At 43.7% G+C, this 68,333-nt stretch overlaps 1 protein-coding gene across 1 annotated transcript; it reads left to right on the top strand.

Moving 5' to 3' along the window:
• The first annotated feature begins 34,961 nt into the window (after positions 1 to 34,961).
• On the top strand, positions 34,962 to 63,111 carry LOC141147932 (serine protease 33-like). The gene is made up of 6 exons (XM_073635091.1): positions 34,962 to 34,992; positions 35,047 to 35,317; positions 40,652 to 40,923; positions 51,958 to 52,112; positions 54,991 to 55,227; positions 62,499 to 63,111. Exons 1-6 carry the CDS (start codon positions 34,962 to 34,964, stop codon positions 62,562 to 62,564), a joined length of 1,032 nt encoding a protein of 343 aa, XP_073491192.1. The 3' UTR covers positions 62,565 to 63,111.
• Positions 63,112 to 68,333: the final 5,222 nt, after the last annotated feature.

Below are 68,333 nucleotides of genomic sequence, written 5' to 3'. Positions count from 1 at the left end.
ACCTGTGTTCCTGTATACTTGTTTGTATCTTGACTAAAACCTAATAAATATATTAAAAAAAAAAAAAAAATTCCTTTACTTCTTCCCCTATAGACTCAATGGAAATGAGAGGAAATCTCTCCAAAGTGATAGAAATCCCATCTTAGAAAGTTGTTGTTGGCACAGGTTTCCCCATTGGGAGATGTCCCCGCTATTTTTGTCCCGGTAACGGCAAAAAAAAATGGTATTTTTCCATACTGTACCAGTATCAACTAGGACAAATAGAGAGAGGGACTATTCCCCTCAGCTGGGAGACAACAATAAAAAAGATTTTCAATATTAATATTAATATTATATAATTTCCATATAAAGTGAATCTGTGCCATATATGACGTCACAGCACTCACGCAAGTCCCGGAGTGACGGGCTGCAATCGAGAGCCAGCCGGCTCGGAGTTTACTGCATTATTTTGTTCATCTAAGTGCAATACTTTTTAGCTATTAAAACTGCCAAAATATTTTATACTATGGAAGCTTTTATTTTCTTATGGGGACCATCTGGCAATATGCACCTTTTGAATCCCATGATTAAGTCCTTGTGACGAAACATGTCAGGGCGTGGCTGTATGGCAATCATCTATGCGTGACGTGGTACGCTGTGACATGACACGCTGCACCAGGAAGTGGGGGATCGGCTCCGAGGAGCGGGTGAGGCTGTTCTTGCTGTGGAATTTTCTCTGCTTGATGTGATTTTATATTATGTGAGTGCAATGGTGGAAGAGTTTTTTACATTTAATTAAATTTATAGTACGTTATCACACTATTGGAGCACTTCTTTATTTACATGTGGAGAGTATTTATATATATGTGGAAACCCTGGATGCTGACGGTGTGAGTCCGGAGGCAAAGATAACTGGTGAGTGTGTTTCTTAAAGGGGAGTGGAATCACGGACACGGAGGTGTGGTGGAAGATTCATTAAGCAGAACTTCTTTTATTATATCAAGTCACGGACTATTGTACACATTTTTTTGGAGATTTACTATGGACTTTTTTCATTGATCTATACTTTGTGGTTGTTCACTTTAAATGAATTTAATTATTTCTTTTGGATCACTTGTCATAACAATTCATTTTGAACACTATTTCACTGTTTTTATACCCATCAGGTTATTCACCATCATTAGTTTATTTCATATTAGGTGCTATTTACTTTGATATCACTACATTTGTTGCACTTTGTTTTGTTTTCTTGCTCTATGTTTAGGAGTTTTTAACTTTCAGCGCCACTACTTTTTTCGCTGTTTTGGGGGGTTGTCGTTTTAACAGAGAATTAAATTCTGTCCACAAATATGCACCTTTGAATGATAACATCTGGGAAGATGCTGAGACCATTACTTCATACCTTAACCGCTTCAGCCCCGGAAGATTTTACCCCCTTCCTTACCAGAGTACTTTTTGCGATTCGGCACTGCGTCGCTTTAACTGACAATTGCGTGGTCATGCGATGTTGCACCCAAACAAAATTGACGTCTTTTTTTTCCCACAAATAGAGGTTTCTTTTGGTGGTACATGTATTTGATCATCTCTGCGGTTTTTTATTTTTTGCGCTATAAACAAAAAAGAGGGACAATTTTGAAAAAAAACACATTATTTTTTTACTTTTTGTTATAATAAATATCCCCCAAAAATATATAAAAAACATTTTTTTCCCTCATTTTAGGCCGATATGTATTCTTCTATGTATTTTTGGTGAAAAGAATCACAATAAGTGCATATAGATTGGTTTGCACAAAAGTTATAGTGTCTACAAAATAGGGGATAGATTTATAGCATTTTTATTATATATTTTTTTTACTAGTTGTGACTGCGACATTATGGCCGACACATCGGACAATTTTGACACATTTTTGGGACCATTGGCAATAATACAGCGATCAAAGCTAAAAAAATGCATTGATTACTGTAAAAATGTCACTAGCAGTGAAGGGGTTAACACTAGGGAGCGATCAAGGGGTTAATTGTGTTCCCTAATGTGTGTTCTAACTGAAGGGGGGAGGAGACTAACTAGGGTAGATGACAGATCGCTGTTCATACTTTGTATGAACAGACGATTTGTCACTTCTCCCCACAGAGAACCGAGATCTCTGTGTTTACACACAGAGATCCCAGTTCACGCCGTGTTCCGAGCAGTCGCAGGAGCCCGGCAGTCATCGAGACTGCCGGGCACTCGCATCGGCTCCGGGTGGCGAGCTGCGCGCGCCCCTAGTGGCCACCAGAGGGAGCGACGTTACATAACGGCGATTCGCGCAGCCGAGCCATGATGCCTCAGTACAATTGCGGCGGCTGGTCACCAAGCGGTTAAAGGCCCAGGCTGGGTATTAAGCCAAAAGTGTCTGTGATCTCCCATAATAGGAAATCAACAGGAGTCGGTAAGTGGCAGTGTGTGTAGAGGTGGAGGTTGCATCTTTTCTCACCACAATTTTTACACAGAGATCCCAGTTCACGCCATGTTACGAGCGATCGCGGGAGCCCGACGGTCATCGAGACTTCCGGGCACTCGCATCGGCTCCGAAGGGCGAGCTGCGCGCGCCCCTAGTGGCCACCAGAGGGAGCGACGTTATATAACGGCGATTCGCGCAGACGTGCAATGATGCCTCAGTACAATTGCGGCGGCTGGTCACCAAGCGGTTAAAGGCCCAGGCTGGGTATTAAGCCAAAAGTGTCTGTGATCTCCCATAATAGGAAATCAACAGGAGTCGGTAAGCGGCAGTGTGTGTGAGGTGGAGGTTGCATCTTTTCTCACCACAATTCCTGGGTGTATTGTGTGTCAGTTTCACATTGAAGGTCTATCATTTGAATGGACTATTTATAGCGTGCTAGTAGATCAATTTTATATTTATGATATTCACTTTATAAGAGTTTAGCACTATCAATGTATATCACACAGATTCACTTTATATGGAAATTATAGAGCAACTTATTATTGAAATTTGTTAATTAAGTGTGTATCTCACAGGAAGTTGCAGCTTGTTTTTCCATATTTATTTCAATCATATTTCAGCTATTTCACTGTTTTTTTAACTTGATTTCTCATGACAGCACAGTAATTTAAAAAAAATGTAAACAATAAAGAAGAGCGTCTCATCCTTCTAAACTTATTGAAAACTAGAAAAAAAGAACATGTTTACCTTAAGACCACAAGCCTTGGCTGAAGTTTTGTATCCTTAGATTTATTCTGTCATTTAATTGGCTGGCTGATGAATTGATTAATTAATGATTATTTGGTTCTGCATTAATAGATATTGGACAGGTTAGGGATTTTCAAGGTGTTAAATCAAATATCCAGAGATAACAGTTAAAATTAATAGCGTTTATTACAAATTCATGTTAAAATCCATGATAAATTACAGACACAAATATATGTATTACATCATCCTCTTGTTAATTGTGTTTTTCATGGTCCTTTATGCATGTTCTTCTACTTGTTTTGCCATTTAGCTTCATCAGGATGTGTGTATATAGGACATGGGTCTCAAACTGGCGTCCCTCCAGCTGTTGCAGTACTACAATTCCCATGAGGCTTGGCAAGGCTGAAAGTTACAAGCATAGGCTGAGGCATTATGGGACTTGTAGTTCCACAACAGCTGGAGGGCCGCCAGTTTGAGACCCCTGATATAGGATGCCACATATGGACCATCCACCTCAACACCAAAATTGCACCAAAAATAGTGCCGCTGAAATGGATAAGCTTCACCATAGGCCGGATGGGAGTATAAAACAAGCCTATGGGCCACGACAGAAGAGAAACAGGAGCCAGAGAAAAATCAAAAAAGCCTAAGTTTGAGCCGGCCAATAGAGGGAGCCGGAATCAGACACAGAGATATTCGATATTGGAGGAAAAACTCTGTGTGTCTAGCAATGGTTCCTTGGACTATGTGATTGTCCTGCTCAAACTGAACCTAATGCCGCGTACACACGACTGGTTTTTCCGTCAGAATAAACTCTGATGGTCTTTCTTTTTTTTTTTATCCAGAAAAATATTTTATTGAGAAAAACATGTAAAAACATACACATACTGACTTCACAATTGCATTAAAAAATACATACTTCCACTAGGCATATCACATTTGTATGCCCTACGGGCTGCATTATTTAACCAACATGTCTTATGTCACCAACCTAACCAAACATTATCAGCTTGTTTATTTCACAGTCAAATTATAAACCATTTGAGGACTCCAACCGTGGCATAAGCAGAGGGAATAATTAAACCACATAATGACTCATACCGAGCAGGGGAGGCTCAAACCATCTGACATTTAGGGCCTCATGTCCCCAAACCCAGCAGTCTGCCCACGACCAAATCCACCGGGGCGAGCCCTGGAACATTCAGCCATGGTCCCCAGAGTTTCTCAAACTTCTGCGGGCAGCCTCTATGTTGGTAAATTACTTTATCTTTTCTTAACATTTCCCCTACAGCATTAATCCATTCTTTAAGAGCAGGAGGCTCTTCTGAAATCCAGTGTTTCATGATTAGTTTACGTGCCAAGAATATAGCTTTGGTAACTGCCACTTTAGTATATTCCTCCCACCCCGGCTCATCTAACACATTGAGCAGACAGTGCTTGGGATCTGTAGGTAACTTGACCTGAAATACCTCCTTGACAGTGTCCACCACCCCTTTCCAGTAGGGGTGAAGCTTTGGGCACCTCCATAGCAGGTGGATCAGGTATCCATGTTCCCTTTTGCATCTGGTACAAAGTGGAGTGGGTCGAGGACCCATAGCATATAATCTGTGAGGGGTATAATAAACTCGTAATATGATATACAGTTGTGTCAATCTTTGTGTAACATTTAGGGAACATGTGGGCACAGCCTGCAACACCTCTTCCCACTGATCCCCATCCATCGTGCCAACATCTCTCTCCCACTTGGCTATCATTCCCAGAGGATGTTTATTTAGAAAATTTTGTAGTAACATACTGTAACACTGTGAAATAAACCCTTTAGTATTGTTGGCTCCTGCAATCACATTAAACACGGGTGTAGGTGAACTGATGGTCTTTCTGACAGAGTTCCGACAGAGTTTCGCTGAAACGGACTTGCCTACACATGATCACACAAAAGTCCATTCGTTTAGAACGCGGTGACGTACAACCAGGGGCGGATCCAGGGGGGGCAACAGGGCAATTGCCCCCTCCGAGATTGTGGGTGAGTGGCAGGGCAGACATCGCTGTGGGTGAGAGAGCCGGCGGGCGGCTCCACAGCTGAGAGCACGGGTGGCTCTGTTACGTGAACAGCTGTGTGCGACTCAGTGACAGTTTGTGAGCGGCTGCAGTGCTGGCCAATCAGGGAGCCGGCGGGCGGCTCCACAGCTGAGAGCACGGGCGGCTCCGTTACGTGAACAGCTGTGTGTGGCTCAGTGACAGTTTGTGAGCGGCTGCTGGCCAATTAGGGAGCCGGCGGGCGGGGGAGCAGAGAGATAACATCATCTCTCACCGCCCAGCGCCGCCCTGCATCCCTGCAGTTCCGCCCACACTGTTGAATATACAGGCAGCCGCGGCAGCAGAAAGACATCATCTCTCTGCTGCCCCCCCTGGGGCGGGATGCAGCGCTGACACATCCGCTCAGGATGAGCCATGTGTTCGCTCTACTCCCATCGCTCTCCCAGTGGCAGCAGCCAGCCCATTCCTCCCTGCCCAGCACTGATGACAGGGGATCACCATTTAAATAAGCCTGACTCTGACTGGGACACAGCAGACAATTATAGCAGGCAAGTGACAATCCGCAACCTGTGGCATGGGACGTGGCAAGTGACAATCCGCAACGTGTGGCATGGGACATGGCAAGTGACAATCCGCAACGTGTGGCATGGGACGTGGCAAGTGACAATCTGCAATGTGTGGCATGGGATGTGGCAATTGACAATCTGCAACGTGTGGCATGGGACGTGGTGATTGACAATCCGCAACATGTGGCATGGGACGTGGCAAGTGACAATCCGCAACGTGTGGCATGGGACGTGGCATGTGACAATCTGCAACGTGTGGCATGGGACGTGGCAAGTGACAATCCGCAATGTGTGGTATGGGACGTGGCATGTGACAATCTGCAACGTGTGGCATGGGACGTGGCAAGTGACAATCCGCAACATGTGGCATGGGACGTGGCAAGTGACAATCCGCAACATGTGGCATGGGACGTGGCAAGTGACAATCCGCAATGTGTGGCATGGGACGTGGCAAGTGACAATCCACATCTAGTGACAGGTGACGTGGCAAGTGACAATCCCCAACGTGTGGCAGATAACAGTGGCAAGTGACGCGCTCGGGGCTCCCACTGATTCTATGGTGAGTTGAACCATTTCATTTTTTATAACCATGTAATAATAGTAATAATGCGCTTCAATCATCCTGACACCATAACAACCATGGTGCCGTGATGATTGAAGCGCTAACACCAGCCATTTCCCCGTTAAATTTACCCCCAAAAAAACGTATTTTCTGGCAGTGCCCCTCCCGAGACTAGGCTCTGGATCCGCCCCTGTGTACAACACGTACAACGAGACTAGAAAAAGGAAGTCCAATAACCAGTAGCCAATAGCTGCCCTTGCGTCGTTTTTGATCTGTCAGAATAGCATACAGACCAACGGTTTTCCCGATAGGAACTGATTCTGTCGGAAAGATTTGAAACATGTTCTTTTTCTAGGTCCATCAGAATTTTCGAAAGGAAAAGTCAGATGAAGCCCACACATGATCGGAATGTCCGCTGGAATGATTCCGTCTGACCTTTTCTGCCGGAAAGTCCGGTCGCATGTACGCGGCATAAGGCACTTTGGCTCGTCACTAACGTTGAGTTCTGCTAATAAGAAGGAGGTACAGTAACTATATATAGAATTTCAGACTGACTTTTCAGGAAAAACCTCAGCAGAGGATTAACTATAAGTTGAAAAATAGGTTAAAGAAAGTGTCAGGTATGCAAACAACATTTCTGTGCTTTTATAAGCATTGACAGGTAAGAACAATGCAGCTTATTACTCATTCTTCCAAAAAAGTTAAACAAATACACCGGTCCGGCACCATAAAAAAAGCTGTTTAGTAACAATAGAAAAATAAATACAATTAAAAAAAAAATGTACATAATAAAAATCGTTTGTAAACACAAAAAAAAAATCTCTAATGTAATGTAAACGTTGCTCAAACTTGTAAATTCATAATCCATAATCAATAACCCAGCCAACATCAATCAGACCTTTTACAGTTCCCTCATTAAATATCAGATCCTGGTAGTAGGCTTGGGATCCTTAATCATGCCATGAAAATATTTGATCAATGTAGTTTTCTGGGATCCCTGGCTGCATTTCATCTGCCAGGGATTTGAACCTTTTCAAAATATTCTCTGACAACCACTAAGAAACGTAGAAAAGTGATGACAGAAAGAAGACCAAGTGGCCTATTGAATCTGCCTGTTTTTTTTGTTTTTTTTAATTTGTATGTGTTTTCATTTTTTTTTGTCTGACTATAGATCTATGTTTGTTCCAAGCATGTTTGAAGACATTTACTGTTGACTGGCTCACTACCTCTGCTGAAAGTCTGCTCCAAGCATCAACTACCCTTTCAGTAAAATAATACTTTCTTAGATTCGTTTTGAACTTTCCTCCTGTTCAGTGGTGGCCAGTGCTTAATATTTTGGGGGATGGCAAACTAATGGAAGGTGGCGATTCCCTCCCATGCAGGAGACGGACGGGAAGGTGGCGATCCCCCCGTGCACGGGAGATGAACGGGAATGCAGTGATCCACCCCCCCCCCCAGCGTGGGAGATGGACAGGAAGGCGGAAGGCGGCAATCTGAGGCCTTATATTAGGAGGCAGAGACAAGGAAGACCCGGGGCCGTTGCTTCTCCTCCTAGCTGACCAAGAAGTGTGTCCTGAGACCCAATTGGCCAGGGAGTCCTAGTACTCCCTGGGCAACCGGGTCTCAGGACCTGCTTCCTGATTGGCCAGGAGGAGAATCAGGAAGACAATAGCGAACATTAATTTGGTATTGTCACACAACTGGGTGGGCTCAGGGCGCAGCGCTCTGCGTCCCGAGCCCACCCTTTTTTGAAGCCAATTAGAGCCTCAGACTCTATTCATGTGCTTAAAAAAAAAAAAACCCTGTTCAAATCCATGCGTCCGATGCCCTGCATGTAGATTAAGGGCCAGGTGCAAGAGGGGGGTGCAAGGAAAGTGGCACCCCTGCGCCCCTTTTGGACAGACAGCCACTGCTCCTGTTAGGTTGAGATTATGTCCCCATGTTCTTGATCTTGGCTTCATATTAAAAATATTGCCCTCGTATTGCCCCCATATTTTCCATCATAGATTCCACACATTTGGCACCCACATTCAAGAGAAGCGTTTAGACAAGCAGATTAAAATCATCAAAGCGATCGCTCAATAGAGGATTTAATTCCAACAGGTCAGAATATTATCCACCAGAAGCGTCCCTTCCCGTGTTTTTCTCTTTCAAATACCTTTCATATTGGTTGAATTGGATGAAACCCTGACCCGTCTATAGCCAGTCTTAAGCCACCTTTCATTGTACTGCGCTAAAAAAGAATTCATCTTCTGACACCAAATAAGCTTCCCTCCCCCTCACCTCCCTCAAAGCAGTGTGTTAGGATCTGAGCACTTTATCAGCCAATCCAGTAATATAGGTGGTGGAATGCCAGACCAAGACAGGACTGACCGGAAAGACAACAAGATCTCTTTTCTATCCAACCTACATTGTTATGAAGAGCGAGGAAGCTGAAAAGGTTCAAATTCATGAAAATAATGTCCTGAACAGATCAGTGAGAGAGATCTGCTGAAAATCGTCCAGGATGGGAATGCTCACTATACTCGTTCTAATAACCACAGGTAAGTGTGCTGACCCAAGGTCTCTTTGGGGCTACCAAACAAAAAATTTGAACAACAAGCTGCCCTTATCATATCTGGCAACTTTCTCTGTAAACATTCTTTGTTGGCTTGAGAACTCCTGAGATCGTGATAACTAGGAAGGAGTGGAGTGAATTCAGATCAAATTATCATACTGCTAAATGACTGATTCCGGTCTTGGGGAAATTTTGGCCAAGTGGGAAATTCCCCTATTAAGCTGCTTAGTAAACAATTGCTGGAAAATCAGACAATCTACTCTTTTCTTTCTATTTATTTCGAAACTTTGGAGATTCCTTGTCATTTTGTGGTATGAATGGAGTGATTTTAGCTAAATAGATTTACTGCAGAATTATCAATTTTGTTGAGTTGAGTTGAGAGGTATCTTGATATAGCGCGGTCTTACCCCGAAGGGTCCCGATGCACTTGGCAGAGTCCCTGGAGATGTTTTTCCAGTGTGGGAACTGTCAATTTCCCCTACTGAGGTGGTTAAGCGAAGCTTCCTAGAAAATAACACAATCTCTGCCCTTTGCTTTTAATTATTTAGAACATGCTTTTGTTCTTACAAAGGAAACAAGTTATATTGATTTTTTTTTTGGGGATGGGAGTGTTTTTTAACCACTTCTGTCGCTGAAGATTTACCCCCCCCCCTTCATGACCAGGACATTTCTTGTGATACGGCACTGCTTTACTTGAACTGAAAATTGCACGGCCGTGCGATGCTGTGTACAAATAAAATGTATACAATTTATCCCCACAAATAGAGCTTTCTTTTGGTGGTATTTAATCACCTCTGCGTTTTTTTTATTTTTATATATATATATATATATATATATATATATATATATATATATATATAAACAAAAAAAGAGCGGCAATGTAAAAAAAATATATATATATTTTAATATATTATATTTTATACATAATTTACGTTCTGCTATAAAATATATGCAATAAAAAAAATGTAAAAAAATCTGATTTATTCATCAGTTTAGGCCAATATGTATTCTGCTACATATTTTTGGTAAAAAAAAATCCCAATAAGTGTATATTGATTGGTTTGCGCAAAAGTTATAGCGTCTACAAATTAGGGGATATTTTTATGGAATTATAAATGTATTTATTTATTTTACTGGTAATGGCGGCGATCAGTGATTTTGAGCACGACTGCGACATTGCCGCGGACAAATCGGTCACGTAACTGACACTTTTGACACTTTGTGGGGATCAGTGACACTAATACAGTGATTAGTGCTAAATAATATGCACTGTCACTGTACTAATGACGCTGGCTGGGAAGGGGTTAACATCAGGGGCGATCAAAGGGTTAAAGGATATGTACATGTTTGTTGAAAAAAACAAAAACAAAAATTGACACAGACAGCAGGACTCGGCCCCGCCCCCGTTTCCCGTGTCATTGGATTTGATTGACAGCAGTGGGAGCCAATGGCTCCTGCTGCTATCATTCTATCCAATCAGGGCCCGAGACACCAGCTGGAGCTGGTGTGCTTGTACCTGTCGCTGGAAAGACCGGGTTCAGGTAAGTATAAGGGGGGCTGAGGGGGGTAGCTGCATCACAGGAGGTTTTTCACCTTAGAATGCATTAAGGTGAAAAACCTTGAGGGTTTACAGCCCACCGAAGTGTGCTCCTAAGGAGTGCTTTCGAACGGGCGTCGCGCGCACCTCAGACCCTGTGTACGAAATCATCTACCTGTATGTGATTTTTGTGCAGGAGGGCCGCCCTGCTGCAGTATATCTGCATGGGGCGGTCCTTAAGCAGTTGAAGTAGTTTATTTAATTGGAATTTGTTTTTTGTGAACTTCATTGCTATTTGTATATTGTCCCTCCATTTTTTTTTTCCTTGCGCAAGCGCAGGCGCAGGATAGTTTAAACTAATTTTTTTAGTAATATTCTGTCTTGAGGATTTGTTCCTACAAAGGAAATACGGTATATTCTATTGCATTGAAACAGTGGTTGTTTTAGCTTAGTGATACAGATTATTAATATACTGTATCATATGGAAAGCGTGTATTATACAATTCATACAATGAGTGAGAAACTTCTCCTTTCTTATTGACTTCATTGTGTTTTGCAAGAATGGAAATTCCAGGTAAACAAATCGGTTTCTCTCACCCCTAATGTAACACCTTCTAGGGTTGCATGGGGAGATGTTAACATACAATATAAGGAAAGCTTTATAGTTGTAACTTTGCATAAGAGTTTTATTTTTTTATTTTTTTTTTTTTTACTTTTTCTGAGAAGAGATTACACATTTGCATCCTGTCCCAGAATATGGGGTAACATTTTTGGCACCATATCAGACATCCCAACCTGCAGAAACTCATTTTAGGGAGGTGGCAAACTTATTTCAGGGAGGTGGCGCTTCGCGCTGGCAAACGCCCCCCCCCCCCCCCACAAGCAAAATATTATTTAACCACTTCAATACCAGGCACTTAGACACCTTCCCGCCCAGGCCAATTTTCAGCTTTCAGCGCTGTCGCAATTTGAATGACAATTGCGCGGTCATGCTACACTGTACCCAAACTAATTTTTTATCATTTTGTTCCCACAAATAGAGCTTTCTTTTGGTGGTATTTGATCACCTCTGCGGTTTTTATTTTTTGCGCAACAAGTAAAAAAAGACCGAAAATTTTGAAAAAAAACTAGTTTTTCTTTGTTTCTGTTAAAATTTTTTGTAAATAAGTATGTTTTCTTCTTCAATGACGGGCACTGATATGGCTGCACTGACGGGCACTGATATGGCGGCACTGATGGGCACTGATGAGGTGGCACCAATGAGGTGGCACTGATGAGGTGGCACTGAAGGGCACTGATGATGGGCACTGATAGGCGGCACTGATGGGCACTGATAGGTGGCACTGATGGGCACTGATAGGTGGCACTGGTATGCAGCACTGATGGGCACTCATAGGTGGCATGGATGGGCACTCATAGGCGGCACTGATGGGCACACGTAGGTGGCATTGATGGATACCTATGGGTGGCACAGATGGGTACTTATGGGTGGCACTGATAGGTGGCACAGATGGGCACTGATAGTTGGGCACTGATGGGCACGGATGGGCACTGACAGGTGGCACCGATGAACACTGATGGGTGGGACTGATGACACTGATTGGTGGCACTGATGCCCCTAAGGGTGGCATTGCTGGGCATCACTGCAATATAATGGGGCCAATCACTGCCCATTTGTGGGCACTGATTGGCACAGATTGGGCTCTGACTGGGCGCATTGGGCACATGTGGATGGCCATGGGGTACATACCTGGCCATCCACATGTTTCCCCCTTCCCTGGTGGTCCTAGTGGCGATCCCTGGTGGTCCAGTGTGGTCATCTGAGGGGGGGCTGCGCTGATAAACAATCAGCGCAGACACCCCTGCCAGGAGAGCCGCCAATCGGCTCTCCTCTACTCGCGTCTGTCAGAGTGAGGAAAAGCCGATCAATGGCTCTTCCTATTGAAATCGTGATCAGCCGTGATAGGACGCGGCTAATCATGTGGTAAAGAGCCTCCGCCAGAGGCTCTTTACCAAGATCGGTGGAGCGGTGTGTCATGCGCGCGGCGGCATGTTATCCTGCTGGATGTCATATGACGCCCAGTCAGGATAACGGAACCACCGCCCGGCCGTCATTCTGCTATAGGCCGGGCAGGAAGTGGTTAAATCACTTTTTTAATATTTTTTCGCAGTGCTCTTGGGGAAGGGGTGGGGGTGATTGGTATGTGGACGGTGTCAGTAGTTTTTTTCTATTTTTAATAATTGATTTTTTTTTACAATTTAATTTGTTTTTAATTTTTTTTTTTGCTGTCCTCAGAGAGCTGGCTCTGTACACAGAAATAGAAGGGGAGAACAAAGGAAGCACCACCTAACTGCAGTATTAGAAGCTGATTTTTAATGGCAAGGTATACATAAACACTCACAAGAAGTAAGGAAAGTACAGGCTCATCTGCATAGGTAGTCCAGAGGGCTCCTCGAGTCCGAAAAGGGTTCCTGGTGCGTGGTGTGGTGACCACCACGCACCACGCGTGGTGCATTACAAACTTCTTTAGAAATGCATGCAAAGGTACACTACTTTGTACTGGGGCACTCTGATGGGGACAATTTATGTACGGGGCACTCTGATGGGACAATTCATGTACGGGGCACTCTGATGGGGACAATTTATGTACGGAGCACTCTGATGAGGACAATTCATGTACTGGGGCACTTTGATGGGACAATTCATGTATGGGGCACTCTGATGGGGACAATTCATGCACTGGGCACTCTGATAGGACAGTTCTTGTATGGGGCACTCTGATGGGGACAATTCATGTACTGGGGCACTCTGATAGGGGCAATTAATGTACTGGGGTACTCTGATGGGGACAATTCATGTACTGGGGCACTCTGATGGGACAATTCATGTATGGGGCACTCTGATGGGGACAATTAATGTACGGGGGCACTCTGATGAGACAATTCATGTACTGGGGCACTCTGATGGGACAATTCATGTACTGGGGCACTCTGATGGGGACAATTAATGTACGGGGGCACTCTGATGAGACAATTCATGTATGGGGCACTCTGATGGGGACAATTCATGTATGGGGCACTCTGATGGGGACAATTAATGTACGGGGGCACTCTGATGAGACAATTCATGTACTGGGGCACTCTGATGGGAACAATTCATGTACGGGGCACTCTGATGGGACAATTCATGTTCGGGGCACTCTGATGGGGACAATTCATGTACGGGGCACTCTGATGGGGACAATTCACGTACTGGGGCACTCTGATGGGACAATTCATGTATGGGGCACTCTGATGGGGACAATTATTGTACAGGGGCACTCTGATGAGACAATTCATGTACTGGGGCACTCTGATGGGACAATTCATGTACTGGGACACTCTGATGGGACAATTCATGTACGGGGCACTCTGATGGGACAATTCATGTATGGGGCACTCTGATAGGGACAATTCATGTACTGGGGCACTCTGATGGGGACAATTCATGTACTGGGGCACTCTGATGGGACAATTCATGTATGGGGCACTCTGATGGGGACAATTAATGTACGGGGGCACTCTGATGAGACAATTCACGTACGGGGCACTCTGATGGGGACAATTCATGTACGGGGCACTCTGATGGGACAATTCATGTACGGGGCACTCTGATGGGGACAATTCATGTACGGGCACTCTGATGGGGACAATTCATGTACTGGGGCACTCTGATGGGACAATTCATGTATGGGGCACTCTGATGGGGACAATTCATGTATGGGGCACTCTGATGGGACAATTCATGTACGGGGCACTCTGATGGGGACAAATTATGTACGGGGCACTCTGATGGGACAATTCATGTACGGGGCACTCTGATGGGACAATTCATGTACTGGGGCACTCTGATGGGACAATTCATGTACGGGGCACTCTGATGGGGACAATTCATGTATAGGGCACTCTGATGGGGACAATTCATGTACTGGGGCACTCTTATGGGACAATTCATGTACTGGGGCACTCTGATGGGCACAGTTCATGTACGGGGCACTCTGATGGGGACAATTCATGTACCGGGGCACTCTGATGGGACAATTCATGTACTGGGGCACTCTGATGGGACAATTCATGTACTGGGGCACTCTGATGGGGATAACTCTTGTACTGGGGCATTCTGATGGGACAGTTCATGTACTGGGGCACTGTGATGGGACAATTCATGTACCGGGGCACTCTGATGGGACAATTCATGTACTGGGGCACTCTGATGGGCACAGTTCATGTACGGGGCACTCTGATGGGGACAATTCATGTACAGGGGCACTCTGATGGGGACAATTCATGTACGGGGCACTCTGATGGGGACAATTCATGTACTGGGGCACTCTGATGAGACACATCATGTATGGGGCACTCTGATGGGGACAATTAATGTACGGGGGCACTCTGATGAGACAATTCATGTACTGGGGCACTCTGATGGGACAATTCATGTACTGAGGCACTCTGATGGGACAATTCATGTACGGGGGACTCTGATGGGACAATTCATGTACGGGGCACTCTGATGGGGACAATTCATGTATGGGGCACTCTGATGGGGGCAATTCATGTACGGGGCACGTTGATGGGACAATTCATGTACTGGGGCACTCTGATGGGGACAATTCATGTACTGGGGCACTCTTATGGGACAATTCATGTACTGGGGCACTCTGATGGGCACAGCTCATGTACGGGGCACTCTGATGGGGACAATTCATGTACCGGGGCACTCTGATGGGACAATTCATGTACTGGGGCACTCTGATGGGACAATTCATGTACTGGGGCACTCTGATGGGGACAACTCTTGTACTGGGGCACTCTGATGGGACAATTCATGTACTGGGGCACTGTGATGGGACAATTCATGTACTGGGGCACTCTGATGGGACAATTCATGTACTGGGGCACTCTGATGGGCAAAGTTCATGTACGGGGCACTCTGATGGGGACAATTCATGTACAGGGGCACTCTGATGGGGACAACTCATGTACTGGGGCACTCTCATGGGACAATTCATGTACTGGGGCACTCTGATGGGGACAATTCATGTACTGGGTCACTCTGATGGGACAATTCATGTACTGGGTCACTCTGATGGGGACAATTCATGTACAGGGGCACTCTGATGGGGACAACTCATGTACTGGGGCACTCTCATGGGACAATTCATGTACTGGGGCACTCTGATGGGGACAATTCATGTACTGGGTCACTCTGATGGGCACAGTTCATGTACGGGGCACTCTGATGGGGACAATTCATGTACCGGGGCACTCTGATGGGACAATTCATGTACTGGGGCACTCTGATGGGACAATTCATGTACTGGGGCACTCTGATGGGGATAACTCTTGTACTGGGGCATTCTGATGGGACAGTTCATGTACTGGGGCACTGTGATGGGACAATTCATGTACCGGGGCACTCTGATGGGACAATTCATGTACTGGGGCACTCTGATGGGCACAGTTCATGTACGGGGCACTCTGATGGGGACAATTCATGTACAGGGGCACTCTGATGGGGACAATTCATGTACGGGGCACTCTGATGGGGACAATTCATGTACTGGGGCACTCTGATGGGACACATCATGTATGGGGCACTCTGATGGGGACAATTAATGTACGGGGCACTCTGATGAGACAATTCATGTACTGGGGCACTCTGATGGGACAATTCATGTACTGGGGCACTCTGATGGGACAATTCATGTACGGGGGACTCTGATGGGACAATTCATGTACGGGGCACTCTGATGGGGACAATTCATGTATGGGGCACTCTGATGGGGGCAATTCATGTACGGGGCACGTTGATGGGACAATTCATGTACTGGGGCACTCTGATGGGGACAATTCATGTACTGGGGCACTCTTATGGGACAATTCATGTACTGGGGCACTCTGATGGGCACAGCTCATGTACGGGGCACTCTGATGGGGACAATTCATGTACCGGGGCACTCTGATGGGACAATTCATGTACTGGGGCACTCTGATGGGACAATTCATGTACTGGGGCACTCTGATGGGGACAACTCTTGTACTGGGGCACTCTGATTGGACAATTCATGTACTGGGGCACTGTGATGGGACAATTCATGTACTGGGGCACTCTGATGGGACAATTCATGTACTGGGGCACTCTGATGGGCAAAGTTCATGTACGGGGCACTCTGATGGGGACAATTCATGTACAGGGGCACTCTGATGGGGACAACTCATGTACTGGGGCACTCTCATGGGACAATTCATGTACTGGGGCACTCTGATGGGGACAATTCATGTACTGGGTCACTCTGATGGGACAATTCATGTACGGGGCACTCTGATAGGGACAATTCATGTACGGGGGCACTCTGATGGGGACAATTCATGTACTGGGGCACTCTGATGGGGACAATTCATGTACTGGGGCACTCTGATGGGACAATTCAAGTACGGGGCACTCTGATAGGAACAATTCATGTACTGGGGCACTCTGATGGGGACAATTCATGTACTGGGGCACTCTCATGGGACAATTCATGTACTGGGGCACTCTGATGGGGACAATTCATGTACTGGGGCACTCTGATGGGACAATTCATGTACGGGGCACTCTGATAGGGACAATTCATGTACGGGGGCACTCTGATGGGGACAATTCATGTACTGGGACACTCTGATGAGGAAATTTCATGTAAGGGTTCCAACGCACTATTCCCATTGCACATGCTCCTTTAAAAATGGCTGTGTATGTAAGTGGTTGTTGAAGTGACCACTTGCTGGAACTGTGAATAGTCAGAGAGAGAGATGTCACCAGCACACCAAGATCTCCAAAATGACCCCAAAAGCTTTATTTGGTGATCACATCATTGCAGCAAATCGCAACGTTTTGGAGCCACACAGGACCCCTTCATCAGGCATGTAATAATGTGATCACTGAATAAAGCTTTGGACCTATTTTGGAGATCTTGATGTGCTGGTGACATCTCTCTCTGCCAACTTATGTAAGGGGGCACTCTGATGGGGACACATAATGTAAGGGGGTACTCTTATGGGGACGCGATGTAAGGGGGTACTCTGATGGGGACACATGATGTAAGGGGGCACTCAGATGGGGATAAATGATGTAAGGGGGCACTCGGATGGGGACAATTCATGTAAGGGGGCACTGTGATGGGGACAGGTGATGTAAGAGGACACCCTGATGGAGACCTTGATGTAAGAGGGCACTCTAATGAGGACTTCTGATATAAGGAGGGCTCGGATAGGGACACTTGATATAAGGGGATACAGGTTTTGTGTAATATTCCTAATGACAGCCTGATACATACAGTACTTGTGTTGCCCAGGCTGTGATTTGTGATACAAAAGCGTGCCAAGTGAACAGGGAATACTGGTTCCCTGCCTCTCGGTCATACTGTGTGACAGATTGTCAGTGACGTAAATACAGTGTTGAAATTTTGCCCCCCTGACTTTTTTTTTTTTTTTACTGCACCCTCAAGGCTAAATCCGGCCCCGATGAGCTGCATACAAGAATGCAAAACCTTTGATAATCACATGTCATTCAGCACCATGTTGTAATACAGGTAATGCTTTAAAAGTAAAGCATCATCTTACAATATTGCCGCAGGTACATTCATTTTACAATAACAACAATAGCAATAGAATAATTGAGCAAAGACATTTTAACCTCGTCAGAATAAATGGTTGTTAAGCATTCTACAATATAATACAGTCTATGAAATCCATGCAGGAATTAGATATATAGTGTGTACATACAGTGGGTATAGAAAATAATCACATGTTGTTGCTTTGCAGCCTGAAATGAAGACAGACACAGTTTTTGTTTTATCCAGCTGTATTTATTAGTGCAACTTATAACATCCAAGTGAAAGATATAACACCAACATGTCAGAAAAAAAAAATTCAGAAGTAGAATCACCAGAGTTGGAAAAAGGATCACCCCCTTGTGTCAGTATTTTGTTGGACCACCTTTTGCTGTAATTCCAGCCTTTAGTCTGTTGGGATTTGTCTCCACTAACTTTGCACATCTAGACCTTGCAATATCTGCACTCTTCTTTGCAGAACTGCTCAAGTTTAGTTAAATTTGATGGTGAATGATTGTGAACTGCAGTCTTCAAGTCATTCTACATATTTTTAATGGGATTTAAGTCTGGGTTCGGACCAGGCCATGCAAGGACATTCACCTTTTTCTCCTTCAACCACTGTGTGGTCATCATTGCTGTGTGCTTTGGGTCATTGTGATGATGGAAGGTAAACCTTCTTCCCATTGACAACTTTCTGGCAGAGGGCAGCAGATTTTCCTCAAGAATTTGAGGATATTTTGCCCCATCCATTTTCCTTCTATCCTGACAGGTGCTCCAGTCCCTGCTGCAGAGAAACATCCCCATAACAGGATATTACCACCCCCCATTACAGGAAATTACCACCCCCCCATAAGAGGATAGTACCACCTCCCATGAGAGGATAGTACCACCTCCATGCTTTACTGTAGGAATTATGTTATTTGGATGTAATCTGTATTGGATTTCCGCCAGACATATTTTTGGTGTTGAGGCCAAACAATTCATCTGTAGTCTCATTTCACCAGAACACCTTTTTCCATGTGGCCTCAGAATCTTCAAGGTGTGCTTAAGGTGGTCAGATGAGAATAAAGTTGAATTATTTGGCCTGCATAATCATATATCTTGTATGCTTTAAAGGCAAGTATCATTTACAATATTCCTGCAGTTACATTCAATAACCCTTTGCCTACTAGGATGCTTTTTTTAACAATTTTCACATACATGGTAAAATTTGCTAACCCCTGGACATTGTATATTTTCTGAAAGCAGAGGCCCTGGAGAATAAAATGGTAGCTGTTGCAATTTGTATGTCACAAGCCATTTATAAAACACAAATTATCAGGGAAAAATACACTTAAAGTGATACTAAAGTCTCATTTTTATTATTTAAAAAGAACAAACATGTTGAACTTACCTGTTCTGTGCAGTGGTTCTACACAGAGCAGCCTGTATCCTCCTCTTCTTGGGTCCCCCGCTGGTGCTCCTGGCCCCTCCCTCCTGATGAGTGTCCCCAGAGCAAGCAGCTTGCTATGGGGGGCACCCGAGTTGTGCCGCTACTTGGTGTGTCCATTCCGACACAGAGCCGCAGTTCGACCCTACCCCCTCTCTCTTCTCATTGGCTCATTGACTTTGATTTCCAGCAGCGGGAGCCAATGGCGCCCCCTTGCTGTCTCAGCCAATGAGGATGGGGAGTCTTGGCCAGCTGAAACTCTCATGCAACATCGCTGGATAGAGATGGGGCTCAGGTAAGCATTAGGGGGGCTTCTGCACACAGAAGGTTTTTTATCTTAATGCATAGAATGCATTAAGATAAAAAACCTTCTGACTTTAAAATCACTTAAAATTAATTTGAGTGCACATAAAAACAATATAATATCACAAGTTGTGTTGGCAGCTCTGTCTTTTTATATGTTTTAGTTTTTAGATAGAGGCAGGAATGTTATAGCAGCGCAGGGATTTTTCTTTTCACTTTTTTATCATAAATAACATGGATAGAGAACATTTTTGGTAGCTTAAATAGTCACCATATTAAATAGTCACCTATTCAACATACTTAGATTTGGTGATTTCTAAGATTGGTCTTTAAGATTGTAAGATTTTGGTAACAAACCAGGAGAGATGTGTAGTAGGAATAACCAGAGTCATTTCAGGAGAACGGATTTAGCTGTTGGCAAAATTATTATTTTTTGTCAATAACATTTTTATTGAAGGGATTATAACAAACAAAGTACAAACAGTACATCAGATAGAAAATGTAAGATTCAGCCAGCAGCGTAGTTGTGACGATAACATCGTACAATAGTACATTACACAACAACAGGTAAGCATTCCCGCATTGTGATCTATGAATAAAAAGCAAGACATTGCAAGTTTTAGGCTAGGTTCACACTGCTGCGAATTCTATTGCGAATTTGAGCCGCTGCGATCGCTCAAATTCGCAAGTCATTTAAATTATATAGATTATCATTAGTGCCGTTCACATCAATGCGTTGCGAATATAACCTGCGGGAAAAAAAGGTCCTGTGCGAGTTTGATCCGTGTGTGATGCGAATTCAGCTCCATAGACTGCAAAATTTGCAGTAGAACCGCAAGAACACATATAGAATTCGCAATGCAAATTCGCAACGCAATCGGAACAAAATCGCACTAAATTCGCACTGCAGCAGTGTGAACCTAGCCTAAAGGTTGCACCAATTAACCCATGGTTACCATGATTTCTCGAAGGTGGCTTAAGAGTCAATACTTGTCTAAACTAATTAACAGCTTTTGTTTAAAAAGAAAAACACAATAACAGAGCTTTCCATTAAACATTTTTTTTTTTATTGAAAAAAAAAAAACAACTGTACACGTGCACCTGCAGAGTATTGCAGAGTATGGGCAGAGTATTGCAGAGTATGGGCAGAGTATTGCAGAGTACTGCTGAGTATAGGCAGAGTATTGCAGAGTACTGCTGAGTATTGCAGAGTATGGGCAGAGTACTGCAGAGTATTGCAGAGTACTGCAGAGTATTGCAGAGTACTGCAGAGTATTGCACAGTATTGCAGAGTACTGCAGAGTATTGCAGAGTATTGCAGAGTACTGCAGAGTATTGCAGAGTATGGGCAGAGTACTGCAGAGTATGGGCAGAGTACTGCAGAGTATTGCAGAGTATGGGCAGAGTATTGCAGAGTATGGGCAGAGTACTGCAGAGTATGGGCAGAGTACTGCAGAGTATTGCAGAGTATGTGCAGAGTATGGGCAGAGTATTGCAGAGTATGGGCAGAGTACTGCAGAGTATTGCAGAGTATGGGCAGAGTACTGCAGAGTATGGGCAGAGTACTGCAGAGTATTGCAGAGTATGGGCAGAGTACTGCAGAGTATTGCAGAGTATGGGCAGAGTACTGCAGAGTATTGCAGAGTATGGGCAGAGTACTGCAGAGTATTGCAGAGTATGGGCAGAGTACTGCAGAGTATTGCAGAGTATGGGCAGAGTACTGCAGAGTATTGCAGAGTATGGGCAGAGTACTGCAGAGTATGGACATTTCACAAAAAAGGTACATAATAAACAGAGAATTGTAGAAGAGCAACTCACGATTTTGTCCAATGTCCTGTGAAACCACTGACACCGCTCTGCCGGGTCCACTGTAGATACAAAGGGCTGGAATGAAAAAAAAAAATGTGGCATTGTTGTCTATAGGCCAGGACACAGGTTCAAAGTACTGCAGAGTATTGCAGAGTACTGCAGAGTATTGGCAGAGTATTGCAGAGTATGGGCAGAGTACTGCAGAGTATGGGCAGAGTATTGCAGAGTATGGGCAGAGTATTGCAGAGTATGGGCAGAGTATGGGCAGAGTATTGCAGAGTATGGGCAGAGTACTGCAGAGTATGGGCAGAGTATTGCAGAGTATGGGCAGAGTATGGGCAGAGTATGGGCAGAGTATGGGCAGAGTATTGGCAGAGTATGGGCAGAGTATTGCAGAGTATGTGCAGAGTATGGGCAGAGTATTGCAGAGTATGGGCAGAGTACTGCAGAGTATTGCAGAGTATGGGCAGAGTATTGCAGAGTATGGGCAGAGTATTGCAGAGTATTGCAGAGTATGGGCAGAGTACTGCAGAGTATTGCAGAGTATGGGCAGAGTATTGCAGAGTATGGGCAGAGTATTGCAGAGTATTGCAGAGTATGGGCAGAGTACTGCAGAGTATTGCAGAGTATGGGCAGAGTATTGCAGAGTATTGCAGAGTATTGCAGAGTATGGGCAGAGTACTGCAGAGTATTGCAGAGTATGGGCAGAGTATTGCAGAGTATGGGCAGAGTATTGCAGAGTATGGGTACTGAGCAGTGCTGTGGGCTGGATCTGTAGTGCCCACATCACTGCTCAGTAACCATACTCTGCAAACAATCTCTCCCCCTCCCCCTCTCCCCTCACACTGTAGGGCGCGCGGGAGCAAGGTTCTGGGAGGACGTCCATGGACGCCCTCCCAGAATAAGCCGACCGCGCTGTAGCCGTCTTTCAGCTATGGCGGGTCGGCAAGTGGATAATAACTCACATTTTACTCCTTGAAATCTGGGCTGCAGTGTGGGGTCAGTTCCCGGGCGCTCCGGTGTGTCCGATGAAGGGATTTCCAACAGGTGCTTCGGCAGGGAACGTCAGATAAAGAGACGTCAGAGAACAAGAGATCGGGGGCGTGGCTTCAGCGCTCTCGTGTGGAACGTGCGTCATGCCCACTCGGACACATCTCCGCTATCCCCAGAGAACTATGGGAGATGTAGTTCGCGGGTGCGGTGTAGACGATTTGTCAGTGTAATTTCTCAATTGTCACGGTGTGCCCACAGAGACGGCTCGACGTGCCGGCAGCGGCACGCGTGCCACGTGTTCGCCATCACTGCTCTATATAGTTGGCCTTAAGAAGGGATACAGCTTAGGTGCCAGCCACATTTCCCCTAAGCCTAGCTGCAATCAAAATATGAGCAACTACAGTATAGTGTGAAAACTGGTTGGAAAAGTGCCAACACCTAAGTTAAGAATGACTAGAGTAAGGTCAGGTGTTGTTTTTTTTTTTTTTATTTCCTTTATTTATTTATTCATTCATGGCAAAGTACCTTGAAATTGAACAAGTCATGTCATTTTCTTATACATATATACATTTAGTCTACATATTCCGTGAGACAAAAGACATAACCAGACTTACAAAGATCATTATTGACAGTTTAAGCCCTCATGCACATGGACGTTTTTACAGCTGCTTTTTTGAGCTTTTTTTGCAGCTTAAAAAAGGCCTGTCTATGTTAGTCTATGGCTTCATGCCCACCTAGGCGTTTTTGAGCTGCAAGTGGCATAGGCGTTTTTAAGCTGTAAAAAAAACCCAGGACCAGTGGGTTCTGAAAGACGTTTTTCAGCTGTAAAAACGCTCTAACGCTGAAAAACGCTCAAAAACGCTCAAAAACGTCATTCACCAACGTTTTTTAGCGTTTTTGATCCATTGAAAAAAAAAAAAAAAAAAAAAAAAATTTGAAAAAAAAAAAAACGCTCAAAAACGCTAACGCGGAAAAACGCTCAAAAACGCTCAAAAACGCTATTGCAAAAACGCTGAAAAAAGCTGAAAAAAGTCAAAAAAAGTCACTGCAAAGATACTGGCGTTTTCATAACGTTTTTTTAACAGCCTGTGTGCATGAGGGCTAAAAATTACTTTGCCAATACGGTAGTATTTATAAACATGGGAATCAAGAGGCCTCAGGTGCCTCTGAGGACATTTACCAGATTAACTAGAGCGTAGAGGGTTAAATCGTTTAATGAGTGGATCAAATATAATCATCTTACTAACAGAAACTGCTTAATCTTTATGTTGCTTATGATCCCTACGATTTTATTTCAGCCGTAGCGACGGCTAAGGTGCTGGGACAGCTAAGGTGCTGGGAGTTTAGAAAGAAGAAAGAGAAATAAAAGAAGCAAGCAGAAGAGTAGAAGGCATGGGGGGACGGAAAAAAAAAATCAGGAAGTGGTAGTCTTTTACTCCCATACAATTTACAAATAAACCGGCGTCACAATATGGTGTTCAGAGGATTCATAGGTTATCTCTCTTGAATTGTAGTGTGAGCTACCTCCTTCAAGTATGCATTTGTGCCCGTAAATTATCTCCAGGGCCTCCACTTATCTCAGAATTGTTCCTCCATATTATGTAGAGTGGCAGTTAATTCCTCCATGCGGAGGATACAGTTAACTTTAGAATACCACAGGACCCTGGTTGGTGCTTGAGGTTGTCTCCACAACGCGGGGATACACGCTCTCGCCGCATTGAAGAGTTGCACTGTCAAGGTTTATCTATTCATCTTATGGAGTATATAGAGGATTCTGTACCAACGGGATACAATTTTGTATCCGGTTTCCTGATATTGGTTCACGATGGAGGACTTATGTGCCAAAATGAGGATTTTCTCTGTTTGTTGTGGTGAAAACTGAATCCCCAAGTCCTTTCCCCACTGGTGGACAAATGTCAGGGTCGGTTCCTCATTCAGGGTTGTCAGAAAACTATATAATAGGGAAAGGGTGTGTCGAGAAGGTTCCCCAATACTGCATAATGATTCAAAGGGGGTGAGATCCCGTGGAGTATACGATGTCTTCTGCAAACCCTGCAGGAAATGTCTGAGTTGATAGGGGCTTAGGTTATCTAATGGTGGGTCTGTGAGTCTAGAAATGACTGACAACTAGGGGAGCTCTCCCGGTGGCCAAACATCTCCCAGACGGTGTTTCCCCGATAGGGTCAATTGTCTCATCCTTCTGCTGGTGAGACCAGGAGTGAAATCAGGGTTCTCTATTATGGGTGTCATGGGGAGGGCAACGGTGAGATACCGGTATTACAAAAGATCGTCCTCGCTACTGTGAGGGTAGCTCCAATCAGGGGGTGATCCCTCAGGTCTTTTGGAGTAGGAGCGGTGAGCCACGGAGAAGTTAAAAGAGGGATGGAAGCATCCTCAAACTCCATCCCAACCCACTGTTTGTAGTCCTTATTACAATGACAGTCTACAATCCTCGTAAGGTGCATGGCCCTGTAGTACTTGAGGAAATCTGGGAGGCCAATGCCTTCCCGCTCCTTTGGTCTAGATAATATTTGCATTTTTGTCCTAGGTGACCTATTTGCCCATATGAAGTCCCTAATGATCAACCATAGCTGTGTAAAGAATGTCAAAGGAACCCGAATCGGCAAGGCTTGGAATATGTACAAAACCCTCAGTAGGGCTGTCATCTTCAAAGCGTTGCATCGTCCAAACCACGTCAATGTTAGGGAGTGCCAATTGTTTTTAATCTATGTAGCAGGGGTATGTAATTATAGAGATACAGGTGCGCCAAATCCGGGGTGATATCAATGCTCAAATATCGAATTGATTTGTCTGCCCACTGAAACGCAAAAGACGTGCGCATACTGTGGACTTCTGAGTTTGGGACTGTTATATTTAGCACTGCGGACTTGGCACAATTGACCTTAAAGTTTGACAATTCTCCATGTACCCGTAGGGCCGCAAGTATGTTCGGAAATGAAATACGCAGATTGGATACAAAGAAGATCAGGTCATCGGCATGCGCCATGATTTTATGGTGTCCTGAGGGCTTCTGTACACCCGTAATATTTGGATCTTCTCTTATATGGCACAGCAATGGCTCAAGGGCCAGAATGAAAATAAAGGGAGACAGGGGACACCCCTGTCTCATCCCGTTCGCTATTGTGAAAAACTCGAAGCGCATACATTTACTCGCACAGCTGCCGACGGTGTGGATTAGAGAGATAAAATCCATCCTAGCATATTAGGGCCTAGACCAATATGGTCCAGGTTGGCCCGCATATTTTCTGCATCTGTTGAAAGCAAGAGAAAGGGCCTTCCAGTAGGACCAACCGTGTATATAAGATTGAGGACCCTAACGGTGTTGTCCCTTGTCTCTCTCGTCGGCACGAAACCCACCTGGTCTAGATGTATTAATTGTGGGATATGCGGCAGAAGTCGGTTTGACAGTATTTTTGAAAGAAGTTTCAGAACTATATTAAGAAGTGCAATTGGGCGATAGTTTCCACACTGGGACAGGTCCTTCCCCTCCTTGGGTATCAGGGATATATATGCCCTTAGTGAGTCTACTGGCATGGGACTGTCCCCTTTCAGAGTGTTATAGGCTTTCAAGAAATGTGTTGTCAAAGAGGTCACAACGGTATTATAATAAGTCAGAGTGAAGCCATCGGGTCCCAGCGCCTTCCGTGGTTTTGTTTGGGCTAAAGCTGCCTGAAATTCTTCGGCAGTAATCTCAGACTCTAACGAGTCCCGGACTTCATCCAATAATGCTGGCATGCCGGAGGCTCTGATGTATTCACCTGCTGACTCTGTCTTGGCTGCTAAGGTCTCAGTAGATTCCTCTGGGTGCAGGTTGTACAGTTTCTGATAGTAGTCGCAGAATTCCCCTGCTATATAATTGGAGGTATGTACTTTAGACCCCTGTCTAGTTGTGATAAAAGGGATAAAGGTGTGCTTCCTCGGGCCATGTAGGGCTCTAGCAAGCATCGAGCCCGGTTTATTTGAGAATTCAAATAGAGAGTGTCCTGCCCATGCTAAACTTTGGGCTGTGTTTTGATAAAGCAAGTCTTTCAGCTCTCCTCCGGCCTTCAGTAGGGCCTTAAGATGAGCTTCGGCCAGTGAACGTTTATGTAGCAGCTCGAGAGAGCGCACCTGGGATACCAGCAAATTTATCTGCCTGGATCTTTCCCGTTTTTTTAAGGCAGGTCAGGTGTTGTTAATGTAGCACCCTCCTAGATGGGTGCTATGTTAGGTAAATTTAGTTACTGGCTCAATGTAATCAGTTGTGATTATTTTGGCCTGTTCTGCGTTTCACTGGCTGCAGGGTTGCTTCCCCCTGTCTGTCTGGAAAGATTGTGGAAGATAGTCAGATCAGTAGCCGAATACTTATGCAACTCTGGCTAATCCCTGGGGAGAGGTGCCCAGATGGTGGCTGGGAAGGAGCATTAATACTCTGAGACCTGGAGCAAAGGGGTTCTTTTCCCAAAGGAGGAGATCCCAGCCTGGAGGGCAGCTTCCCTCCCAGACAGGCTTGCCATATGTCTGCTGTTCATTAGGATTCCATCTAAACTAAATGTAGGACTTATTCTACTGAAAAATTCCAGTGCTGACTGAGAGACTTTGTCTGGGAACCTGGTCTGGTATCACTGGCAAAGGTGTCTGTATAGGTATTGTAAGGAGGTGTACAACTATCCAAAGATATTGGTGTGTACAGACTGAAGAGAGAGATCCCTGAACTATATGCTGCTGTCGGCGGAAAAAGTGCGATCAGATTGTGTTGTCGGAAATTCCGATCGTGTGTGGGCTCCATCGGACTTTTTCCATCTGAATTTCCGACACACAAAGTTTGAGTGCAGGATATAAAATTTTCCGACAACAAAATCTGATCGTTTAAATTCCGATCGTGTGTACACAAATCCGATGCACAAAGTGCCATGCATGCTCAGAATAAATTAAGAGACGAAAGCTATTGGCTACTGCCCCGTTTATAGTCCAGACATATGTGTTTTACGTTACCGCGTTCAGAACGATCTGATTTTCTGACAACTTTGTGCGAACGTGTGTATGCAAGACAAGTTTGGCCCAAAATCCCTCAGGAAAAAATCAGACGGATTTTGTCGTCGGAATGTCCGATCGTGTGTACAGGACATAACACTACTCCTATCCAAGTTTAAGTTCTGCAATAAAGCATCAGATAAGCATAATTATAGGTTGTTCATTGAGCCAAAGGATTGACTTTAACTGTGTGCCTGGCTGTGGGTGCAACTATGGGAAAAAACTCTTGAGACCTTAAACTGCAGGCTCCTGTGGTAGTGAGAATTACATTAGGATCCCAGTAACCTCAGCAATAAGCTGGAAAATCCTCTGCCAAAAGCTAGTTAGATTCTTGCATGACCATAGAATAGATGTTCTAGATGTCCACATCCCTTCCAGCAGGAGGAGAGTCAATAGAGGAAAACATAGTCATTCTGGTAGGGGTGTAGTACCAACATGACAAGATTTTGAATGTTAGTTCTCGGTAATCTGCACAGCATGATGCTTGATATATGGAGTTGAAGACTTTGAGCCTCAGGGGGGTTTGGAACATATGAAGTGAATCAGCTTCTCACTGCAATATGTAGGTCATCTTAGTAAATTACATTTTGTTCTGAAGAATGTTGTAGACTAGGGAGGTGACTTTCCTGGTTGGGGAAGGTATCGTAAAGAACTGCCACGTTCTAGGACATGTGGTAGGTGGGACTAGATGGTGGGAAGAGAGCAAGTGAAATATACGATTAATTGTGAAATATTCATAATTTGTAAGCTTGAATTCCTCCACCAACATCCTCATGCTTTTGAGTTTACAATCAATTAGTAAATCACTTACAGAAGTCATGCCAGCTAGATCCAGGTGCCTGACAGATAAGTGAGGCATAAGAGATTAAAATATTTTTATAGGTATCTTAATATTCTTGTTGGGTTGGTTGAATGTGGAGCAATTATGGAGAGCTGTCCAGGCTAGGAGAGAAACTTGAGTTAGTAGTGCTAAGGTCTTCAGCTCATGTGGGAGCCACAGGTCTGCTAAGAGCAATGTGAGAAGATCTGGAGCAGGCACCAGGGTCGATTCAGCATCTAGCCAAGGGATATCATTTATGGGGTGAAACCAATAAGTTAACCGGTCCAATGAACTGCTGTATTATAGTCTATAATGTCCACCAGGTCAACACTGTCAACTTTTCTGTGCTTTACTAGATAAGCAGAGCAGGCAGGCAGCACATCTAGGCTTTTTATTTTTCTACAGGAAATTTTTGAGGTAATTTTAATTTTTGAGCCAAGGATTGTACTGTAAGTAGGAAGATTTGAATGGAATGGGCAAAGTGCAGAACAAGTATAGAATTGGATGAAGTATTAGCATTTTAAAGAAGGAAGCCAGTCTTCCTGACCATGAGAGTTCAAATTATGAGAGACGTTTATGCTCATTGCCCAAATTACCAATGAGGGGTTTGTAGTTGACAATTGCGTGGTCATGCAACACTGTACCAAGATGGAATTGTTATAATTTTTCCCCACAAATAGAGCTTTCTTTTGGTGGTATTTGATCACCTCTGTGGTTTTTTGTTTTTTGTGCTATAAACAAAAGAAGAGTGACAAGTTTGAAAAAACGCAATATTTTTTACTTTTTGCTATAATAAATATCCATTTTTTTTTTTAAACAAATTTTTTCCTCAGTTTAGGCCGATATGTATTCTTCTACATATTTTTGATAAAAAAACCCCGCAATAAGCATATATTGATTGGTTTGCACCAAAGTTATAGCGGCTACAAAATAGAGGATAGATTTATAGCATTTTTACTATTATTTTTTTTTTTTACTAGTAATGGCGGCAATCTCCGATTTTTATCATGACTGCGATATTGCAGAGGACATATCGGACTGTTTTGACACATTTTTGGGACCATTCATATTTATACAGTGCTATAAAAATGCATTGATTACTGTATAAATGGGACTGGCAGGGAAGGGGTTAACACTAGGAGGTGATCGAGGGCTTAATTATGTTCCTAGGGAGTGATTCTAACTGTAAGGGTAGGGGATTCACAAGGGGAGGAGACCGATCGGTGTTCCTCTGTACTGGGAACACACCATTGGTGTCCTCTCACCTGACAGGACCGTGGATCTGTGTGTTTACACACACAGATCCACGGTCCTGCTGTGTTACCGGGTAATCACGGGTGCCCGGCGGACATCGCGGCTGCCGGGCATGCGCATCGAGTCCCCAGTGACACGGTGGTCAGAGCGTCAGAGGGGGCAGGTGGCCCCACCCCCCTTTGACTACGGGGAAGCCATAGGGATGTCCCTGTGCGTCTCCGTGTGGCCCGCCCTCAGTTATAAAAGAGCTGTCAAAGCGAAGACGCGTCATACGGCAGGTGCCTCCCACGGAGACGGGTCAGTCGCATTTTTTTTAATTTTTCGGTCCATTGGCGGAGCAAGAGAAGAAGAAGACTTTGTGGGACAGTTTTATTTTTTATAAAGGACTTGTCCCCAAGTCGTGTCATGCAATTTTTAGCTTTTTTACACTTTTTTTGTGAAATGGTAGGGGTACATTTGTACCCATTACCATTTCACACAGTGGGAAGGCCGGAATCTGGGGGTCCCCTTCTTGAAGGGGGCTTCCAGATTCCAATAAGCACCCGCCCGCAGACCCCCACAACCATTGGGCAAGGGTTGTGGGGATGAGGCCCTTGTCCCCATCAACATGGGGACAAGGTGCTTTGGGGGCTACCCCAAAGCACCCTCCCCAGGTTGAGGGCATGTGGCCTCGTACGGTTCAGAAGTGGGGGCTCTCTCATCACCCCTCTTTTCCTGTAGCCTGCCAGGTTGCCTGCTCGGATATGGGTCTGGTAAATTTTTTTTAAATTTTGTCACGGGGTTCCCCTTAAAATGCATACCTGAAGGGTTTGGTATGGATTTTGAGGGGGACCCCCACGCCATTTTTTAAAAAAATTTTGGTTCGGGGTTCCCCTTAATATTCATACCAGACCCAAAGGGTCTGGTAATGGACTGTGGGGGAATCCCATGCCATTTTTTTCAATGACTTTTATGTGTATTGCCGGGACCGACAATTCATTATAGCCGCGAGTAGTTTTAAATGACTTTTTTTCCTTTAGAAATGTCATTTTGCTCTCAGACTGTTCTAAACACGGGAAACATGTGCCTCTTTACAGGCATACTATAGACACCCCCAGGTACGAAATTTAAAGGAATATTTCACTTTTAATGTTTCACTTTAGGCATTATTAAAATCACTGCTCCCGAAAAAATGGCAGTTTTTAAAACTTTTTTTTTGCATTGATACATGTCCCCTGGGGCAGGACCCAGGCCCCCAAACACTTTTTATGACAATAACTTGCATATAAGCCTTTAAAATTAGCACTTTTGATTTTCATGTTCGTGTCCCATAGACTTTACCGGTGTTCGCGTGTTCGAACAAATTTTTTGCCTGTTCGCATGTTCTGCTGCAAACAGAACAGGGGGGCGTTCAGCCCATCCCTAGTTAGGATGATACCTAAATAGGGAATGCAATTGTCACTGCATGAATATTGGATTGAGGTCTGGGCTTTGACTAGGCCATTCCAACACATTTACATGTTTCCCCTTAAACCACTCAAGTGTTGCTTTAGTAGTGTGTTTGGGGTCATTGTCCTGCTGGAAGGTGAATCTCTGTCCTAGCCTCAAATCACCCACAGAGTGGTACAGGTTTTGCTCAAGAATATCCCTGTATTTAGCACCATCCATCTTTCCCTCAACTCTGACCAGTTTCTCAGTCCCGACTGCTAAAAAACATCCCCACAACATGATGCTGCCACCACCATGATTCGCTGTGGGGATGGTGTTCTTTGGGTGATGTGATGTGTTGGGTTTGCGCCAGACATAGCGTTTTCTTTGATGGCCAAAAAGTTCAATTTTAGTCTCATCAGACCAGAGCACCTTCCTCCATACATTTTGGGAGTGTCCCATTTGCCATTTTGTTTTTTGCTGAAAGTAAAGGCTTTCTTCTGGCCACTCTGCCATAAAGCCCAACTCTATGGAGCATATGGTTTATTGTCTTCCTATGTACAGGTACTTCAGTCTCTGCTGTGGAACTCTGCAGCTCCTCCAGGGTTACCTTAGGTCTCTGTGCTGACTCTCTGATTAATGCCCTCTTTGCCAGGTCCGTGAGTTTTGTGTGCGGCCGTCTCTTGGCAGGTTTGCTGTTGTGCCATGTTCTTTCCATTTGGTTATGATAGATTTAATGGTGCTTCTAAGGATCCTCAAAGATTTGGATATTTTTTTATAACCTAACCCTGACTTGTACTTCTCAACAACATTGTCCCTTACTTGTTTGGAGAGTTCCTTGGTCTTCATGGCAGTGTTTGGTTAGTGGTGCCTCTTGCTTAGGTGTTGCAGCCTCTGGGGCCTTTCAAAAAGGTGTGTATATGTAATCACAGATCATGTGACACATAGATTACACACAGGTGGACATCATTTCATTAATTATGTGACTTCTGAAGGTAATTGGTTGCACCAGAGCTTTTTATGGGCTTTATAACAAAGGGGGTGAATACATACACACATGCCAATTATCATTTTTTTTTTCTGAAAAATAGTTTTATGTATATATTTTTCTAATTTTACTTCACCAACTTAGACTATTGTGTTCTGATCCATCACATATTATTCAGATTAAAAAAACATTCAACTAAAGGCTGTAATGTAACAAAATAGGTAAAAAGCCAAGGGGGGTGAATACTTTTACAAGGGCACTGTATCTGTTATCCCCAGTGCAGCTGAGCAATGACCATAACTGGAGAATATGGATAGCAACACAACAAAAACAAACAATGTCAGCGCTCAGTGGGTAACATTAGGTGACCATAACACTGGCAGAATGCATGAATGGCCCAATAAATTTTCCTGCAAAGAATAAATTGTTGAAGATATTTTATTCAGATGGTGTTGATAAACCAAGGCAAATTTAGTTAATATCTGTCATAAAATGAAAACTAAGGATCCACAGACATTTAATGTATAAAATACTAAATAAAAAGGGTTAAATAAGCTTACGGTGTCACTGGAGGTTCCCGAAGCAATAAGGAGCTAACGATATCCAACGGTGGAAAATTGCAGCTTGTGGGGCGCCAATAAACCCTCTGCACAATGGAATCCAGACCCGAATGGTAGACCCACTCACCGGCGTGTCTACCCGCTCATAGGCCTGCCGTGGGACCATGGCTCTCCTCTCCACATCCATCCGCAGGCCAGCGTGCTTAGCGAGCTGCTTTGTGGAGAGTGGCTCGGCTCCCTGAACGCTGCCGCTGCCACGGCTTTCTTCCATCAGCACGCCAGCCTTTCCAGACTATGCCGGTCAGAGGGTCTAGTATTCAGGTCAGGATTCCATTGTGCAGAGGGATTATTGTTGCCCCTCAAGCTGCACTTTTGCACCGTTGGATACCGTTAGCTCCTTATTGCTCTGGGAACCTCCAGTGACACCGTAGGCTTATTTAACCCTTTTTAGTTAGTATTTTATACATTATATGTACGTGAATTCTTGGTTTTAATTTTATGACAGATATTAATTAAATTTGCCTTGGTTTACCAACACTATCTGAATAGAATACCTTCATCAATTTATTCTTTGCGGGAAAATTTCTTGAGCCATTCATGCCTTCTGCCAGTGTTATGATCACCTAATGTTACCCATTGAGCGCTGACATTGTTTTGTTTTTGTTGTACATCTCATGTCATGTTATCTCCATCATCTCAAAATGGAAAGAGTATGGCACAACTGCAAACATTCTAAGACATGGCCGTCCACCTAAACTGACATCCCAGGCAAGGAGAGCATTAATCACAGAAGCAACCAAAAGGTCCATAGTAACTCTGGAGGAGCTGAGAAGATCCACAGCTCAGCTGGGAGAATCTGTCCACAGGACAACTATTAGTCCTGCTCTCCACAAATCTGGCCTTCATGGAAGAGTGGCAAGAAGAAAGCCATGTTGAAAGAAAGCCATAAGAAGCCCTGTTTGCAGTTTCTGAGAAGTCATGTGGGGAACACAGCAAACATGTGGAAGAAGGTGCTCTGGTCAGATGAGACCAAAATGGAACTTTCTGGAATAAAAGCAAAATGCTATGTGTGGCGGAAAACTAACACTGCACATCACCCTGAACACACCATCCAGACCCACGTGCACACGCAGACCTTTGTTTGATGGGCTGTGAACATACAAATTAAACAAATGGTCCCTGAACCTTAATACAAAAAGAATCTTATTAGAATTGTTACACTACGCTCACTAGAAATAAATACAAATGGATCTAAATTAATTTGGATCATTTGTTATGTCGTTACGTTATTTCGGATGCTTCAAACATTAACAGGACCAAACTATAGCATCATGTCATCCAAAGGAAATGCATGAATACAAATGAGTTTGTTATTTTTATTAAAATGTATTTCTGATTCATTGAAATTTGTTACGATTGTGATTCAGAGATACATCCGAATCACTAAATCACACAAATTTTGTACGTTTCAATTCTTTTTTTTGTGTTTAAATTCTTTTTATTCAATTAAAAAAAGACATACAAACGATACAACACAATCAAAAACCCAGGTAATATTTATAGAATAAGCAAAGGAAAAAAACTGTAAGAAACAACATGGGTTTCATAGACCCTAAAATATATATAAAATTAAAAACATATAATATAAGGTGTATCCCCTAGAAGCGTATTCTTAAAACCATATATATAACATTTCTCCACCAATAAAGGAGGCAAGAGACAAGTGAGAAGTGGCGGAAACCCTCTTCTAAGTTCAAATACCCTTTTCCGATCTTCCTACTGTCTAGGCAGGGGTCTCCAGTTGTTCAGGAACTACAATTCCCATCATGCCTAGTCATGTCTGTGAATTTCAGAGTTTTACAATGCCTCATGGGACGTGTAGTTCTGCAACAGTTCGAGGTCCGTAGTTTGGAGATCCCTGGTCTAAGGGCTACCTGGCTTCTCCACCTAGTCCCCACTTCCCGCACCCCTAATCCCCCCACCCACCTCTTTCTGTGTTAGTGGGAAAAAAAAGGTAACCCCCACAGACGCCCCAAAAAAATAAAAAATAAGCAAAACAAAAGCCAAACTAGAAAAATAGGCAAACTATTTATAGTTTTTAAATTCTTAATGAAAGGAATCGCACTTGTCTACTTCCTGCATTTTACATTGTAAATGAAGGGTGTTGTGATGACATGCTTCATTCACAAGATCGTCTTCCAGATAGAATAACCCAGGCAACATAAACAAAGTATACATTGGTTGGGTTGGATGTTGAAGATACAGTATATGTCTGAAATTTGTGTCATCAAAATCTCTTGCACCAGAATGAGCCCTGAAGATTTTTATCCCCTGAAAGGTAACATACCAAATTAATTTAGTTTAATTGATTGTGTGTATTATTTATGTATAGATTATATTGTACAAACTAAACAAATTCAAACTCAAATTTTAAGTTTTTTTTTTTTGCTTGTGTCAGCTGGCAATGCATTTAGTGCTGCAGATTATTCAGTATGCGGTTCCCCGTTGGTGTCCAGTCGGATAGTTGGTGGTACAGATTCATTGGATGGGAAGTGGCCCTGGCAGGTCGCTGTTATAGATAAAGAATCAAGTGGAACATATTTATGTGGAGGCTCCCTGATCTCACCGGAGTGGGTTATGACGGCAGCACATTGCATCCACAAGTGAGTATAACATGTTACCTTTATAAACCAATTCTTCCATCAGGCACCAATCATTCTGCTTTTAGAAAATGTTTCTATAGCAATTTGTCATGTCCATATTTATTGATACAGTGTTAATATTTTATACAGTTTATAGAATACTTATACAGTGTTCACTTTAAAACTGTCAAGTGTGCACTGTGCATCATTGGTTATCATTGATTGGTTTATGTCACCAAGGAGCCACTGTATGAGTGCTAATATTGGGCCCCTTATTCAGCTATTGAGTTCATACTGAATGAGATATAGAGATATAGAGAGATAGATATATATATATAGAGAGAGAGAGAGAGAGAGAGAGAGAGAGAGAGAGAGAGAGAGAGAGAGAGAGAGAGAGAGAGAGAGAGAGCACTGGACCACTGTTACATCATTTCCGGATTTGAAGTATCTGAGATGCTGAACCTTCAGCTTGAGTCTTGGGCTCATTTATCACAGTGTGGCTCTGCAAAGAATTTGGGGGGAGATTTACTAAAACTGGTGCACAGAGAATCTGGTGCAGCTCTGCATAGTAAACAATCAGCTTCCAGGTTTAAGGCTGGGTTCACACTGGTGCGACACGACAGCTGTCCTACTTTGGATCCGACTTTGCCCTGCGACACGAAGCCGGCATGTGTCCGACTTTCAATGAACGGGGATCCGACTTGGATCCCCGCCAATGCCCGGCACTGTGTTTGGTATGAATCTTTAGGAGGAACTCTGCGCCAAATTTTAAATAAAAAACGGCATGGGTTCCCCCTCCAAGAGCATACCAGGCCCTTGGGTCTGGTATGGACCTTAAGGGGAACCCCCTACGCCGAAAAAACGGCGTGGGGGTCCCCCCCAATCCATACCAGACCCTTATCCGAGCACGCAGCCCGGCCGGACAGGAATGGGGGTGGGGACGAGCGAGCGCCCCCCCTCCTGAACCGTACCAGGCCGCATGCCCTCAACATGGGGGGGTTGGTGCCTTGGGGGAGAGGGGGGCGCGCTGCGGGCCCCCCCACGTCAAAGCACCTTGTCCCCATGTTGATGAGGACAAGGGCCTCTTCCTGACAACCCTGGCCGTTGGTTGTCGGGGTCTGCGGGCGGAGGGCTTATCAGAATCCGGGGGCCCCCTTTAATAAGGGGGCCCCCGATCCCGGCCCCCCACCCTATGTGAATGAGTATGGGGTACATGGTACCCCTACCCATTCACCTAGGGAAAAGTGTCAATAAAAAAAAAACACAGTACACAGGTTTCAAGATTAATTTATTAGGCAGCTCCGGAATCTTTTTCCGACTTGGGGGGGCGTCTTCTTCCGACTTCTCCCGGTGTTCCGCCTCTTCTCCCGGGCCCCGCCGCTATCTTCTTTCAGCTCTTTTGCCAGCAGGGGGCCCCCGGTCTGCTGCCGCTGTCTTGTCGCTGCTGTCTCGCCGCTTCTTCTCTTCATCTCTTCTTCCGATGTTGACATGACGCTCTCTCCAGCTGGAATGCTCTCTGTGCACTCTGCTATGGCTTATATAGGCGGTGACCCCGCCCCCTTATGCCGCCACAGTCCCTGGGCATGCTGGGACTGTGACGGCATAAGGGGGCGTGGTCATCGGGTGATGACCACGCCCCCTAAAACGTCACAGTCCCAGCATGCCCAGGGACTGTAACGGCATAAGGGGGCGGGGTCACTGCCTATATAAGTCAGAGCGGAGCGCCCAGAGTGCATTCCAGCCCGAGAAAGCATTGTGTCAACATCAGGAGAAGAGGGCAGAAGGCAGAAGATTGAAGACCGGGCTCCTTCGCTATAGCCCGCAGCGTGCCCCCCTCTCCCCCAAGGCACCAACCCCCCCATGTTGAGAGCATGCGGCCTGGTACGGTTCAGGAGGGGGGGCGCTCGCTCGTCCCCACCCCTATTCCTGTCCAGCCGGGCTGCATGCTCGGATAAGGGTCTGGTATGGATTGGGGGGGACCCCCACGCCGTTTTTTTGGCATAGGGGGTTCCCCTCAAGGTCCATACCAGACCTAGGGGCCTGGTATGCTCTTGGGGGGGGACCCATGCCGTTTTTTTATTTAAAATTTGGCGCGGAGTTCCCCCTCAAGATCATCTCAGCACAAGTCGCGTGCCGAAGTCGGATCATGCGAGACGGCGATCCGACTTTGATCCGACTTCAATGATAGTCAATAGGCTGAAGTAGGATCAAAGTCGGACCAAAGTAGTAGAGGGAGCATTTGTAAAGTCGGAACGACTTGTGTTGGATCAGTTAGGACGGCTCCCATAGGGAAACATTGAATTTCACACATCATGCGACATGAGCTCCCAATGTCGGAGCGTTTGTCGGACCAGTGTGAATCCAGCCTTATTGTCAAAGCTTAATTGAACAAGCTGACAATAGAAGCTGGTTGGCTACCATGCACAGCTGCACCTGATTGGTTGGTTCCCTGTGATGCTAATCCCTTCCATAGTCTGAGCTCCGCTGTACAGGGACTGTAAGACCCCTTTCACACTGAGGCATTTTTCAGGCACTTTTGGGCTAAAAATAGCGCATGTAAAGCGCCCAAAAAACGGCTTCCCTGCAGTCTCAGTGTGAAAGCCCTCAGGCTTTCATACTGAGGCGATGCGCTGGCAGGACGTTAAAAAAACTCCTACAAGCAGCATCTTTGGAGCGGTGAAGGAGCGGTGTATACACCGCTCCTGCCTCATAAAATGAATGGGCAGCGCCACCGAACCGCCGGCAAAGCACTGCTACATCGGCATTTTGCGGGTTGTTTTAACCCTTTTTCGGCCGCTAGCGGCCGAAAACCTCTGCAATAACGACGGTAAAGCACCGCTAAAAATAGCAACGCTTTACCGCTGACGCCCCAGTGTGAAAGCAGCCTAAGAGGCTGGTACCAAGTCAGATTCAGGTGCTTACACATGTAATGATGTATTAGTCAATACAGAGCTGCATTATTTTATATATTACTGTATATCCTTCATATTTTTTAAATTTTTGATATTGTCTTTTTTTCTTGTTCAATATATGTGTTTAGTTTTAAGCATATTACAATGCTTGAGATAAAAACACAGTGGTCAAAAGTTTGGGTAGTAATACATACAACAAATAATGCAGCTGAGCATAGTAAAATTAACAATCAAAGGCTAAAAGAAAAGTAAAATATAGCCGCTGGCTCAAGTCTCAAAACAAACAAAGCTGGGGCAATAGGAAACCCATTGCAATCAAGGTCTTCATAAAAAAACTGAAAAAACGTTCGCTTAAATACCAACATTAATAATAAATGGCAAGGGTCCGGGTTGCCTAAGAGAGAACAAGAAGAAGGGGAAACTGTAGAGAAGAAAGAAGGGAAGAAAAGGAGGGGGGGTGAGGTAGGAAGGGAAAGCTGGGGAGGGGAGATAATATCCCAGAGGTCTATATGACGTGCAGTGGCGGCTGGTGCTCCATTTTTTTTTGAGGGGGGGGTGACAAACAAACCACCTGGTCGGTCAATCGATCAACCCCCACCATCGCTTGGTCGATCGGCGAACAAACCCCCCCGTCGTTTGCCCGTCGACCCACCAGCCACACACTTACCCCATCCAGGTCACTGGTCACTGGTAGCTTCGGCGACTTCCCCCTGCATCTCCTCCTCGGCGGCTTCCCCCCCTGCTTCTGCTCCCAGCAAATAAGGTCGCCTCTCCTCTCTGCCAATAGGGTCTTAAGACCCACTTCCTGATTGGCCGGGAGGAGAATCAGGAAGACAATAGCGAATTTTAATTCGCCATTGTCACACAACTGGGTGGGCTCGTGGTGCCGTGCTCTGCACCCTGAGCCCACCATTTTCAAAGTCAATTAGAGCCTCAGGTGCTTCAAAGAAAAAAGAAAACCCTATTGAAATCTATGAGTCCTGTGCCCTGCATGTAGATTAGAGGCTGGCTCATGGATTAGGGGGGCAGCGTCCCTAATGGAGCGGCCGCCACTAATGACGTGGACATGTAGTAGGTGGCTCTGTATTATTAGAGATGTTGAGCTGTCAGCATTAAAACAAAAGCACAGGATCAAAGTGTGTGTTTGTAGGGGGGTGGGTTGGGGGGTAATGATCCACCCAAGGCTGCCAGATTTTGGTATAGCGTGCGATTGTATTACACAGGACCGCCACAACTTTAAGCATGAACCATAGCCTGCGGTACTCTATTTTTAACTTCAACCAGGCTCAGTGAGGGGGGTCTCCAGGAATGAGCTATGGTTTGTTTAGCAGATATTATCTTTTTTTAACCTTCTGGCTATGTTCACATCTAGGCGTAGCGAATCGCAGACGGGATCACCGCGATTTTGCCCGCGATCCCGAATTACCGCAAAACGCGTATCGTGGGCGGAATCACCATGATTCTGCCCGCGATCCCAAATCGTGGGACGCGCTTGCAATCCCTGTCACTTCCAATGGCACCCCAATCTCAGCACAATTTTGCCACGATTGTCGCCCAACGAACCGTGGTAAAACCATGCAAACAGAATCGCAAGACGCCTGTTGCTCAGAAGTAGTTCCGGATCTTCCTTTGGACGACAGGCATCCCACGTTTCTGTTTTTACCGCAAATCGTCGGGCGACACTAGAGGCAAAGTCATGCCACGATTGGGATGCCATTGGAAGTGACGGGATCGCAAGGTCGTCCCACGATTTGGGATTGCGAGCAGAATCATGGGGATTCCAACCACGATCCAGGGCACCTAGGTGTGAACGAAGCCTTTAGGTCCCACTTGATTACATACAATTGCATTCTATTTCTAAACTGTCAATAGAGATTACTGCGATTAAACAACCACCCTGCCTACGTTTATACCATTGGACTTGTGTACATATAGGCCATTCATAGAAGAAGAAAAACAGCAAAAGGCGCCTCTTAGTAAGATTGTATTAGTTAATGACAGAATTCCATTAAAAGCACTCACATGTAGCGACTTGTTAGTCCGGCACGGGGAATTACAGTAGAAGCCATATGTGATCTCTGCAGGTTTCTGGTGGAAGGGAGTCTTGTTCCTCTGCGCTGTCGGCTTGTGTGTTCAGCGCAGACTTCCGGGATACGATCGTGATCCAAAACAAGGCTTGCACCTCAGTCAGGCAGTCGAGTGGGGGGCTGGAATGCAGAGTCAATGGTATGGGCTGTACTGCCATTAAGAAATGCATTTCAGAGCATGCGCTGTGGGGCGCGCTCCTTTCTCAAGCTAAGCGCATTCATAGAGAACACATTATGAACAAATTGTATTTTTATTCATTAGATTCTAAAGTTCATTGATAGTAATGATATTGTACTGCCTTCTGCAGCAGATGGGTCCTCATTTATACATATTATGTTCTGTTTTCTTTCTGCAGACCTATCCAGGTATCAAATTATAAAGTATATTTGGGCATGTACCAGCTGAATGTGATCAGCCCTCATACAGTCGTTGCCAATGTAAGGAAAATCATCGTCAATGGTAATTATATTATTGAAGGAGGCCCTGGAGACATCACCCTGTTGCAGCTGGCCACACCTATCACCTATACTCAGTACATCATGCCAATCTGTCTGCCATCTAACATCACCACCTTCCCCTGTGGTACGGAGTGCTGGGTGACCGGCTGGGGTACAAGATCTTATGGAGGTGAGTCCATAAAATGATAAGGAAAAGTGATTTTACTCATTTACCATACTAAGAAACCAGACCTGTCACTTACACCCAATACATCCTGTTAATTAAGGATGGGAGGGGGCAATTCTTGATACTAAATTTTGGCCATATTTAAGGCTAATATGCAAGCTAGTGTCAAAAAATGGACACAGAGAGCTGGACACTGCCATGGGGGACATTTAACAAAGCAAAAAGAAAGTTTTTGAATAGAACACAACAGAGAAAGAGTCCTTTTAATGTGGCCTGTGACTTTTAGAGTGATATGAAAAAAATGGAAAGTTACAAGCTTAAGGCTCCATGTACACTCGCGGCTCCTAAACTTGAGTTTAGGACCCTTTGGCATTCTCTTGCCAAAGCTCCTAAACTCAACTTCGTAAAAGTCTATGTGTCCATTTACACATAGGCATTTAGAATCGTTTAGGAGCTGCTGCTGTTAGAGGAGGTTCATCCTCTCCTAACCTCCCTCTCCTGAACACGGAAGAATGGCATTCAGGATGGGAACATCTTGACTGCAGGCCACAAAACTCACAAATTCACGGTCGGCGGTCAAAGTAGTTCAAGTGTACATGAAGCCTTAAGGCTCGTAAACGTGATCGGACTTTCCCACGGGAAATGTGTAATGACAGGCTGTTGTCAGTAAATCTGACCGTGTGTATGCTCCATCGGACAATTGTTGTCGGATTTTCCACGGACAAATGTTGGCTAGAAGGTTTTCAAATTTTCCGCAGACAAGTGTGTTGTTGGATTTTCCGAGCCTGTGTACAGAAGTCTGTCGTCCAAAGTACAAACACGCATGCTCGGAAGCGGCCGGTCTTGTAAACTAGCGTTCGTAATGGAGAATTAACATTCGTAACGTGGCAAATTATGAAATCTCCAAATGCAGAGCACAATTCTCTTCTTCTTTAACCACTTGAGCCCCGGACCATTATGCTGCCTAAGGACCAGAGGTCTTTTTCCAATTTGGCACTGCGTCGCTTTAACTTTTAATTGCGCGGTCATGCAATGCCGTACCCAAACGAAATTTGCGTCCTTTTCTTCCCACAAATAGAGCTTTCTTTTGATGGTATTTGATCACCTCTGCAGTTTTTATTTTTTGCGCTATAAATGGAAAAAGACCGAAAATTTTGAAAAAAAATGATATTTTCTACTTTTTGTTATAAAAAAAATCCAATAAACTCAATTTTAGTCTTACATTTAGGCCAAAATGTATTCGGCCACATGTCTTTGGTAAAAAAAATGTCAATAAGCATATATTTATTGGTTTGCGCAAAAGTTATAGCGTCTACAAACTAGGGTACATTTTCTGGAATTTACACAGCTTTTAGTTTATGACTGCCTATGTCATTTCTTGAGGTGCTAAAATGGCAGGGCAGTACAAACCCCCCCCAAATGACCCCATTTTGGAAAGTAGACACCCCAAGGAAATTGCTAAGAGGCATGTTGAACCCATTGAATATTTATTTTTTTTGTCCCAAGTGATTGAATAATGACAAAAAAAAAATATTTACAAAAAGTTGTCACTAAATGATATATTGCTCACACAGGCCATGGGCCTATGTGGAATTGCACCCCAAAATACATTTAGCTGCTTCTCCTGAGTATGGGGATACCACATGTGTGGGACTTTTTGGGAGCCTAGCCGCGTACGGGGCCCCGAAATCCAATCACCGCCTTTAGCGTTTTTAAGGGCGTGAATTTTTGATTTTACTCTTCACTGCCTATCACCGTTTCGGAGGCCATGGAATGCCCAGGTGGCACAAAACCCCCCCAAATGACCCCATTTTGGAAAGTAGACACCCCAAGCTATTTGCTGAGAGGCATGGTGAGTATTTTGCAGCTCTCATTTGTTTTTGAAAATGAAGAAAGACAAGAAAAAACATTTTTTTTTTTTCTTTTTTCAAATTTCAAAACTTTGTGACAAAAAGTGAGGTCTGCAATATACTCACTATACCTCTCAGCAAATAGCTTGGGGTGTCTACTTTCCAAAATGGGGTCATTTGGGGGGGTTTTGTGCCACCTGGGCATTCCATGGCCTCCGAAACTGTGATAGGCAGTGAAGAGTGAAATCAAAAGTTCACGCCCTTAGAAAGCCTGAAGGCGGTGCTTGGTTTTCGGGGTCCCGTACGCGGCTAGGCTCCCAAAAAGTCTCACACATGTGGTATCTCCATACTCAGGAGAAGCAGCAGAATGTATTTTGGGGTGTAATTTCACATATTCCCATGGCATGTTTGAGAAATATATCATTTAGTGACAACTTTGTGCAAAAAAAAAAAAAAAAATTTGTCTCTTTCCCGCAACTTGTGTCGCAATATAAAATATTCCATGGACTCGACATGCCTCTCAGCAAATAGCTTGGGGTGTCTACTTTCCAAAATGGGGTCATTTGGGGGGGTTTTGAACTGTCCTGGCATTTTATGCACAACATTTAGAAGCTTATGTCACACATCACCCACTCTTCTAACCACTTGAAGACAAAGCCCTTTCTGACACTTATTGTTTACATGAAAAAGTTATTTTTTTTTGCAAGAAAATTACTTTGAATCCCCAAACATTATATATTTTTTTAAAGCAAATGCCCTACAGATTAAAATGGTGGGTGTTTCATTTTTTTTTTTCACACAGTATTTGCGCAGCGATTTTTCAAACGCATTTTTTGGGGAAAAAACACACTTTTTTAAATTTTAATGCACTAAAACACACTATAGTGCCCAAATGTTTGATGAAATAAAAAAGATGATCTTAGGCCGAGTACATGGATACCAAACATGACATGCTTTACAATTGCGCACAAACGTGCAGTGGCAACAAAATAAATACATTTTTAAAAGCCTTTAAAAGCCTTTACAGGTTACCACTTTAGATTTACAGAGGAGGTCTACTGCTAAAAATACTGCCCTCGATCTGACCTTCGCGGTGATACCTCACATGCATGGTGCAATTGCTGTTTACATTTGACGACAGACCGCCACTTGCGTTCGCCTTAGCGCAAGAGCAGGGGGCGACAGGGGTGCTTTTTTTTTTTTTTTTTTTTTCTTTATTATTTTTTTGCTTTCTTATCTTATTTTTAAACTGTTCCTTTCATTTTTTTTTTTTTTTTATCATTTTTATTGTTATCTCGGGGAATGTAAATATCCCCTATGATAGCAATAGGTAGTGACAGGTACTCTTTTTTGAAAAAATTGGGGTCTATTAGACCCTAGATCTCTCCTCTGCCCTCAAAGCATCTGACCACACCAAGATCGGTGTGATAAAATGCTTCCCCAATTTCCCAATGGCGCTATTTACATCTGGCGAAATCTAAGTCATAAAATGCTCGTAGCTTCCGGTTTCTTAGGCCATAGAGATGTTTGGAGCCACTCTGGTCTCTGATCAGCTCTATGGTCAGCTGGCTGAATCACCGGCTGCATTCTCAGGTTCCCTGTTGAGACAGGAGAGCCAGAGAAAAACACGGAAGATGGTGGGGGGGGGCATTCCCTCCCACGGCTTGTAAAAGCAGTCTAGAGGCTAATTAGCCGCTAGGATTGCTTTTACATGAAAGCCGACCGCTGGCTGAAAAAAATGACACCAAGATGATACCTAAACCTGCAGGCATCATTCTGGTATAACCACTCAAAGTTGTGAATGGCGTACCTGAAGACAAAAAAATGGTTAACAATAAAGCACAGTAAACGGTAAAGTATAAATAATTACATACCTGAAAAACAAACATGATAAAACAAAATAACAATAACAATAAAACATTGCAGAATAGAATACAGTAAAAAAGAGCAGAACAATAGAGAGAGAGAATAGAGAGAGAGAACAATAAAACGACAACAATTTTTTTTTATTTTATATATATATTTTTTTTTACACTTTTTTTGTAACTAACTTTTATAACGGTAACCGGTTCCAGGTTCGGGTCTCTCAAAATGCGATGGCATCTTGGGAGACCCTGTGAAAGTGTGCCCTAGTCTGTGCAATGCTGTACCCTACGCTAATACTCAACTAGTGCATGGTAGCGTTCAAAACATTCACCAATGCAAGACCGGGATTGTCAGGACAGGAGGGACAATAATAGCGTGTGTCTCGCCTATATCCGCGCTTGCTGCAGACACGACATCTTTTTGGGGGGGGTTCGTTGGGTAGGGGTACTCAGGAGGACATAAAGAAAATGCCTCTCATGCAGCCGACTGCATTTGGTTGGGGATGTGAATGGGGGAAGTACAGGCGCTGCAGAAGCGGTGGGTTCCCAATTAGGATTGGCGAATGCAGCAGGAAGGGCATTATGGGCACGACAGGCCTGTGTTTGTCTTTTTGGTGGCAGCGGGACACTACTTGTGCTTGCCACCTCAACAGCTTGAACTGCACTTATGGGACTCGCCACGTCACCAAGTGTTACTGCAGTGCTGGTTTGACTACGACCGGGGTGTACTAGGCCGCTGGTGCTTGCCAGTTCACCAAAACGCTACAAAAAAAACTGTTAGCGATCGCAGGGATCAGGCCTGATTCTGCGAACGCTGCAGTTATGCGTTTAGTCTTTTGTAAGTGACAGTGATCGATCGATACTGCACTTGGGTGGGCTGGGCCGGGCGGAGGGGCAAAACGCAGGTGCTAGCAGGTATCTGTGCTGATCCCGCTAACACTGCGTTTTTGGGAACCCTAAACTGCTGGGGACGCTAGTATAGATCTGATCGGATCAGATATTGATTCGTTCAGATACTATACCACTAAGGGAGGTGTATGGTGCGTGCGTGGGTGTTAGTGGTACTGGCGCTAACCTGACGCTGCCTGGGGCTGTTGCTTGCCAGTTCACCAAAACGCTACCAAAAAAACTGTTAGCGATCGCAGGGATCAGGCCTGACTCTGCGAACGCTGCAGTTATGCGTTTAGTGTTTTGTAAGTGACAGTGATCGATCGATACTGCACTTGGGTGGGCTGGGCTGGGCTGGGCGGAGGGGCAAAACGCAGGTGCTAGCAGGTATCTGGGCTGATCCCACTAACACTGCGTTTTTGGGAACCCTAAACTGCTGGGGACACTAGTATAGATCTGATCGGATCAGATATTGATCTGATCAGATACTATACCACTAAGGGAGGTGTACGGTGCGTGCGTGGGTGTTAGCGCTACTGGCGCTAACGTGACGCTGCCTGGGGCTGGTGCTTGCCAGTTCACCAAAATGCTACCAAAAAAACTGTTAGCGATCGCAGGGATCAGGCCTGACTCTGTGAACGCTGCAGTTATGTGTTTAGTGCCTTGTAAGTGACAGTGATCGATCGATACTGCACTTGGGCTGGGCCGGGCGGAGGGACAAAACGCAGGTGCTAGCGGGTATCTGGGCTGATCCCGCTAACGCTGCGTTTTTGGGAACCCTAAACTGCTGGGGACGCTAGTATAGATCTGATCGGATCAGATATTGATCCGTACAGATACTATACCACTAAGGGAGGTGTACGGTGCGTGCGTGGGTGTTAGCGGTACTGGCGCTAATTTGACGCTGCCTGGGGCGACGCATATCACCGCCGAGCGATCAGGGGGCTAAACCTTTATTCGGTAATAAACGGCGGGTGCCCTGACACTATAAAAAATAAACGAACTAACCAGCGTCACCCGTAACGGTTATACGGTGATCAGTGGTGAAAGGGTTAACTAGGGGGCAATCAAGGGGTTAAAACATTTATTAGGTAGTATATGGGGGTCCCTGACGCTATAAAACGCTGACCGCGAACCTAAATATTTACCTCACTAACTAGCGTGACCAGCGACACTAATACAGCGATCAGAAAAATGATCGCTTAGTGACACTGGCGACAGGGGGTGATCAAGGGGTTAAAACTTTATTAGGGGGGGTTAGGGGGGTACCCTAGACCTAAAGGGGGGTAATACTCACTGTCCCAACACTGTAACTGTCACAAACTGACACCATGCAGTAATCAGAAAAAAAAAAACTGCTGGTGTCAGTTTGTGACAGGGAGGGGGGGGTGATTGGGGCGGGATCGGGGGGCGATCGGGGGGGGGATCGGGGTGTTTTGTGTGCCTGGCATGTTCTACTGTGTTGTGTAGTGTTTGTGCACTCACAGTGAAGTCTTCTCTCCTCGGCGCTGCAACGGAATACCGAGCCGAGGAGAGATGACATCATTTCCTTTGCTGCTGTTTAGCATACAGCAGCAAAGGAAGTGATCTGATTGGCCGGCGGCGATCGCGAGGGGGGGGCCACGAACGGATGGCCTCCCCCTCGTCTCCGATCGCCGGGGGACCAAACGGGACCGCCTCGGGCGGCGGGGGGGGGTCCGATCGGACCCCCCACCCGCGGGAGGCAAATCACGTACATGTACGTGATTTTGCCTGCCCGTGCCGCCTTGCCGACGTACATCGGCGTGAGGCAGTCGTCAAGTGGTTAATGGGATAATAATGAAGCTGCTTTGCTGGTGATACTGATGGAGTTCTTGTAAACAAATTTTCAAAGGCTTTTTTTTCTAATGATATCAAGAATAATATTATTATGATTTTTTCTTTTTTTGGGGCAAGTTACCACTACACCATTATCCCGTAGTTTTTAAGATCAACTATGTTGGTGTCCCTTGTCAATATTACATTGTATTTTTTTAAATGTAACTGCCTACTCCCAAGCTGTCATTCGAGGTAAAACACATAACCAAGTATTATTCTACACAATTTTTTTATTGTGCATTAAAAAAAGAAAACAAATAAAATTAGACATGCTTTCTATAGAACTTAACCAAAAAGTGCATTCTATGCATCCAAAAATATAGAAAATATAGCAAATCAAATCATTATTATTCAACCAAAAAAATAATGTCAAAGCAATAACTCCAAGGCCAATAATAAATAACATGTTATCTTCTCTGTTTCCGCAACATGTCTGTTTGACGAATGGCCGTTCAGAAATGAACTGAAAAGCATGAAATGAAAAGTGCAAACTGAAAAACGTGAATCAACACTCCCTAAACTTCTACTAACACGAAATTAGCAGAAGGAGCCCAAAGGGTGGCGCTAAAGAGCTGCAAAAACCACGGAGTACGTCTAGTACTTCACTACGTTTGTAATTGTTGGCCAACAATTGTGTGACTGTGTGTATGCAAAACTAGCTTGGGTCAACGCCCTTCGGACAAAATTCCATGATTTTGTTGGCCAACAATCCGATCGTGTGTACGAGGCATAAGAGTGGGGATGAGCTTTGGGTTTGGGTCAAACATGAGTTTGACCCAAACCCAAGCTGTTTGCTGTTTGGGAGAAAGACAAATCAATCTGGCCTTCACTGATATAGCAACCAATAATCAATATTGCACTTCCTAGCCTCTGAACTGTGGTCGTGAGTTTAAGACCTTTTGGCATTGTTTTTCCAAAGTTCCTAAACTCAACTCCATAAAAGCCTATGTGTCCATGTACACATAGGTTTTTAGAATCGTTTATGTATACATGGACACATATGCTTTTACAGAGTTCAGTTTAGTAGCTTTGGAAAAACAATGCCAAAAGCTGCTAAACTCAACTCCGTAAAAGCCTATGTGTCCATGTACACAGAGGTTTTTAGAATCGCTTAGGAGTTGCTGCTGTTAACCTCCCTCTCCTGAACGTGGAACAATCATTTTCAGTATAGGAATGTTTTGACCGCAGGCCACAAAACGCGCAAAATTGCGGATGGTGGTCAAAGTTCAAGTGTACATGAAGCCTAAGGGTGGGGATCCAAATCCAAGATGTTTACCGCTTGGGATAAAGACAAATTGATCCGGCCTTCCCTGCTATAGCAACCACTAATCAATATTGCACTTAATGACCTCTGAACTGTGGTTGTGTGGCTTAAAAGGGTTAATAATGGGGGTTTTCTTATGGTCCAGCCCCTTCCTTATTAGTGTCAGCATTCCCGGCAGCATTTTGTAAATTTGTGTTAGACGGTGAGAGCTGTAGGGAGAGATAGTTACTGCTATACGATAAAGTCCTGCTAAAAAGGGCTTTATATACAATGGTGCTATATACAGTCAGGGTGTATTGGAGAGACCTGGAGTAGATAGGATGAGCTAAAAGAGTGTTTGCAGATAGAGATAGTTGCTGTTTTACTACACAGTGCTGAACAGTGCTACACCTCCACTGTGCCATATTAAAACCACTTACGGACCGCCTGCTGTCGTTATACGTCGGTACTTTGACGTAGAATACCGGAGTTATAGCAGCAGATAGCTGTATTTTCTTCAACGGCGGGCGGTCCTCTTTCAGGTAAAAGTGGTCTCCATGGCAGATTTTCCACAAGATCACTTTTATCGGCGGCGGGAATGGTGCCCCCCGCCATGCTGCGGTCGCCTCCGCTTACCGGAGCCGTCGGTATCGGCAAAGACGATCCGATCCTGTCCCCTCAGAGGCATTGAGCTGAGTGAGGGAATGATGGCCCCCACTCGGCTCCATAACATTGGATGACGGAAGCGATGTCAAATGTCACATCCGCCCAATGGTCTTAAAGAATTTTTTTAATTTTTTTTTTAAATACATTTACTCATTTATTTTTTATTGCATTTAAGTGTAACTGTGAGATCTGAGGTCTTTTTGACCCCAGATCTCACATTAAAGAGGTCCTGTCATGCTTTTTTTCTATTACAAGGGATGTTTACATTCCTTGTAATAGGAATAAAAGTGACCCATTTTTTTTTTTTTTTAAAGGACAGTGTAAAAGTAAAATGTATGGAACATTTTTTTTGCAGCGCCCAGTCCCAACGAGCTTGCGCGCAGAAGCGAACGCATAGGTAAGTCACGCCCGCATATGAAAGCGGTGTTCAAACCACACACTTTTACACTGGAGTGTTTTGCAGGCGCTATAGCGTTAAAAACAGCGTCTGCAAACCGCCCTAAAACAGCTGCTCCATTTACTCCAGTGTGAAAGCCCTCGGGCTTTCACACTGGAGCGGTGCGCTGGCAGGGTGTCAGAAAAAGTCCTGCCAGCAGCTTCTTAGAGCGGTGAAGGAACGTAAACTCACTGCTCCTCCTCCACTGCTCCCCATTGAAATCAATGGGGCAGCGCTGCGATAACGCCGGAAAAACGCAGCTCCGGCGGTGTTTTGTAGGCAGATTTAACCCCTTTTCAGCCACTAGTGGGGCGATTTTAATAGCGCTGCTAAAACGACAGTAAAGCGGCGCTAAAAATAGCACCGCTTTACCACTGACGCCGGTGGCGGCACAGCTTGAAAGGGGTCTAAGAGCAAAAATTCTAGCAAAAGATCTCCTCCTGTAGCTCAAAACTGGTAACCTGTAAAAATTTTTAAGGCCTTTGGAGATTTTTAAGGGTCAAAGTTTGTCGCCATTCCATGAGGGGGCGCAATTGTGAAGCGTGATATGTTGGGTATCAATTTACTCGGCGTAACTGTATCTTTCACAATATAAAAAAAAAATGGGCTAACTTTACTGTTGTCTTATTTTTTAATTCACAAAAGTGTATTTTTTCCAAAACAATTGCGCTTGTAAGACCACTGCTCAAATACGGTATGACATAAAGTATTGCAACGGCAGCCATTTTATTCACTAGGGTGTCTAAAAAAATATATATAATGTTTGGCGGTTCTAAGTAATTTTCTAGCAAAAAAATAAAACTGATTTTAACTTGTAAACTAGAAGTTTGGAAAAAAGGCTTGGTCCTTAAGTGGTTAAACTAAATTGTAATGTGATGAGCTACATAGTGTGTTTCTCTAATACCCCCACAACTGTGTTCAATGTGCTTTATTATACTACATATAATTGTGTATCCCCTCTGCATAGACCCAAAAGCCCTTTTGAGGATTGCCAATTTGCGTATATAATATATAATGTTTGGGGATTTTAAACAAATTTTCAGGCTTAAAATGTGTATTTGAGCATGTGCTCAAAAACATGCAAAACGAGCTTTGGCAGTGAAAGAGCTAATAACACTTGACTGAACTCTGGGGTTAGCATATGAAGTCTAAATAAAGTCTAAAAATGTATCCTTCTTAAACGTTGGGGTGCTTTGTGTATTTCTTTCAGATCTGTGCAGTAATCTAGTGTGAGACTTTACCTCTGTGCAGGAGATTCCTGTAATAAAGACTGCTCACTGCCACTCTTTCTCCTGGTCTCGTCTCCGCACCCTCCTGTAATTTCCTTCAGGCAGCCTGTAGTGGATGGAGCCTGCTGGACCCCTTCCGCAGGTCTGCTCTCTCTACCGGCTACGTACAGCACATTGAGCCTTTTTTTTAAAATAACGCTGCACCAAAACACATGGTACTCAGCCGGGCATAGCATGCAGGGTGGAGGGGGTGGTCAGGGGACTTTGGGGAGGGCAACTTAAATCTGGGAGGCCAAAGCCATGTGACACAAAATCTGGAGCCTACAGCCCTTCAGGGCCCCCCCGAGGAGGTGTTAAAGGATTTGATTTAGCAATTTCTGAAGGTTTCTCTGTTGGTGTTGGCAGGTGTTGGGGGAAGGTCAACTCCCAGGGGTGTGTGTCTTCTCCCCAGTTGTCAGGGAAGTGGGGTAAGTAGACATCCCCAGGTGGTGGGTACAGAGAATCCCAGCTTGTGACTAGGAGACACTGAGCAGTGTCATACCTCACCAGTGACATCGGTCCCATCGTGGCTACAGGATGGCACTCTCCTCCTCTTGCCTCGCTGAGCTCGGTTACCATTCCATGTTGCCAGCACACAGCACAGACACTTCCCCATCCTGGGCTGTTCTCACCTCGTGCTCCTCTCCATTCAGGAAATGGCTCACAGCTTCTCCCCAGCCAATGGGAACAGAGAGGTGTGGACTGTGGAAGGCAAAGTAGAAGCCCAGTACTGGAGCGTGGCTGTGGGGCCCTAGGGCAGATCGGAGCTGGAGTTTGTGGAGGATATGATAATATGACAGGGAGGCTGCAGGGGCCCCCTGGAGCTAGGGTCGGGGTTGCAATTGTGACCCCTGCAACCCCTTATGCTACGCTCATGGAAGGGAGCATAAAGGTGACCAATCAATGTATCTATCTATTACCTTGTAACCTTGTAAACTTATTCTTCTCTATGTTTCATCACCAGGGAGCTTAGTTACGAATGGAATCCTCCAGGAGGTCATGGTTCCTCTAATAGATCGCAATACATGTCAAACGGATTATAATTTGGGAACATCCTACCGCATCCAGTATGATGAGATTTGTGCCGGCTACAAAAATGGGCAAAAGGACTCCTGCCAGGTGAGTGACACCAACAGCATTCCAGCATGGCTCACCTTTAGGTCTTGATTTCTTCACAGGAAGCAGAAGCAATGCATGACATCAGTTGCAGTAATAATACATTTTTTTTTTCTTAAATGAAAAAAGAGGTTATACTTACCTGCTCTGTGCAATGATATTGCACAGAAAGGTCACTTACCATGATACTGTCAGTTCCTGCCTCCTTCAGGTGCCTCCATAACAAGCCTGGTGCTAAGTAGTAACCCATGTGTATGCACTCCTGAGCCATGCCCTGCGCTAACTCCTCACAGGAGTTTGCCTATGGCTCCCCTGCCCCTGGTTTCTCCTGTAAAAACAGGAACTGTGACATGGAGCCAGGTAAGTGTTTAGGGAAGGTGGTAGGAAATATATTGGGGCGTTAAGGTGGGGCATTAAGGTGAAAAAATTACTTTAATGCCTAGATCTGGCCAACATTTTTTTTTGCTTGGAATAAGTTGGATGTTCTGTCATTTTTATTTTATTTTTTTCAAAAGAATTTATTGATGATTTAACAATACAAAGATAATGAGAGTGACTCTGTCATTTTAAGAGGGCTTCCAGATTCCAATAAGCCCTTCACCAACAGACCCAACAACCACTGGACCAGGGTTGTGAAGAAGAGGCCCTTGTCTTCATCGGCATGGGGATACAGTGCTTGGTAGGGAGTCCTCCTTGGCAAACTACCCCCCTATGTTGAGGGTCTGGTATGGTTCAGGAAGGAGGGGGGCCGCATGCTTGCCCCCTCTTTGTCTTGGCCACCCAAACCGCAAGCTCAGTTAATGGTCTGATATGGATTTTGAAGGGGGGGGTCATACTTCTTTTTGTATTTTTTGCATGAGGTTTCATCTTAAAATCCTTACAAGACACAAAGGATCTGGTATGGAATTTGGAGGGGGACCCCATGCGGTTTTTTTCATCGGGACCCCCTTTAAAATCCATATCCAACCTAAAGGACCTGGTATTAATTGTGGGGGACCTCATGCTGATTTTTTCTCCTTCTATTTGTTTGCATTCACCTGTCAGTCGGGAATCCACAGCAGATAGCTGAAAATGCTGGGTGAGGGTAGATAACTGGTGGTTGGGATGCCGATGGGTGCTGGCTCCCTAACAACCAGAAGAAAGTAATCACTTTTAGCAGCTGTAATACCACTGCTAAAAAATTATCCTGAACTGATGGCAGCCCATTCTTGTATAATCAATGCTTGGAGTTTGTCAGAATGTGTGGGGGGTTTTTGTTCAACTCCCTCTTGAGGATTGACCACAAGTTGTTAATGGTATTAAGGTTTGGGTAGTTTCCTGGCCATGGACCCAAAATTTTGATGTTTTGTTCCCCAAGCCACTTAGTTATTACGTTTGCCTTATGGCAAGGTGCTCCAACATGCTGGAAAAGGCATTGTTCATCACCAAATCACCAAACTGTTCTTGGATGGTTGGGAAGTTGCTCTTGGAGGATGTTTTGTACCATTCGTTATTCATTGCTGTATTCTTAGGCAAAATTGTGAGTGAGCCCACTCCCTTGGCCGAGAAGCACCCCCACGCACAAATGGTCTCAGGATGCTTTACTGTTGGCATGACACAGGACTGATGGTAGTGCTCACCTTTCTTCTCTGGACAAGGTTTTTTTCTGGATGCCCCAATCAGAAAGGGGATTCATCAGAGAAAATGACTTTACCCCAGTCCTCAGCAGTCCAATCCCTCTACCTTTTGCAGAATATAAGTCTGTCCCTGATGTTTTTCCTGGAGAGAAGTGGCTTCTTTGCTACCCTTCTTGACACCAGGCCATCCTCCAAAAGTCTTCTCCTCACTGTGTGGGCAGATGCACTCACATCTGCCTGCTGCCATTCCTGGGCAAGCTCTGCACTAGTGGTGACCCGATCCCACAGCTGAATCAGCTGTAGGAGATGGTCCTGGCACTTGCTGGACTTTCTTGTGTGCCCTAAAGCCTTCTTCACAAATGCAGTGTAATTTTTTTTTATGGGACTAAGTTCATTTTCATGACAAAAAGAGACTTTGTAATTAATTGCAATTCATCTGATCACTCTTCATGGCATTGTGGAGTATATGCAAATTGCCATCATAAAAACTGAGGCAGCAGACTTTGTGAAAATTAATATTTGTGTAATTCTCAAAACTTTTGGCCACGGTTGTACATAAAATTTAACATGGAAATAAATTAAAGTTGAGCATCTCCAAGGTTTGTAATAGATCTATAAGACCAATCGCTGTATATGTTTAGATTATTAGAACATACTTTAAATAAATTAGCGTTTAGAAAGGAATGTTTCCAAGATGGCCCATTTAGCATGAAATTTAACCTGACTACCATCTTTGTAAGCCATCAGTTGTTCGTCTCCATATAGTTCCTTAACCAACCGCAGCACTCCCCCTACATTAGAGGCTGAAGCTGATTTCCATGTCTGTGCCATTATTAGGTGCACTGCAAAGAGTATGTGAATAACTATGGTCAAATGTATCTTAAAGGACCCTTTGAAACATCTTTCAGGTGTAACATGCTCCAGTACCTATCCCCACATCTCAATTCCCTCCCTCCCTGTGACAATGGGTGGGGGATCTTCTCCTTGAACCCACTGCCACATTTGAAAATGGTGCAGCTGTGCAGGGCCTGATTTTTGAAAGGTTTCTCACTTGGCAACAGAGTTGCTTTAAGCAAATGAAAATTGACTCGGCTCCTACTTAAAGTTTTTGTGCAGTGCCAGTTCCATACTTATTTCCTGAGTGCTCAACTAGTTTGTTTAATTACACATTTATGGAAAAGGTGAATGCTAAGATTGAGACATTTTGTTGAATTATCTTGTACAGATATACGTTGGTGCAGCTGATGATTATTGATGTTTTACAGGGTGACTCAGGAGGACCTCTGGTGTGTGAGGTCCAGGGAGTATGGTACCAGGTTGGAGTTGTGAGCTGGGGAGAAGGATGTGCAAAAGCCAACTTTCCTGGGGTGTATACACTGGTGACGACCTACCAAGCCTGGATCAGCACCTACCTGAACGTTACTTTCAATTATGTGTCAAATATTCCTACACCAACGAGGACATGTGGAGGAAGCTTCAAAAGCATGGGAAACACCACCACTGTGCCATCAAGCACATCTGAAGGAAGCTCCAACACATCCAGCCTTTCACACCATCGCTGGATGATTGTGGTCCTTTTTTTTTTTTTTTTTTTTTTTCTTTTCTTTTTTTTTTTTGACCACTTCAGTTACCTTGATTCAGAGACATCTTTCAGATTGATGGTCATATTTGTCTCTTACCGAGTGACATCATTGTGGCCATTCAGACTTTTCTCTTAATTTATGCATTCAGTATGTAAAATTACAGTTATACAAAAGTGTGACATAAAAAAACCGGGAAAAAAAGAAAAAGGAAGAAAAAAAAAAGAAAGAAAAAAAGAAAGAAAAAAGGATCACACCCGCCATACATGTCCCGGACAGCCGGCCGCACAATCTTTTGCCGTTTACATACATGACAGTGTTTTTTCCCTTTCTCTTTTTTCCCTAAACTCCTTCCAAACTACCCAAACTAGTGAACCCCCCCCCCCCACCCCCCCTCCCCCCATTAACCTGCGCTCACTATTCCGATGCACACTTTATGTCTAGCTATTATTTTTTTCCCTTATTCTCTCTTAGCTTCGGGTCTCTAGGCTATGGTGCAACATCTCTGCCTTGGTGAAAAGACAATTGCCCTCGACACTAAAGTAACGCTGGAAAGGAGCATGGCATTGCTTGGACCCATGGGTTCCATAGTTTCGCGAACGTTTTATAATTGCCTAGCCTTATGTAGAATGTCCTTTCGCTCCATATTGTGGAGTTAACCGTCCCGACCCAAACTTCCGGGGTTGGAGGTGTGCTTGATTGCCATGCTTGTGCAATTAATTTTCTAGCTTGAAACAAGCATCTTGCTATCGCTACGGCTGTGCTTCTATCCCTCAGTCCGCTACTGACGTAGCCCAGCACACAGATTTTGGGGTCGGGCTCTAAGTCCACTCTAAACGTAGCGTTTATTTTCTTTATAATCTCAGTCCAGTACCTTACTAGTTTTGGGCACCTCCAAACCATGTGAATTAGGTCGCCTGTTCCTCTGCATCTAGGGCACTCATCGTTGGTTCTACGGCCAAACACGTGCTGACACTTATATAACCTAAAATAGCCATCGCATCTGACCTAGACAATGGGGTTTATTCTTCTAAAGGTGTTGAAAACATTTACTTTGCAAAGAATACCCAATCTAATGTAAGGGGAAATAAAACAAAACTGAATTTAACGTGCGTATTATTGGATGATTGAGGTCACCAGAGCTGTACCTTATTCACTGAGCTAAGTAAAACATGTACTTTACAAAGTGAGCATGCTTTACTCCTTTAGGAAATAAACCACATTGTCTTCTACTCCCAACATTCGAAAACTGAGAAGCTCCTTAAAGGCAAAATCTAAACAAAAGAACAAAAACGTAATATATTCAGCTTACAGGTCCTTGGACGTGGTAAATGCATTAAGGGCTGCTTGTTAGGACTACCGACCACCTCCCTCTAGCATCATCCTCGTAGGTGGTGTTCTGTGGTCTACATGGGCAGGCCTGGGCTGACAATAAGGCTTGAGATGTCAATGCAGCGCAGACAGAGTGCACAGGAATTCAGGAGCTCACTGGATTTCTGTCAGATCAATAGGTACATTTCAGCAGGTGAGCATTTTTAAAGAGACAGATATGAGGAGATGTACATGTATTGCAGGGATGGATTTTTTTCTTTATTTCTTTGATGTAAACTGGAGAGCACTGATTGGCACTTTTAGCTCTTTTTCAATGAGGAAAGCGTGGAATCTGAAATGAACTCCAGGCAAAAGGCTGCATACACAGATGTATCAATTGTCTTAATTGAAAAATGTATTTTAATCCCATCATGAGCATAAATTTAAGGAATGGGGCCCCATAGCAAAATTGTGATGAGGGGGCCCTAGCTATTTTATTGTCTGGCAGCTGTCAGTATCAACATAAATTATATCTAAGTGAAGGGAAGGCAGCAGGATAGCTGCCAGCATAGTCACTGCACTACTAGGGCCCAGTGCTTTCAATAAAATAAATTATAATAATAAGAATAATTTATATTATGACAAGCATGGTCAAACCTATTTCAGCCATACTTCTCTTTTGGGTCACAGAGTACATTTACTTTTATTCTTCTTTGCCCCAGAGTCAGCCGATAGCGGGATACCTGGCACACGCCCTTTTGGCAAAAATTAGACACTCGGTTGGCCAACAATTGTACCGTGTGTACGAGGCTTTAGGCTCCGTGCACACTAGTATTTTTTTAAGCTCCTAGAAGCTGTTATTAGTTTTTTTTTGTTCCTGCTCCTAAATAGTTAAGTTAAATAGTTAAGTTAAATAGTGTTCTCCTATGTGTCCATGCACACTACTTTAGGCTATTAGGGTTTTTTGAACTTCAGCGTCTAAGAGCAGAAAAAAAAAATTTTGTAGGGTTTCTTGGAGCATTTTTCCAGCAGAAAAGCACCTAAACGCTCCTAAATGCTGCTAAGGCTCCATACACAATAGCATTTTTTTTAAATCTCCTAGAAGCTTTTATTAGCATTTTTTTCTGCTCCTAGAAGCTAAATAGTGTTATCCTATGTGTCCATGCACACTACTATTAGCATTTTTTCGAGCTTCAGCATCTAGCTGCAGAAAAAAAATAGTTTTTGTAGAGTTTCTTGGAGCGTTTTCCATCAAAAAAAAACTCTAAACGTTCCTAACTGCTTCTAAAAACTACAAAAATTCTTCTTATGCCACGTACACACGATCAGAAATTCCGCCAGAAAAACTTGGATGGTTTTTCCGGCGGAATTCTGCTCAAGCTTGGCTTGCATACACACGGTCACACAAAAGTTCTCTGAACTTTCGACCATCAAGAACGCGGTGACGTACAACACTACGACGAGCCGAGAAAATGAAGTTCAATGCTTCCGAGCATGCGTCAAATTGTTTGCAAGCATGCGTGATTTTTTTGCGCATCCGAATTGCAAACAAACAAAAGCATTTTCGGATAGGATACTTTTTCCAACTGAAAAATAGAGAACCTGCACTTAATCTTTTGCTGGCTGGAATTCTGCCAGCAAAAGTCCGATGAAGCGTACACACATTTCTGACCAAAAGCTCACATCTGACTTTTGCTGGCAGAATTTCTGATCGTGCGTATGGGGCATAACAGTTTTTTTTTTTAGCTCTTTTTTTTTTTTTTTTCTTCATGTACTGCAAAAAGGCTAATAAAATAGTAATGTTCTAAATGCTACTAAAATGCTTCTTTAAGCTGGCACAAAAATGATATCATCAGCATTTTTCATCCAGCGTTTCTTATTTGTCTAGCTTTTTTTTAACAATGCTAGTGTGCATAGAGACTAAATGTGTTTTTAAATTTTTTTTCTTCCTTTTTTTTTTTTTAAAGGAACTGCAAAAACACTAATAAAAAACACTCCTTAACACTCCTAAAACGCTACTACAAAAAGCTATTATCAGCGTTTTTTATCCAGAATTTTTTCCAGCGTTTTTTTAGCTTAAAAAAAAAATGCTAGTGTGCATGGAGCCGAACTGTAATGCCGCATACACACGCTCTGATTTTCCAACGGAAAATGTGTGATAGGACCTTGTTGTCGGAAATTCCGACCGTGTGTAGGCATCATCACACATTTTCCATCGGATTTTCTGACACACAAAGTTTGAGAGCAGGCTATAAATTTTTCCGACAACAAAATCCGTTGTCGGAATTTCCGATCGTGTGTACACAAATCCGACGCACAAAGTGCCACGCATGCTCAGAATAAATAAAGAGATGAAGGCTATTGGCTACTGCCCCGTTTAGAGTCCCGACGTACCTGTTTTACGTCACCGCGTTCAGAACGATCAGATTTTCCGACAACTTTGTGTGACCGTGTGTATGCAAGACAAGTTTGAGCCAACATCTGCCAGAAAAAATCCATGGATTTTGCTGTCGGAATGTCCGATCAATGTCCGACCGTGTGTACGGGGCATAACTATGTCAAATGGTGTCTTTTATGCTTGCGTTTAGTTTTTAATAAACATTCTAGAAATTGACACCTTTTACATTTTGGTTGTTGGCCTCCACCTCACCCATCGTGTTGCTTGACAGTTCAGAATAAAGAAAAGTAAAGGTGAGCAAACTTCTAGAAATTTTGAAAAAAAAATGCACACCGCTCCAGGCTGTTGCTCTCGCATTGTGTTGCTCACTGAAAGAAGCTACTCCAGAAGGTGCGTGCCCGGTTCGCCAACAGCTACCAGGACAAGAAATGAATTCTTGATGGCTGCACTATTGGTAAGCTTTACTAAAACAGCAAAAAATGGGCATCACAGAACAGTGGGGAACAGGAGATTGATAATGTGTTTCACACCCCCTTGGTACTTATTTGTAACGACTAAGCGCCTAGTGGGCACGAAACACATTATCCATCTCCTGCCCCCCACTGTTATGTGATGTCCTTTTTTTTGGCGGTTTTAATAATAAAGCTTGTGAAGAGTACAGCCGTCCAGAATTCTTTGCTGGCCTTCTAAAATTGTTGATCAGTTGCGACTTGGCTCAAATTTTAACAACCTTTAAAATGTTGTCTGGATCCATCTTTGGGATCAACTTCACAGAAAACCTGTCAGAATTGAAATATGGAAGCTTTAGTCAACTTTACTGAGTCAAGTATGTATGGGATCAAAAAAGTAATAATTTCAAAGCGTATTAGGGATGGAAGTTCAATATGACAGCCAGCCAAATAGCCTTTTTAGACATAGAGATCAACATTGGAAAGCTTCCTGTTTCTGTGGTAACACATTTCCTTTGGGGGGTGACCATAAATGTTGAATTTTACTCACCTGGCAAGCCCAACAAAGTTTAGCTTGGCCACATACTGGCCGGTGACAGATAACGGGGAATATTTCACCCCCTTCCCACACCGCATGAACAGAAGCATTTGTATGGAATAAATATCGTGCAAACATCTTGAGATTTTGAGAAAGTGTTGGAACTCAAAAAGGTCAAAGCTGGGGTCCATGCAAAATCCACAATTTTTATTTATCAAAAATCAAATGGTCCAGTATACAGTAGAAAGCTATGGAGTTTTGGTTTGCAAAGCTTTATTCATACTCCAGAGCAAAGTTTATTTGTTTGGTGAGAAAATATCCGAATGTCTAGTAGTATGGCCCTTGTTAACTGCTTCAGCCCCAGAAGATTTTAGCCCCTACCTGACCAGAGCACTTTTTACAATTTGGCACAGCACCGCTTTAACTGACAATTGCACGGTCGTTCAACACAGTACCCAAACTAAATTTGCGTCCTTTTTTTCCTACAAATAGAGCTTTCTTTTGGTGGTATTTGATCACCTCTGCCGTTTTTTATCTTTTGTGCTATAAACAAAAAAAGATATAATAAATATCACCAAATTTTTTTTGAAAAAACTAATTTCTTTATCAGTTTAGGCCAATATGTATTCTTCTACATATTTTTGGCCAAAAAAAATCGCAATAAGCGTATATTGATGGGTTTGCGCAAAATTTATCGCGTCTACAATCTATGGGAAAGATTTATGGCATTTTTAAGGCATTTTTATTTTTTTTGATTTTTTTTTTACTAGTAATGGTGGTGATCTGCTCAGACAGCACAGGGATTTGCGTGTTTACAAATCCCCATGCTGTCGCTTGTGCACGCAATCGCGACCACCGGCCACGCGCATTGGGTCCCCTGCCGCGCAGCCGGCGTGCACCCCCGGGGTCACGCGCATGCCCTCTGGTGGCTCTTAAAGTAACCCCGTACCTGTATGGAGTTTTGCTCAGGGGAGCCATTCTGCCCCCGTATATGTATGCTAGCCAGTTGGGAACCGGCTAACGAATATACAAAAATGTATTTTCTTCTTTTGAATAGAGTAGGAAATCTATCACATTTTTTTTTAATTAGGTATTGGCACACAGTGTTTTTCCTTTCCCTTTCCATCCTATCCCAGATGAGCCAATTCAAAAAGAACCCTCTCAGAGTCAACACTACAGAGAGAAAGAGATATGCCAGTGGTTGATAAAGTATTGCCCCAACCAAAATAATATCGGCTGGGGACACAAATATGAGGGGTCTTCAAAAAGTTTCAGTTCTTTTTATATTTAATAGAGTTTAAAAAAATGTGTGAACTTTTTAAAGAGCCCTCATATATAACTGATACACAGACTCCCTCAGGGCATTTACAAAGCCATTACCTCCATTGCCCTCAACATTAGACCCCCTTTGGAAAGTACCTTGTCCTCATGTTGATAAGAACAAGGGCCTCTTTCCAACAACTTGCTGGAATCTGCAGGCAGAAAGCTTGTCAGTATCTGGAACCCCCCTTAAATAATACCTGGCACACATCACTGATCACAACAATACCACTAGCTGAATGATAGCTTGGGGTGAAGATAGTAATGACATCATTGCTAAATGGTGGTGACATCATTTCCCAAATATGTAACTATGTCATGAATCAATTGGAGGTTAGCTGGTAATAATCATTGTTTGCTTATCAGTTCAATTCCAACACATGGTGGGTTACAGAACCTCTTCCTTCTTTAGGGCTTGAATCTGCAAGAAGGTGACTAACTCCAAACGAATCAGAACACATATTTGCCAGAACACCATGGATCTTCAATTGCAGTCCAAAATCGTTATTGCAGAAAGATCACATCACAAAAGAGTCAGTGCAACGTTTTGGAGCCATGCAGGACCTCCATGTCAGGCATGCTATGAAGAGGTCCTGCACGGCTCTGAAACTTTGTACTGATTTTTTGTGATGTTTTGGACTACAATTGAGGATCCATGGTGTGCTGGCAAATATGTGTACTGATCTGTGATATATTCAGTGTCCAGCTGGTAATCACTACAGCACCCACTACTGATGAGCCTGTAATCCAAGAAAGTGTGCGATGGGAATATAGACAAGACTAACTCCACATAAACTTACTCGTCGTCTTGCAGCAGTACAAAAGGCTCACTCTTAGACATGTAACAGTAGCAGAGGCTAGGCTCAGTCTCAGTTTTTAAGCCATCACATAGGCTCAGGAAGTTCATGAGAGAAACAAAGAGTTCAAGGTTCACCAGAAACAAGAGACAAGACAAGAAAGTCCAAAAGACCAGAAAGGGAGCTGTCCAGCATCTCAGGTGGCTCAGCAAGAAAAGCTAGTGCCAGGTGCAGCAGAGGTTGTGGGTTTTTATCTAGGTCCTGACAGTACCAAAACTGGATCAGGACCATCTTGAACGCAACATTCAATGAAATCCCAGATACCCCTCACCCCCACCCCACCACCACCCACACTGAATTGTGGAGGAGAAGCATGGAAGAAACATCTCTTCTACCTTTACTGGACTATCTTGGTTATAGCTATTCTTGTGTCCTTTTATCTATAACCGGTTACTGTCCACCTGTGTAATCAGTAAACTCTCATCGAGGATTTATTGGGCTACACATTCAAACAACCTATCAGAGTAAGAGGAATAAATACAGCAACATTTTCTATCAATTCATTTTATTGAATTCTCCAATGTACAGTGTGTTGAAAAAGTATTCACACCCCTTGAAATTTTCCACATTTTTTCATGTTACAACCAAAAAGGTAAATGTATTGTATTGGGGTTTTTCACATATTTATTTGTAAAAAAGAAAATAGAAAACCATTTATCATTTTCCTTCCACTTCACAATTATGTGCTACTTTGTGTTGTTCTATCACATAAAATCCCAATAACATACATTTACGTTTTTGGTTGTAATATGACACAAATGTGGAAAATTTCAAGGGGTATGAATACTTTTTGCAAAGCAGTGTATACATGGGAAATACCAATTATCATGGCAAACACAGAGTAATCCAAACAGCTTGACAATTTTTGTGGATGTTCTTTTTACTTGATGTTGTGATGTGTATAAATAAAATGTATTGTTTTATTGATGGAAACTGGCTGATGGTTGGATACTATTTTTTACTAATGATACATTGTAGCAATTTCCCCCAAAAAGTAGTGACAGCCAAAAAGTTACACTGTGTTTATATTTGATTTCAATAGTTTATACAAGTAATTTCATGTTTTGCACTCTAGTGAAATATTTGTTTTCTATTTCCTTAGAGTGATGGATCTTTTAACCACTTGCAGACCCAGACACTATTTTAAAATTTTTCACACACATTAAAAATCAACATTTTTTTGTTCGAAAATTACTTAAAACACCCACACGTGTACTTTCTGAAAGCTTAAACCTTGCAGAATAAAACAGTGTCCATTACAAATTTGTATATCACATTTTTTGTGCAGCCATTTATAAAAGGCACATATTCAGGAAAAAGTACACTAAAATGAATTTTAGTGCACACATACACAATATAATACCAATAAACAGTAAATAGATAGCAAACATGTCAGGACTCAAAATTGTGAGCACCTGTGAAATGGCGGCAAACTATGGTACCTAAAATGACACTTTAAAGTCTTTACAGGTTATCCGTTTAGAGTTGATCTACACATGTGTTTGCATTTATGTAAATGTGACAGGGGTATGGTGGGATGCTTTTAAATTTTTTACAGCTTTAATTTCTTTTGAATTCATTTTACACTTTTTTTTTTTTCATTTTACTTTATTGCTATCACAGGGGCTACAATGCCTTGTATGTGATATGAGCAGGCTGCAGGTAGGTGACGGGTACTCTTTATGGAGACATCAGTTGTCTTTTAGCAACCCAATGTCTCCCCTGTACTTCAATGCAGCTAATCAAGCACAGATAATTAGAGCCCACAGAGACCTAATTGTCTTGATTAATGTGCATTGCTGGATAATTTTTTAACCACCTCAATACTGGGCACTTACACCCCCTTCCTGCCCAGGCCATTTTTCAGCTTTCAGCGCTCTCATACTTTGAATGACAATTGCGCGGTCATGCTACACTGTAACCATGTGAAATCCTTTTTGTTCACACAAATAGAGCTTTATTTTGGTGGTATTTAATCACTTCTGGGTTTTTAATTTTTTCCAAAAAAAAAAAAAGACCCCAAATTTAAAAAAAAAAAAAAAAAGTTTTTCTTAGTTTCTGTCAGTAAATTTTGTAAATATGTAATTTTTCTCCTTTAGTGATGGGCGCTGATGAGGCAGTAGATTTAGAGCGCTTTGCAAGAGGGAAGTTTATTATATTTTTTCCCTCAATACCAGAAAACCAGCAGGATTAAACTTTGAGTGGGATGTCTCATATTATTACGATTAACTCTCAATTGAGGTTGAATTTTTTTTTATAAAACTGATGTTTTATTGGGTATTTCCTGCGTTTTTTCTGTGTGTTTTTTTTTTTGCGTTAGTTCTGTGTTTTTTCTGCATTTTTTCTGCGTTTTTCATTTTTTTTTTGCTGGTTTCTGATAGTCTTCCTGCTGTTTTCCTGCTGTTTTTCTGTCTCTTTTCGACCATATTTCATTCGTTTGTGTTTTCTGGTGGTTATATATCCCAATAAGCCCTGGTTAACATTGATGCTACTTTGAAATCGCGCTACTTCACTTGAAGTAGCGCAATTTCAAAGTAGCAAGGTCAGCGCAATTTCAGGTGCTACTTGATAGACATCTGTGTGGCTTCATGCACAGATGTCTATTGAAGTCGCACCTGAAATTGGCAAAAGTAGTACAGAAACTACTTTTGCAAATCAGTGCGGTGCCGCAAAATCGGTGTTGCACTGATTGGAACAGTGCCATTGCCTCCAATTAGTCTTCGTGTCCCCCGAGATTTAGATATTTGTAGGGGTTCTACTAAATATTATTTTTGCATGTTCATGTGCTTAAATAGCGGTGTTCTTTGATGTAGTCATCTCTAATTAAGAGTTTTCTAACTGTTTACTAGACATCATCACACCGCCACTTTGTATTTTTGCCCTTATTCTTTAGTGGCACCCTGTGAACTGAAGTTCCTACATATAAACATGGTACATTCCAACATGTTTTGGTCGATTTTTAGACATTATTTATAAACGTGTTTTTTACTATTAAGGGTTGCTTCGCAACAATTTGCACATGTACTTTTGTTTATAAATGTATCTATTTTTTATTGTTACGATTTCATGTTTTCATGCATTTCCCCCGTATTATACATGGTAATGGTTTACTATGTCTTTATTATCATGTTTTTTCTTTTTTGACCATTTTGAGATTATGAAATTTCTTATATATGCGAATCTTTGATATGCACATGTATATATAGCAATCGCTTTTTCTTTTCTTTTTTTGTTTATGTTAACCATCTCGTTTTGTGGTCGTTTTCCATGTTTTAAAAGACAAAAACAATGGTTAGTAGCGCTGTTGCTGGATTGAGATAGATATGGTATAAATGTCCACTGGGAAGTAGGAGCCTGTGTCCTCTAAGCTTGAGGAAGGCGCGCACCTGTTTAACACAGTGCTCTTGCGCCGAAACGTCGTCGCACCGCTAGTGATGTCACTGCGCCAGATGCCTGTATTCCACAGCTAACCAGAGCCAAGCCTAAGACAGAATCAGGATATCCTGCTGGACGGGACTGTGTTCTTTCTATGGATGGATTTCTTTACACAGGCTTACAACGCTGGGCGGACGCCGATATTTGAGGAATATTTGTGCTCAACTTACCTTTCACCATATGTAAGTGGACATAATTGTTTGTATATTCAATAAATCTAACTGATCCTGATCCGGATGTGCTTATTTCTGTTTGTTCGTTTTCCATGTTTTCTCAGGGACCTCGCATGTATATATGTATGTATCTCTTCCTCCTCTCCCCTTTTTTTGGCCACATGTGTTTGCAACTTAAAATCATTGAATGCATCATATGACATGTTTGAATCTGGTATATATTTGTCAAACAATATGTGGTCATTTAGCTATGACTAAGCAACAATAATGTTCTGAAACGCGTCAGATGTTTGTCCTGCTTCTGTTGTCACATGAAAGTTGACTATTAATTACAATAAAGGCTTTTATCAGAGTGCGGCTGTCCAGAATCCATTTCTTCAATATTGCTGTGGGGGATCTGTCAGGATGGAGAGTGGGGAAAGGGGCCGGTAATTGTGTCTCTCACAAGCCCCTTTCTTGTCTGATTGTTTTTTTTTATTCTTTTATTCACTCATAGCTGAAGCATAGTAAACCGTGTAGTATGTTCAGTTTATGGATAAACGGGAAGCTCTGTACAGAGCTATTCCTGTTCATTCATTCTGTGCAGCTGAGGCTGGAGAGAAATTCTAAAAAAAATAAAACTTAAAAAAATAGCAAAAAATAATAAAACAACAACAATAAAAAAAACTACTGTCACCAGTGGCGGAACTACCAGGGTTGCTTAGGTCACACTTGTAACTGGGCTCTGGCATTTCACCACTGTGGGGGGACCCCAAGATGGCAGAAAGTCGGATCATAATAAATCCATGGAAAAGGCTCCATTCGGGGGCCAGGGGAACCCTTTGTGGTTTCATGCACTGGGGCTCTGAAGGTTCTAGTTTCGCCTATGATCCCCAAAGTGACCACAAATTATTCTGGCCTGGCTCAGGACATCTTAATCTTTCGTAAGCCAAGAAACTTAACAAAAAAGTGTTGCACAACCGTGTTAAAAACATGTGCCCAGAAAGGTACATTTCCCTGCTGAAGGGTAGCCAGCAGGTTGGTGCAATTATTACACAAGAACCTGCCCAGCAAAAAGATGGCATAGGACCAGCCACCTCTCTTGCTGGCCCTGGAGAGATGCCAAATCTCTGGCTCAGTGTGGCTCCTAATTTTGTCTGGGCTGTTGCATAGAGTTGGGGTGCTTGGGGAGGGGGGGGGCGGTTGGTGGTTCTGCGGAGGCCAAGGATGAGGCTATTAAGAAGGAAGGGGTAAAGATGACTGTGCTGTCATGGACACATGGTTACAAAACCATGAACAGTCTGGGTTCTCTTCAAACCTATGTTAGTCCCAAACCCAACCACCGGGCAAGGGTTGTGGGGATGAGGCCCTTCTCCCCAAAGCACCCTCCCAATGTTGAGGGCATGTGGCCTGGTACGGTTCAGGAGGGGGGGTGCTCTCTCGCCCCCCTCTTTCCCTGCGGCCTGCCAGGTTGCGTGCTCAGATAAGGGTCTGGTATGGATTTTTGGGGGGACCCCATGCCATTTTTTTTATTTTGGCGCGGGGTTCCCCTTTAAATTCCATACCAGACCTGAAGGGTCTGGTATGGATTTTAAAGGGGGACCCCCACGCCATTTTTTTTTAAATTTTGGCTCGGGGTTTCCCCTAATATCCATACCAGACCTGAAGCGTCTGGTATGGATTTTGAGGGGGACCCCCACGCCATTCATTTTTTTTAAATTTTGGCGTGGGGTTCCCCTTAATATCAATACCAGAACGGAAGGGCCTGGTATGGAATTTAGGGGGACCCCCAAGCATTTTTATTTTTAATTTTGGTTCGGGGTTCCCCTGTGGGGAAATTCCATGCCGTTTTTATCAATGAACTTTTATGTGTATTGCCAGACTGACAATTCATTATAGCCGGCACTAGCTCTAGCACTTTTAAATGACTTTTTTTCCCCAACAATTCATTATAGCCGACACTAGCTCTAGCACTCTTAAATGACTTTTTTTTCCCTTTAGAAATATCATTTTGCTGTCAGACTGTTCTAAACACAGGAAACATGCGCCCCTTTACAGGCATACTATAGACACCCCCCAGGTACGAAATTTAAAGGAATATTACACTTTTATTGTTTCACTTAAAGCATTATTAACCACTTCAATACCAGGCACTTAGACACCTTCCTGCCCGGGCCAATTTTCAGCTTTCAGCGCTGTCGCAATTTGAATGACAATTGCGCGGTCATGATACACTGTACCCAAACATTTTTTTTATAATTTTGTTCCCACAAATAGAGCTTTCTTTTGGTGGTATTTGATCACCTCTGCGGTTTTTATTTTTTGTGCAACAAATAAAAAAAGACCCAAAATTTTGAAAAAAAAACAAGTTTTTCTTTGTTTCTGTTAAAACTTTTTGTAAATAAGTATGTTTTCTTCTTCAATGACGGGCACTGATATGGCTGCACTGACGGGCACTGATACGGCGGCACTGATGGGCACCGATGAGGTGGCACCAATAGGGTGGCACTGATGAGGTGGCACTGATGATGGGCACTGATAGGTGGCACTGATGGGCACTGATAGGTG

The sequence above is a fragment of the Aquarana catesbeiana genome, linkage group LG06 (genome assembly GCF_042186555.1).
Source record: "Aquarana catesbeiana isolate 2022-GZ linkage group LG06, ASM4218655v1, whole genome shotgun sequence".
NCBI classification, from domain to species: domain Eukaryota; kingdom Metazoa; phylum Chordata; class Amphibia; order Anura; family Ranidae; genus Aquarana; species Aquarana catesbeiana.
The sequence above is the reverse complement of the archived record's forward strand: the minus strand, read 5'-3'. Positions and strand labels throughout refer to the sequence as shown.

Excerpts from the sequence above, each read along its gene's own strand:
- LOC141147932 (XM_073635091.1), top strand. The coding sequence starts at position 34,962 with ATGAGCCCTGAAGATTTTTATCCCCTGAAAG. Across the intron at positions 40,924-51,957 it reads GGGTACAAGATCTTATGGAG|GGAGCTTAGTTACGAATGGA; the intron begins GTGAGTCCATAA and ends TTTCATCACCAG. Across the intron at positions 52,113-54,990 it reads GGCAAAAGGACTCCTGCCAG|GGTGACTCAGGAGGACCTCT; the intron begins GTGAGTGACACC and ends GATGTTTTACAG.